This window comes from Lemur catta, chromosome 11 (assembly GCF_020740605.2).
Source record: "Lemur catta isolate mLemCat1 chromosome 11, mLemCat1.pri, whole genome shotgun sequence".
In the NCBI taxonomy this organism is placed as follows: Eukaryota; Metazoa; Chordata; class Mammalia; order Primates; family Lemuridae; genus Lemur; species Lemur catta.
In genome coordinates this window covers 55248013-55320101 of record NC_059138.1, presented here as the reverse complement: position 1 = coordinate 55320101, position 72089 = coordinate 55248013, and the positions used below count along the sequence as shown (strand labels likewise).

Sequence of the window (72089 nt, the reverse complement as noted above, 5' to 3'; positions counted from 1 at the left end):
TATGCTTTGTTTTGAGACAGGGCTCTGTCATCCAGGCTGGAGTGTAATGGTGTCATCATAGCTGTATCTAGTAGGTTTAATTACATGTATTAACTACAATGTTAACTCTTAGTAACTCTAGTTTTAGTGAAAAACCTAGGAAATAAGTAATTTGACCTTAAAATATGAAGCAGAGATTCCTGACCAACAGGTTCATGGGAAAATGTCTAAATTACATTTTTGGAGATATTTTTATTTAACTTTATGAATGATTTTAAAATTATCTTTATTCATTAAAAATTACTAAAGTCACGTGAACTTCAAAAGCCTTAGGCTAGTTTTTTTCATTTATAAGCACTCGCTTATACATTAATTTGGTACCACAGACAATGGACAAATACACATGTACATGTAAAGATACAAATAAACATAAATGAAGATTCTATAGTTATGATTTCAAAACTCTAGCCATGAGACTAGCAAAACTCACCAATCCAAAAGGATAGATGGATTTAAACCATGTGTTTGAAAACAAAATGAGTTAGAATTTATTTATTTTACATATGGCCCAAGCCCTTACTGGGCTTCAGAGAAAACTGGGTGGCAGTCTATGTTTCAAAGCATAGAGAGAGAAAAAAATTCAAGCTCTTTTAAGAAGGAGTTTGGGTGTGTTACGAGGAAGACCAAAATGGATGTTAAGGCAACATGAAATCACAGGGATTTATTATAGGATAAATATAAGGAGACCAACTTCATTTAGGTAGGTAACATTGAATTTCCGGTCCCCAAAGAGAGACAGATCGTGGGACCGCCATGGGACTGGCAGCACAACGCCTCTATAGTGTACTCTGTCTCAAAGATATTTCTCTAATATTTTTTTTCTTTCTGACTACACATAACTCAGAAATATTTCTTACGTGTTTAAACAGCATTCCTATCCAGATGCCGGTAGAAAACAAGCAGTCCTCTGTAGTAACAACTATCCACCTTAAATAACCATTGTCAATTACCTCTAAAGCTGTGCAGCCTTATCGGCGACAGTCATCTCCAGCTCTCCCAGTGGACCAGACTTGAGTATAAGAAATGTTCCCAAAATTTCCCTGGAGCAGCTACAATGCCACTCGAAAGGGCCAGCAGACAAGTCTTTTTGGAGTTTAATCATTCATGGTAGCTCCTTTCAACATTCCTGGAGCACCCACAAAAGAAGCAGATGCACTTGACTCCCGTGGGCTAAGGAGCTGGTTGGCTTCAGGGGGTTCTAGAGGCCCGTCCAAAGCTGCGGAAACTGTGGCGCCAGCATGTGGGCAGCCTCTTCCCCCAGCCATCCAGCCCAGTGGTCAGCCCATCCCGCAACCTGGCAAGGGGTTTCTGTGGCCCAGTTGGGGCCATGTTGCCTGACCAAAGCACCAACAGTTTTACGTAATCCCAGATGATAGAGATCCAGGCTTGTAGGTGGTAATTAGGTTAGACTGGCTGGCACAGTTGGTTTAATCAAGGATTGGGAAAGTTCTTTGTGAGAGCCAGAAACTCATATTTTCCCCCAGGTAACAAACTCTGACCTTGTAGCACTGAATCTACAAAAGGGAACAGAGTGCTATACCTGAGAGGAATCTGTTTATGACTTTTAGACTCCATAAGGAAAACAGAAGACCCCCCAAAGCGGTGAACAGTGCCTTTTTTCTGAGTTCCTTGAGGGGTCCAAGTCTTTAGGTATTTCCTCTAGGTTTTTTTTTTTTTTCATGTGGTACCAAAGACCAAAAAAATGAAAGAGTAGGGGGAAGTAATTGGAGCAGACTTAGGGCAACAAACAGCTGATATTTTTGGCTTTTGAACATTTTAACCAAAGGTACCCTTTTTAGAAAAACTAATAAGCCTTAACTAAGGTTATTGCTTAACCAAGGATGCACATAGTATCAGTTTTTACAAGATCTAGAAATGCGCCCCCCCCACACACAAAAAAAACTTGCTCAAAGAAAGGAAAGTCTCATCAGCTATAAACCAGGTGTAACTCACATTTTTGTCTGGTCATATTCTCTAGGGTTTCTGCTTCTTAGTGGGCCATTTTCATACAAAAGCCCAAAAGCCACATGTGCCTCTTATAGGCAGAAGAAAACAGGACATTAAATATTGTTTATGGCTTGAAAGCAGAAAAATAGATTTTGGAAGGGAGAGAGAAAGAAACTTGACTAGTTAGCAAAAGATGGTCTTATTATGTAATTGAAGCTCTAGAGAGAATAGATGATAAATGTTTCTTTTCAGATCTTTAAAGGTGTCAGACTCCTAAAAAGTTAATCTTTTTTAAATCAGGAAAGGATAGACCTAGCTGCATTTTCTATAGATGTAGAAACAGATGTCTCAGGTTAGCTTTATTCAGTATTCCAAATATTTACAAGAATCTTTCCATAGTTCTTACACATGGTTAGCCAATGAAGTCTCTGATGATTGTGGATCAGAGACTATATCTTTAGGATAAAGTTTTTTATATCATCCCTTAGTTTTCTACACTATCCCCTTAGAACTAAGGTTTTCCATAACTGTAGTTACCTTGTGAAGGTGTCCCTTCAATACTCTTAACATAAGTGTCCTCACAAAATTTCATGGACAAGCTGAGTCTACCTTGATCCCCTGCAAACCCAGGACCAGCAAAGATATTCCCTCTGGAGTCTGGATGGAGTTAATTGGAACTGGGGAGAAATGAAGGGAATGGGTGGAGAGAAATAAAGACTCTAAGATCTTCATCCTGAAAGTGAGAGAGAGCTCTTAGATCCAGGGGATATTCCCATAATTTCTCCCAGCCAGGTTAGGAAGACGAATGAGCTATCAATGGGCTCCTGAAGACATCGGTGCATTGACTTCCGATCACACTGAGGGAAACTAGGGGTCTCCCTGGGTCCCTTCATGGTCACAAACTTGTTAACTGAAAGACTATAATGAGGTTCATAATTTGGAAAGGGGAGATTTATTTCTCATAAAGGGTTGCAGCCTGTGGGTGGGCATTCTGGCAAGCTGGAAAGCAGGGCCCCAGGCCACAAGCCAGGACATCATGCCTCGAGGCGGGGACAATGGGAATATGGTTTTATACTGAGCAGGGTGGCCAAATATACGTATTTAACAAGCTATAGCAGAAGTCATGAATATTTACGAAAGGAGAAACCTGCACCTGTGCAATGCAGCTTTCTGCGCTTTTATGGGGTCCATGTTCAGAAATGGCCAGGCTCTACGTCAAAAAGATGAAACAAGGACACAAAAACCCTCTCTGTGCATGCTCTGTAGACTGTTTAAAACCACTTCATAGTTGGTTGTGTTTTATCAGGAAAGAATGCTGGTCTGGCCCTTAGGAAAAAGCCTCACGGCCATTAGCAAAGCGTGGTGTAAAATGATGTGTGTCTGACCTCCCATCCCCTCATGGCTAGGAACTCAGTTTTGAGGTTCCCCTGGGCTCCTCTTGGCCGAGAGGAGGTCTGTTCAGTTAGTGGGAGCTGGGAGATGTTAGGATTTTATTTTAGTTCATGCTCACAAAATGGCCTGGCTAGAAGAAAGTCTCCTTTATCCTCCAAGAAGCCCTGAAGTGAAATATCTACAAGGCAAATCTTTCTCTTGCTGATAATAACCATCTTTGATAACATCTGTTCAATGCATTTTTGTGTCAAAAGCTCTGCCCCCTTTTTCAAACAGAGGTAAGAAGGGGAAGGAATAAAAGGGACATGGAGGGCCCAACTCCTGTCACATATTATGTAAAATTATAATAATCATGAGTAACCTATTTCATAAATTACCATGAACATTACACGTGATAATATACTGCAAAGAAACTTTAAAGAGCTAAAAGTACAATCACGAAAGGCAGTGTGCTCCATGGACCATTCCTAGTTTGTGAACTCTTTGTTTCTGGTCCATGGTGACATAAGCATGAAAAATTGAGAGTCAGCATTTAGAAACTGTTATAGAAATTTGACAAAGTAATTTTATGTCTGTTGAACCAAAAAATAAAAGATTTGGGCTTGTATTTTGTAAGTCTGATTTTTTTATTTCATCTTCCCATAATTCATTTTCATTGTGTTTTACAAAGGCAAAGAAAAACCTGTCCTTCATTGCTCATAGTTGGCAAAGCCTTAATAAAAAGGTTTTATTATTTCTGAAGTTTTGTTAAGGAACTACTAAATGTCTAATTATAAACTAGTCACAAATCATTAAGAAACACTATTTCGTATGTATAAGGAGTTGCCAGCATACAAGCAAGTTCCAGAACAAGTTTGTTTTGTATTGAGTAACTCGCTTATTTGGTTGGTAGCCAGAAACCACTTTTCCCATGAAACAACATAAACCGGGATGTTACATTCTTGGTATAGCTTATAAATCTTAGATATCTCAAAAGATAGCTAAACTATACTATAAAATGTAATAACCAGTGTGATAGTCTTACAATGGAAAACATAGGTTTCTGACTTTCAAATCAGAAAATATCTCTCATCCTCATCCCCACCTAGCATGGTGCTGGGGATGGGGTAACAACGGGGCTACTTCTGCAGAAGTTGCTTCAACAACAACATTCAGAGGAAGAGAAAGAGTATTGGGGGTATAGTGTTCTTCACAGAGAGTAGCGCGGGAACTCACTGGTGGTGTTCATAAAATTAAAATAAGGTTTCTGTTTGTCTAAGACTCTCTGAGAGTGCACTTGGAAGGTTTTGTTGGACGTGAAAGCCCTGGTTCTTTACAGCAAATGCTTCCAGGCTAAGCCCCAGAAATTTGTTTCCCTTGACCACTGGGCATCAGGATGACAAGTGGGCTTCATCCTGGACTGAAATCTGTCCATGGCTGGTGCTAGGATTCTTATTTTCCTTTTGTTGTTATTGTTGTTTGAAAAGATTGCAAGGACAAGTCTGGGCTTGGTGACAAACATTGCCAAAATCAATTAATGACATCTGCCATGGGCAAGGGAAGAAAGGTAAGTCAGCACAAGAGCTATTTTTTTTTTTTTCTATCCTGAGTCCAGCCTAAAAGATGCAGACCTTCAACCCTTTAATTTCAGCTGAGACCAGGCTGAATTATTTATAGCATGACTTTTTTTTTTTAAAGCTTAGGAATAGCAAAAGTGAAACAGACGTAGAGAATGGCACTCAGCTAGGAAATCTTACTTGCCATCTGTGTTTTCCTCATGTTTTTGACACCTGTGGCAAAGCACTGTAGCCCGACTCCTGACCAAGAGTCCATGAGTCATAGTTTTATGGATTTCTCACCACCCAGGAATCCTTGGAACAAGACTCGGACCTAAGAGAGAAGCCCAGGCAATAGTTTCACACTCTCTCTTTCAGGTCTTGCTTCTAAATTCTGATTTTATATGTGAGGCTCTTCTCTTCTGCCATGATTGACACAAAGAACGTCCCTAAGAGAGGCTATCCCACCCTCATCTACATGGTCATAGCCTCACTCTATGTTGGCAGGTTCTTAACCCAAGTGGTCCATTGATAACTCAAGGTGATTAACGATCTTGGATGATAAAAATAAATGTTGATTTCAAATAGAATTTAGCATTTTCTTCAATTACAAAAGTAGGAAACAAACCTCAGACGTATTCATGGTACTTGAGACTTTGTTATTAATGGAAGTAACAGTTATTTTTATTTCTTCATTACAGTTGTTGGAGGTATCTTGAAATAACATTTACATTAGTCATTATTTGAAAGAATGTTGCTAGGTCTTGATATTCAATGTGTTAAATAATGTTGCACATATTACATTACTAGGTTACTATAGCATGAACATTTTAATGTATTTTTGTAATTGCATTTCAATGTTATTGGTTTCCTTTGCATTCTTATGCATTTGATTGTACCCACTTATAAACATTCTGAGAAGGTATTTATAGAGTCACCACTGCCAGATCAGGACACAAAAAAGGCAAAGCCTCCTGCCCTTTCATAGGACAAGTATTTGGGTCTCTGCCTACCATCCAATATCCCTTGGTACTGAAACAGAGATACAGACAGACACAGAGGGGTCTCTCCCAGCCTTTTTGGTGGGTGGGGGTGGGGGGAGGGTTGAAAAATTGGTATCTGCTTTTATTTACTGGTTGTTTATAAAACTGATGTTTGTTGAAAACTGGCAATTGTAACCATTTCTGCCTACATATTGTAGGGTGGCAGTTAAACACTGAAAACCATTAGAAGGTCATTTCAGATGTACTCATTTATTGCAGCAGTCCCAATTTTAATGGGTGAATTTCTCTCTTATACTTTTTTTTATTTCTTCATGTTATAGTTTTTTTTTGGGTGGGGGGGAGGAAATGTACTCTTATTCCCATAAATTGAGGAGCTTGGATCAAAGAGAAGTGTCTATGTCCTCAGGTCTCTATTCTGGATGAAGTATTACTAGAAACAGGATATTTCATTTCTCCTCTTATAAAAAGTAGTGATTCCAACGTGAAAAGTTTACAAGACACATCCCAGTACCTTTACCCCCAATAAAAAAGAATCTGTAACACTTCCCTCTAGAAGATTCTCACTGGGTTGGCGAATAGGAACGTCTGCGAAGACTAGTGAAACGAGAAAGGTACGCAAGTTGCTCGAGGGTTTTGTGGGGGTTGTTCTGGCAAGGAGGCGAAGGCATGCACAGTTTCGCGCCCTTAGTCTACACTGGGCCGTGGGAGGACGGGCGCCGGCCCCACGAAGGCCACTCGGAAGGTAGGACCGTGGGGACGAAGGTCGGGCCCGGGCCCAGGGCGGAGCCTCGGCGCCCGGCGCGGCGGCCCTGCCCAGGCAGGACGGGGCGGGGCGCGGCCCGCAGAGCCGGGAAGCCGGCACCGCCCGCGGCGCAGCCGGCCAGGCCCGAGCGAGGCGGCGCGCCCGGCTCCCGCGCCATGGGGCGGCTGGCGGGCCTGAGCGTGCTGGGCATAGCGCTGGCGCTGCTGGGCGAGAGGTTCCTGGCGCTCAGGTAGGTGGGGCTCCCGCCGCCCTCCTCGCCTGTCCGCGCGCGGGCGGTGGGCGCGGGCCGGCGGAGGGCTTCCCGGGGGCCCGGGCACTTTCGATCGATCGCTCTCTGTTCCCGGCTACTTGAACCCCCATCACCTCCGCCCTCAGCTTCTGCTAAAAACCAGCAACGTTTGCAGCGAATCGCGACGCTTTCTTGAAAGTTTGTAAGCAGCGAAAGCTGATAAAGAGAACTTTGCTGCTCACAAAATTCTCTTCTGCCTAGGCTGACAAGCAAGTGGGCGAGCGCGTGCTTTGCAGTTAATTACTCAAGGGGCCAACCCAACGCTTTAACTCGAAAATGAAAACGAGGCTATTACTCATGCATCAGAACTTTAATTATAAAGATTTATTTCAGGTCACTGGTGCTGCTTCTCTTTGTTGGCCAAACCAGCTCTTCGCCCCGCCCTCCCTTTTAATAAAGTTCTTTCCTTCCTTCCCATCCTTCCTGCATAGTTAGAAAAACAGCTTTCTAATCTTGGCGCTGTAGATCAAAGACAATTCAGCTTCTGGGCTTACATCACGTCCTTATTTATTTGTTCACCAGGGAACCCTGAAGCCAGAATACCAAACAGCACAGCGGTACTCCATCTCATATTTTAGTTACAATGAAAAATCGCTGGTGGGTAGACATCGGAGTTTCTAAATTACCAACTCCAATTTTATAAGCCTCATGCAAAAGAGTTCAGAAATAATTGAGCACCTACTATGTATGATGTGCTCTCTTAGGCTTTTGTAGTAGAGTAAGACCCTCATGGAGTTTACCCTATTATAGGGGAGGAGAGAAGTAAAATAACAGTATATGTATGAATTAGGGTGTTCTAAGGACAGGTACAAAGGAACCCCTATAGGCTTCAAGAGGAAAGATTACATCCCCGAAGGTGAAGTTCCAGAGGGGGCACAAGACGTTTGACATTGGCCTGGAAGCCGGGGGGTGCAGCATGTGGAGACGAAGGAGCTATCCCAGGTAGAGCATGAGTAGCGTCAGCAAAGGGGCCAAGGTGGGGCAGTTTGGAGACTGACAAATGGACCAATTTGCGGGAAACATAAAGTCAAGGGATGAGAATAGTAGGGTTGGAGGAAGGATAGGTTTTGAGACTGTTAAATATACATTGAAAAATTGAACCCTACTTTCATAGGCCTAATACTTCCCCAAAGCAACGTATTGCTGTTTTTTTGTTTTGTTTTTTTCCACAAGAACCTGATATAACTGGTTCTGCTTTACAGAGATGAACCTGGAAGAGTGAACTGAAGTAGAGTAATGGTTCTCTGTACATTAGGATATCCTGAAGGGCCAACGTCTGGTGGCACCCCCAGCAATCCTGATTCAGTTAGTCTGGGTGGCCGCAGGCATTGGCATTTTTTATTTTTAAAACTTTACCTGATAATTCTAATGTGCAATCAGGGTTGAGAACTATTAGAATAGAGAGTAGATGCGGGGAAACTAGTTAAGGTAATCCAGTAGTTTGGAGAGGGTAACAGGGACCCAAACTTTGGAACTCCAGGGAAGAGAGGGAAGTTAAAGGTGATACCAGAGTTTGCGTGGCAGCTCCCCTGTCCCATACCTGTAGCTTCATCTGCCCATAAAGCAGTGCAAGGAGGAACAGTGTGGTGATGGTGTAAGGATAGAATTGAGGAAAGAACACTTAGGGGTAGGAAGTGGACATTGACTTAATCTTCATGTTATGTAAATGCCCATCCTGCTGTGTAGAACATTCATGAGTTGGATGATTTTGTATGATCTATCCAGCTCTCAGTTTCAAAGGCAAGACCACCAAAATTCACAAATTCATTAAGTTGTCACTAATGTTTACACCACCAATGTTTCCACAAGTTGCAGTTTTCTCAATTAACAACCGATTTTTTTCCTCTTCTTACTAATCATAAGGTTTTATATTTAAGTCCCTTTGAATGGTAAAGGTTTTAGATGCAAACCTAAGAAAAAATAAATGAGACTTAATGACATAGAATGCAACCAATAGTTAACTTACAGTTAGGTGCAACTTTTCTTTACAAAGACTTGACTGTGATAAACTCCGTTGGGCAGTGACTTTATAGGGTAGTACTTTATTGGATAATTGAAGCCCCCAATGGGTTGATGTGAGAATGTTGGGGTAGGTGGTGGGTGGCTAGACTTAGCAAATAAAAATACAGGCTGCCCAGTTAAGTTTGAATATCAGATAGACAATGAGTCATTTTTTCATATAAGCATGGAATAGTTACACTATACTTTTGGTGTAAGTATGGAAGGTGAAAAATAATTATACTAAAATATCATTCATTGTTTATCTGAAATTAAAATTTAACTGGGCACCCTGTATTTTATCTGGTGATCATATGAGTGAAGAATACGAGTGCCTTCCATTTACAGAGTTTGTAGAGTACTCAAATGTATAACTTTTCTTTCAGACCCTTAGAGTCTATTTCAAAAGCAGTATGTTCCCGCCTTTTCAGAGGAAGGTGAAGGGACACAGGCTTTATGTTAGATTTCTGCTTTAATTTGATGCCTGCTATCTAATTATTCATTTTTTAGAGATGGTACTTTGGCAATCAAGTTATTTCTCTCCCCCAAGATGCCCACTTAAATTTCAACTTCATTTTCAGGTAAACAATGGATAATTTTTAGTGTAAGTATATCCCAGATGGATAAATGAACGGTGCCTGGCTAAGGTTCCCAGAGGAGGATGGCATTCCACAGCCACCTTTTCCACCCCTCCCTAGTTGAGCAATGAAAGAGAAAATAGAAATACACAAACATTCCCACGCCATTTGTTCCCTGTTGCAAGGAACACAGCCTTGGATGAACCGTGAGACTCAAGTGCATCAGAGACCTAAGAGCAGGATCCCCCAAAGCTTCTTCATGTTCTGCTTGATGCTAACACCTGTTATAACAGCTCCAACAAGTAGCTGTACAGTCTGTCTTGGAACACTGCTGGAGGTGCAGTCTTTTTTTTTTATTTTTTTTACCACCATCTTCCTTACCAGGTATTGTGTGACTACTGCATGCTGATCACTGTGTCAAAAGTGTGAAAAGTTCTTTATATTAAACCAAAATGCACATTTACTGACATTTGGAAAGAAAGCCCTTTTACTTTGATGCCTTCATTCAGTCTTCATATATATCTTCCTTTCTGTATTATACATGTAAATACTGAGGTTTGAGAGGTTAACTAATTAGGTCAGCAGGTAATTAATTAGTGCTGAGCCTGCACTGTCAGCCAGGTCTTCTGATTCCAAATACCCTTGCTTCTCTGCAGGTGGAGCAAATTTTCCCTAGGTTTACATGCCTAAGCACAAATTCTTAGTTACTGAGTGCAAGCATTGCAGGAGCCTAAGGGGTGAATTCCAAAGGGCTTTTACATTTCTGTACGTAAAAGATAAAGCCCCTATTTGTGTGTAAGTCTGAACATAGACGATAAAGCCCTATCAGTTGTTCACAAACTCAAAGGCAGTGAGATATGGCACAAAGTAACTCCTGATAGTAACACTGTTCCACCTTTGCTCGGGACATGTTGGCACCATAGCATGGCGCACCGTTACGGCTACTCACCACGAGGCAAGATAGTAGCTAACAGCCCTCTGCCTCACTCCACTCTGGATGGGTACTGCTGTTTCCTGAATGAAGGAAATTGAGATTGACTTCATGCTAATGATTGTTGGTTAAAAGTTCATGTTTTGTGGCCCGAATTCACAAATAGCTCCACTATTTACCTGAGACCTTGTACTAGTGATTTTGCTTTTTCTGTGCCTCAGTGTCCTAATCTGTAGGATGGGCACTGCCTGCTTCATAGTGGGACTATGAGAAATAAATGAGTTCATGCATGTAAATAAGCAGTCCCCACCCTTTTGGGTACCAGGGACCGCTTTCACGGAAGACAGTTTTTTTCATGGATGGGGTCTTGGGACGGGGGAGGGCAGAACTCAGGCAGTGATGCGAGCAAGGGGGAGCAGTGAAGCTTCGCTCGCTCTGCCTGCTGCTCACCTCTTGCTCTGTGCGCCCCTGCCCCTTCCTAAGTTTCGTGGAAGACAGTTTTTCACAGATGGGGTGGGGTGGGGCTGGCAGAGCTTTCCAAACCAGCCTGGGGGTTGCGGACCACAGGAAGTGCTAGAACAATGCCAGACACATAGTTAGCTCAGTAAAAGTTATTGATAGTAACAGTGATGCTCCAACAAGTTCTCTCAGGCTTTTGTGCCGTAAATCCCCTGGCAGTTTGGTAAAACTTTGATTGCTTCTCACCATTATGTTTTTATTATTTGTTGTTAAATATTTTTAGTTATGATGAGTACATAATAGTTGTATATCTTTATAGGGTAGCTGTGATGTTCTGATGCAGGCATACAGTGCGAATTAATCAAATCAGGGTAATTGGGATATCCGTAACCTCAAGGATTTAACATTTATGTTAGGAATGTTCTAGTTCTGCTCTTTTAGTTGTTTTTAAAGTATACATTAACTTATTGCTGACTGTAGTCACTTAGTTGTCCTATCAAATATTGTTCATTCTAACTATAGACTGTAGCAAAAGTAAAATGATTTTCCTCCTTTCATATTGTAACTTATTTGCATTTATACCATTTATATTATGCTTTTTTTGCATGAATACTTTTAGGCTAATTGATCTGCTAATCCAAAAAGGTTAGTGTAGCTTTCTCTTGTAAATTTCTCAAAGTTTTAGAATCTGTTATCAGTTAGGAATGCTTTCAGCTGCAAGTAACATGTCAAATTAATGGTAGTTTATTTAAATAGGGATTTATATTTCTCAGATGACGAAAACTCTATAGGTGAGCCAGTCAAGAACTTGTTCATTGAATCAGCGATCTTATCAAGGAACTGGATTCTTCCTATATTTTCATTCTTTGATCCTTCACTATTGATTTTATAGTCTCATTCTTATCAAGGATGCAGAATGGCTGCTGCAGTTTCATGTACTGTATGCGTTCAAATCGTGAAGAGGCGAGAATCAGTGACACCAGCTAGCTCTCTTCTTGTGTCTGCCCTTTCTATCAGGAACAAAAATATCTTTCCCCAAAACCTGGGTCATGTGATTACACCTCAATGCAAAGGAGGCTGGGAAAGCAAATATTTGCCTTGCCCCCACCTCTGCAATGGGAGGAGCAAGGGAGAAAGGGGTGAGAATGCCTTCTGCTGCCTGGAACATAGGAGTCCACTAATGAACAGTGAACTGATAGTTCTGCCAGGGAAGAAGTCTAGTAGTTTTCCACTGAGGGAATTTGGAAGTCTTGATGGGCCACAAAGGATTGAAGCAAAATTCCTCTTTTTCTTTTATCCTGAAGGAAAGCCAAGAAAAAATTATTTGAATAAGTAGAAGTCATGCACAGCCCTTATGTAACTCTTCAGTTTTAATAGCAGGTAGTCTGCATATCTAAAAGGTGATACTGTTCATCTAAACTAGTTAATGAAAATTGCCCTATTTAGCAAAATGTAATCATTAATCATTTTTGCAAACCCACGTTGACTCTGAAACAAATACCCCATATTAAACTTTTCAAACACATTGAATGTGTTACTTTGAACAGATTCTATTTAATCTATGTGATTTATCTTTGAATAAGAGAGATGGTGATTATCATCATCCCTATTTTTGTATAGTCAAATAGGCATAACAGTAGATTGTATAAAATCAACACTCAAACCAATGTATGACACAGCAACTTGCTGTAGAAACTGCAGCTGTGACCTAGTGCTTTGTATTGGGAACTAAAATAAAATTTTAAGGCTCACCCCCCTACTGGTTGACTAAATGGACCCCCTCATGGCCAAAAGGAATATCCTAAAACTAAATTGCCTGCCAGAAGGAAGGAGGTCAGACATATCATGCCCCCTCTCTTCTTGGGGACATCCTTTGTAACCCATTAACAGGCCTAAGGGTATGCAAGACAAACCTGCAGGCCCTCAATTTACACAACAAATATATGTCCAAAGATGAATCTCTGATAAACAGCAACTATGTTAAACCATTCGAAGCCTTTAGACAAAGCTTCATGTCTTTAGCCAATTACAAGCCAAAAAATCTTTAAACCCACCTATAACCTGTAAGCCCCCCGATTCCAGATGGCCCACCTCTTTGGGCCAAACCAATATATGCCTCCCACGTATTGATTTATGACTTTGCCTATAACCCCTGTCTCCCTGAAATGTATAAAACCAAACTGTAACCCAGCTACAGCAAGTCCACTTGCTCAAGGCCTCTTGGGCATGACCCCGGGTCATGATCCTCAAATTTGGCTCAAAATAAATGTCTTTAAATTATTTTACAGAGTTTGACTTTTTTTCTGTTGACAGTATCTGTATCTGTTTCTGGAGTCATATAACATTGGTAGAATCTTGGAGGTCTACTAGGTTCATCTTTATTTTATCCATAAAGAAGACTGAGGCCTATAGAGATTAACCGACCTGCCAAGGGTAGTGGCAGTCTTAATGGTAAGACAAGAACACAACTCTCTTCACTCCTTTCTGAGAGGAGTACAGTGAATGAGAGCAAACCTCTGGGGAGTACCTAGTTCCAGCACTTGGTTGCTAAGTTGAACCTTGGGAAAATCACTTTGTCTTTGTCTCTCCAAATCAGTTTCCTCATCTTTAAAATAGGGATAATGGTACCTTATTCATAGGATTTTTTAAAAAAGAATTAAATGAATTCATTGAGCTAAATTAGAAGAGTGGTTTAATTATTTATTTCCTTTGACCACCTATTATTATCATCAGCATCATCCTCTTCATCTTTATTACTGCTCCTATATTAAGCCATATAAATTTTTTTCCCCTTTTAAGTCACTCCTGGGAAATGTAGGAGTGAGATTTATTGTATTTTTTATTGCTTTATTTTTATAATTTATTATTTTATATATTCAATGCACCTTATTTTTTTTTCATTAAAAAACTTTTTTTACGACTTTTTTTTTTTTTTGAGACAGGGTCTAATTCTGTTCCCCAGGATACAGTACAGTGGCATGATCATAGCTCACAGCAACCTCAATCCCCTGGGCTCAAGCAATCCTCCTGCCTCAGCCTCCTGAGTAGCTGGGAGTACAGGTGTGTGCCACCATGCCCAGCTAATTTTTCTATTTTATTTTATTTTATTTTTTGCAGAGACAGGGTCTTGCTATGTTGCTCAGGCTAGTTTTATTACATTTATATATATATATTTATTATTGATTTATTTACAGTTTTTGCTTTACTGCTATATTTTTCCAAGAAATTTGATACTATTTGAGTTATGTGATTTCACATACATACTGATTAACACTTTAATCAGAAACTTTACACGAATTGCCAAAATATACAGTTGGCACAACCTATCAGGAGTTCTGGGTTATCTAGGCATAGGTTTTCTTCCATTTTGCTGAGAAATCAGTAGCCTTCCCCATATTCTAGAAGCCTTCCTCAGTGTCTGGAAGCCAGAAGCTGTTAGGTTTAGAAATAGGAGAGGGACACGAGGCAAATTGCTATTTTGTCTCTTAAATGTGTGGCACGTAGGAACCACTTTGAAAAATGTAAAAGTTCTCTGCAAGCACTGTTGTTATTATTTATGGCTCTAGAGAACAGATAAGGTGAGAAAATGGAAGAGGAGAGGAAAAGCCAATAGTATGTGGCCTTCAAAACTGTAGATCCCATATGTATTGGCCCAAACTGCTGTATGGCCCTCTAGGGTGGAAAGGCAGCAGGAACATACCCTATGAGAGTTCAAATTCTCTCATTATTTCTTCTTTTTAGTTTTCTTGAAACAACAATAGCAAGTATTATAGTTTTGCTAAAGTAGTTGCAAAAGAAGTTGGGTCCTCTCCAACTTTCCCACTCCAGTAAATATTGTCATGGGGATGGGGTCTTCTCTTCTCATTTCTTAGTAACTATTTGTGTGTGGTGTTCTGAGTGCCAGGCACTGAAGAGTGCCATCTTCTCTGAGCCCCCTTTCAGTGACTGAGGCTTACGGTCACTTTTTTTATTATTTGGCTCTTCAGAAGGAAGACAGAGTTTTGGGTTGTGCATCTGGAACTTTCTTCCCACAACAACAGAGCTGTGAGAAATGTAATCTGGTGCTGTGTTTATATTTGCATAGGAACTTGCATTACAGGTTATATTTGTTGAGTTATTAGCTTCTCTTACAACCCACATTACTATATAGAACTTTCTGATACGCATTTTTGTTTTAACTTCATTTCGAGTGCTGTTTTATGTTCCTACCCTTGTTTTTCTATCTTCTCTTTCGTTTGCTTTAGATTTACGCTGGGTTTTATGTATTGCTATAAGCCTCTTTAAACCTTTTCTGAAACAAAGCAGGGACTACATAAACAAATAGGTTTTGTTTTGTTTTAATAGAAATCGACTTAAAGCCTCCAGAGAAGTAGAATTCACAGATGTCCCAAACTGCCACCTGATTAAAGGAATTGGTATGTATGTGAAAATGTTTGTTGAACACATTACATTGTTTGACCACCAACTGTTGTTGAATTATCCATGAACAATAAAAATACTGGCTTTTCTTAGAGATGGTTCATGGTATCATTAGAAACAAAAAGAGTTAGAAGTCAAAACACCTAGTTTCTAGTTCTGATTCTGCCACAGACTTGCAATGTGACCCTAGGCAAAGTTGGCCTTTGTAGTTTTCACTTGTAAGGATGAGTTTATAATTAGACGGAAGGTTTTTATACTTTAAAAAATCTTGGACCATTTGTTTACAATCTTACTCGAGAGCCACAGTTTGGAAGTAACTAGATTATCACTGTGTCTCTTCTAGTCCTTTGTAGCAACATTATTTTCTAGAGGTGGGAAAGACAATTTAATGTTTTATTTTGTCTTTAAGAAATTAAAATCCAGGTTTTATGGAAGTGTCCTACTCCTCTCCTAGTAAGCAACATTATTAAACAAATTTAGAGTGTCCTTTCATACTTTGTCTGTCTACTTATAAATAGCCTCACATATATAATTTTTAAAAACATAAGTGGGGTAAAATTATACGTAATATTTCAGAACCAGCTTTTTGCATTTAATACTATGTTGTGGAAACTTATGTTAGTCCACAGAGATCCTTTTTTAACAACTGCACAGTATTTTTCTGTGCAAAGTATACACAGTATATTTCGAACAATATAGAAAGATATAAAATAGAAAATAAAAATCTCTCAGCAAACTCTCCAACCCTCCACAGAAATAATGCCAGAGATAAAGTTTCTTTTTTGTCCTTGGTGATCACTTCAGTGCATATGCAAACAAATATATGCATATACATACATGCCGTTTTTTCCCCATAAATGGCATCTTAGTACAAATATTCCACAACCCACTTCATTCCACATCAGCACATGTAGATTTACCTCACTTTTTTTTTTTTTAATATTTTCCCTTTCCATGATTTATTTAACCAGTCCCCTTTTAATGCACATTTGGGTTGTTGCAGTTCTTTGCAACTACAAACAAATCAGTGAACATCATTGCTCTTGCATTTGTATATCTGTAGAATACATCTTTAACACTGAGATTGTTATTGAGTTAGGGTACATGTTTAAAATTTTGATAGTCATTGCTACATTGCCCTCGAGTTGGCATATGTACTCAGCACTTCATAGTTGTAGCCACATTCACTCTAGACAGGATTCACAGCACTCTTTTAGCAGCAAGAAACCATCAGTCAGCAGAGCAACCTTTTCTGCTTTCAAAGTTTTTGTACAAATCTGTTGCTTGCCTTTCATTCGTGAGAGCTCTGGTACCTATGTGTTCTTTTTCTTTTTCTCCTTGTTACTTTTGTATTTTCCCAGTCCTAGCTCCCCTTGCCTGGAACAGTTAACTCTCCTGGGGTTTCTCCTCTGTCTTTTAGTTCCCAAACAATCAGCAGGAGAATGTAAACTCAGTGTCAAGTAGCAGATTGACTAGATCTGTGCTGGATCATACAGATGGTTCTAGAACTAAAGTTCTTCTGGAGTCCCGAGTAACTCAGCAACTTCATCCCGCCTTCTGGCTGCAATAGAGAAGAGCCCCCTGAGAACCGGTCACTGAGCACACACCAGATGGCATCTGTAAGGGATGTTGGACAAGGTTGGGAGGTGGGGTCAGTGATCTCTTAGGTTACTTTTGCTGCTGAGTTAATAATCGTCACATTATTAAACAGCCCTTCGCCCTGCGAAGCCCACCTTCTGTGAATTCAAGTCTCAGAGTAGGCAACAGGGCACAGCCTGACACATTACAGGACAAACAGCCAAGTGTATCCCTGTTACGACTCACCGGGATGGAGCGCTCCTCAGAGAAAAACAAGCCCAGCAACATTTGTATTCTGAACAGGCATCTGTCTGTGTTTGTGACCTTTATGTTGTGATGTGTGTGAGCTGCTGTCTGGAATTGGAAAGAATGAGGAAATATGTCACCTATGGCCTCTCTTGTGAAGTGTTTAATGCCTCTGAGGCACTTCAAAAGGCAGCAGAGCAGAGAGGATGAGTGATTAGAAGCACATTTGGGATACATTTTTAGATCTAATTAGAACTGTGCTTTTTTTTTTTTTTTACCTTTCTTTTTTGCTTTTGCCCCATGGTTAGCCCACACCATATGAACATTTGTTGAATGCTATGTTAGTGATGCACAATGGTTAATAATAACTTGTGGTTCTATATTTCTAACAGCAGTTGCTTATTCAATGGTCTTTGATTATAAGGAATAACAGTGTGCTGGACATACAGTCCCATATAGGCAAAAGCAACTTCTTGTTGTAGGCAGCAATGGTAGAGAGGATCATTTTTTATTTTCTGTTTTGAAAACAGTCATAGCCATGCACTTGAGGCCAGCTAATCCATCCAAGAGGTGAGACCCCTTCCCCTTTTCCCTCTATCCCCACCAACACTTGTATACACACACACACACACACACACACACACACACACACACACACACACACACGCTTACACGTACGTGCTGCAATGCTACATTCATCATCAATGGAAATGAACTATTTGCAACTCTTAGGTGCTTTATACATATGATATCACATCATACCTTTCTGTTTTAATAAATCATAGTTATTGACTACATATCATATAGGATGTATGCCTTCTGTGGGGCACACAGAATAGTGAATAGTGAAAGTAAGTACAGTATTTATTCCATTTTTTTATTCCTTCCCAGTCTATTTTACAGACAGAAACTAAGCTTTTACATACCCAAGATTTGGCATAATATCAACACATACATAATAAAAATTATAATGACAAGAGCTAGCTATGGGCACAAAGAGATGTAAAGGACATTGGAAACCAAGAAAGGGGGAAGGTATGAGGAGGGTGAGGGATAAGAACTTACCTATTGAGTATGATGAACACTGTTCTGGTGACAGGCACACACTAAAAGCTCTGTCTTAAGCATTATACGAGGTATCTGTGTAAACAAAAGCATTTATACACTCTTAATATTTTGAAATTTAAAAAAAAGGTAGTTAACTTTATGTGAGGCTTAAATGTAAAAAAAAAAATCATATTTTCAAAATGTCTGGCCTTCTGAGTCTGGACAAAAAACAAAATTTTGAATGGACTGTCTCTCTTGAGTTAACTAACAGTTTTATGCATTTGGCAGCTAAGACCTTTACAATATTACTGCTGCTTGGGAGATTGAAAGAAAAAAGCATTAAAATCTGTAGCCCTTGTTATCAAGTACTTTATAGTCTAACTATGGGGGGAAAAAGGAAAACAAAACAAAACCAAAAAAACCAATGTAAGATATAAATACAGTTTTTTCTTTTTATAAGAGATAAGGGCCTGAGGCTCAGAGAGGTAAAGTAACTTTTGCAAATTCTCTTCCCAGTATAGTATCTTTTGGCGGGGTGATTAATGAACCTGACTAGTGAACCAAAAAAGTGGAAAATAATATGCTGCATTACATATTGGTACTCTGTTGGGTATGGTAAAAGCTGATGTGCTGTTATAAAGTTATAGTAGCTTAGAGAAGAGAGAAGTTTATTTTTATTTTTCTCTCATATATCGGTCCTAATGTAAGCTAGTGGCCTAGGGTGATTAGATGGCTGTGCTGTGTGTCGTCATTCAGGGTGAAGGCTAGTGAAGCAACACAACAATCTTCAACCTATTGCTTCAGTCTTTGTCCAACACTAGAACTCCGGTTGTTACCATTTCCCAGCAGGAAGGTGTGGAAAGAAAATTTACATGGATATTATTTGTATTTTATTTTACCCAGTAGTTGCATACATCTTGTATTCTCACATTTTATTTGCCCAGACTTAGATGCATGGCCACATCTATCAGCAAGAAAGGGTGGAAAATGTTGTCTGTAGCTATGTTGCCATGTGCCTATTGGTAAAAGGGAAGGAGAATAGGGATACTAGTGAACACCTGGCCATCTCTGACACAGGTAACAAAGTAATAAGAAGGGATCAAAATTAGATGTACTAAGCTAGAAGATTTTCTAAAGAAAGGGTCTTGAAAAAGGTTTTACAGAATAATGCAGGATATGGATTGGTAAAGATCTTGGTGAGAAGCATGGAAGCAAAACTTTTAGGGGAAAAGCCAACATAGGGAATTGAATTTACAAAGTGAAATGTCTTTAGAGAGAGGAACCAGGGGATGGTTCTGACAGAGGAAATTCATTAAATGCTAGCTTGAATATCTTCTATGTGCTTTCAAGTTAGAACAAAGGATTTGAGTCCCAGCTTCCCAATTTGTGACCTCGAGCACTTTGCTTAACCTTTCAAAGACTCTATATTCTCAACTCTAAAATAAGGGTTAATAGTATTGCCTCTCAGTATTATGAAATTATATGAGATATTCTATACAAGGTATTTACAAAAAGCCTGGAATAGTACTTGGTAAACAATTAATGTATGTTAGTAGCAATTATTATTGTTATTATTGAATTAGAGTAGAAAAAATTTCTCCAGCATTGACTGATCTTGCAATAATCACACCAAAGAGGTGATGTGAGATGTAAAAGCCTATTGCGGCAGTGGCTGTAGAAATGGAGATTGGAGAATAGTTCTAGAAAATATTCCAAAGAAGGTCAGAAATAAGACTCATTTTTTTCCATTGGAATTAGGCAATGGAATTAAACAGAAAGAAGTTACAATGGAGTTGAAATAAAAGTATCTTTTTAAAAGATTGTTCTTTTCCTGATTATTAATACAATACTATTATTTATAGAAAATTTTAAACAAAGTATAAAGAAAATAAAAATCACTTATAATCCTACCACTCCAAGAATCATTATTAATTTTTTTCTCTATATCCTTTTTTTTCTGGGTGTGTAAGCATGTATACATTATAATTAAATTTTCTTAAATAATTTTTCAGGAAAAATGACTCTTAATTCATTGAACTTCTACTAACTGGGTCCAAAAAGCAAAACTTGGACTAGAATTCTGTGTGTGTGTGTGTGTGTGTGTGTGTGTGTGTGTGTGTGTGCATGTGAGCACATGCATGTTTGTGTGTGTGCATGTATATGTAGTGTAGAGTTCCCCTGATTTCTGCTCATTCCCAGTGGAGAACCACTGTGGGACTAAAGTCTAGTGGTTCTTAACCTTTTTGGGGAGAATTGTATATCCTTTTTTGAATCTGCTGAAAGTCAAGGACCCTTTTCACAGAAAAGTTCTCATCTGCACATACATGAGACATTGTACACTGCATAGAATTTCAGAAGGTTCACATATTCTTTGAAGCCCATTTGTGGCCCTTTGGGATCCACAGAGTCCAGGCTGAGACCCCCTGCACTCTACCATGCTTAAGCTTATTTAGATATATCTTCTTCCTGAGGAACAGGCAGACGGGTCATCTTTAAAAAGTGAAGTTCTTGGCATTTTTATTTGGTTTTGCTTTTCTCACTATGATAGAGCAAGCAAAACTGGGGGCAACTGGCTAAATGTAAACTCATAAACCAAAACCAAAATGGTTGGATAGATAGACGGTGTTTGGTTTTGACAATCTAGAAATAATCTTAGAGAAATCCTTTGGAGAGGTCTAAAAGGGGAAGATTGGATTTTGTGGACTCAAAGAATGTGTCATGATTTGGCTTAATCTAAGCCATTTTTATTCCTCTTTTCTTGTGTTTGGGTCTATTATCTGTCTGCGGAATTTATACAGTGAGACCACTGGGAAGGTCTTATATCTAATTTGCTGCGCTGTGTGGAGTGTACCGCATTCAATCAATAAACAATCAATAGTAATTGTAGCTTGCCTCACAGATGGGAGTTAGAAGCTTCAACTTGGCTTAGGTGCGTGGTATTTTTCATTAATTTTCCTTTTGCTAGTTTTTTCTGTAATTTAAAGCCTAAATGTAAAGATTAAATGGAAAACTTTCATTGCTTATGAGAACAAGTAGGCACTGTTTTTTAAAGAGGGAATACGTAACCCCAGGTGTTTTATCCCCGTTAATGAGAGAAATGTCTGTTTGCTTCAGACTGAATAAGCAGAGAAGAGGACAAGGATATTTGCATGGTTAAATGACTATGAGCCCTTCCTGCTGAAAGTATATTCCCCTGATGTCAATTACTTTTATACAGACATCTGGATGTTTATCATAAGAGTATACAGATGTCAACTTTTTCTGTATTGTAGCTGGAGATGTAGTGATAACTTGACTTTGATTTGAGTAAAGATAAAATAGCTAACATTTAAAGTCAGAAGTTCACTTCAGGAAGGGGTTTAAACTGACGTTTATTAAAAAGAATGGTTCCTTGGAAAAAAAATTGGAACCATCCCTAAAGATACAGACACTCTGATAAAGTAAACAAAGTCCCAGTTATGCTCTATCTAACAAATAACAGAATTTGAACATGACATTTATCTATTCCTTGAACTTACAGAAGCTGGCGCTGGAGATATTGACATACTTCCCAATGGTCTGGCTTTCTTTAGTGTGGTGAGTGTCTCCTTCCTTCCCCAAATTCAGTAGAGGAGATATAAGGGCATACGGTTAGGCCTGTGGAACGGTAACTTGCCTTTAACATTCCTCATTTTCCAAAATATGTTCTGAAAAAAACATAGGTCATAGAGGATCTTGGAAAACTTCTTCTCAAGCCTTTCTCAATGTAGAGATGAAGGCTCTTTGCCAATTGATATGTTGCTGTTTATTTCTCTACTGCACTGCCATAAAATATTCCATTTCAATCTGTGTTTTAAAAGTATGTTATTAAAAAGGATATTTGAGGTATTATTATGGATATTCGATACTACCATTATACTATTTTAAATACAGCATCTACCCTTCTTTCCAATACATACTCAATTTTAAGCAAATATTCTTGCCATTATTATTTATTTTCAAACAATATACCCCCTTTGCCAAACCAAGGCTGATGCTTTTTCTTTTTCTCTTTTGCCCCCTGAAGAGCCTGTCATAAGTGGAAAGTCATTAACTGAGTTTATTTATACCCTTCACTTTACCTTAATTCTTACTGTAGAAAAAGTAATATCCTTTCTGGGCATACAATAGAAATACTTTAAAATTGATCTGCTTGTGTGATGCTGGCTTGCTACAATATCCATTCTGACTGGACATCCAGATGAGGGGGCAGATGAGGAGGTTCTGACCACCTGCCTCTCTGGCGTGGGCAGAGGTAAGAAGAGTCCTTGGCTCCTCATGGGTCCAGTTGTTCTGGAGGAACAAGTATCCAACTCTAACCTCTGCCTGTAATTATTCTGTTCCATTTCAACATCCATTATTTTTCAAGCCCTGAGACTCAGGAGGGATGCAAAAAACTTGGAGAAACTTTAGAAGAGAGTCACCACACTAATAAAATAGTTGTCAGACTTATGAGAAAGGTGAGAGAACTCAGCTTGGAAGAGAATGAAGTCAGAACACTCATCAGGTTCCTGATGGTTTTTATGCAAAGAACTGTGAGCAGTAGGTTATTACCATTGAGGGAAAAAAGAAATACTATGGGCTTTAAGCAGAAACACCAATACTTATATTTAATGTTAAAACATAAGGTTTTAAGAGAAAAAGTTTCATGTAATTGCCTACACAGAATGAATAAAGTGCTATTTATAGCAGGAATCTGGGTTTGTTTAGAAGCAAATGCTTCTATAGGCTTAGGAAAAAACACTAGAACTACTGGTCGAATTCATTCATTTATAGAGATGCAAAAATTCTGAATAAAGTAGAAAGCAGTTGCAAACAAATCTTTTGTTTGTTTTTTGCAAGGATGTGTTCTTGGAGATTTGTGTGACCTAGAATTCATCTATAATCAAGATTTCCTCACAACCCCCCCAGAAATGAATCTGAGTCGGAGGGATGAGGTCTCTAAGCACATAAATCTACATCATTTTAACTTAGGGGTATATTACAGTTGCAAAGATCTACCATGTCAATAGCATTTTTTCTGCTTTTTCCTGTTATCCTTCCTTGGTTATTTGACCTTTTTTTTTTTTTTTTTCTTTTGCAAATTAAGAAACATTCCCACTTTACTGCTGTTTTTCACTTTTCACTTACTCGGCCTTGTCTCTAACATTTCCCAGAGCACAGAGGCCAGTACATCATAGGGTTGTTTGTTCTTCCTAGCATTTCGGCTCATCTAACTCATTCTATTCCACAGTCATGGGTTTGAGGGTAACCTCAAAACTAACATCACACTTGATGAGGGATTGGATGACATAGAATAAAATATTAAAAACTTTAAACAACAGTGTGAACTTAACACTATTGAACTGTTCACTTAAAAATGGTGGAGATGGTGAATTTTATGTTATGTATATTTTACTACAATTAAAAATAAATTTTTAAAAAAAGAAAACAAAAAGATTACACAATAGGGAGTGTTAAAATAACCATAAATAGTGATCACCATTTGATAGAGCTTCCTGTGCATATAAACCATGCTATTGTTTTAGGACACTGATTAAAAATGGGGATTATTAACAACTGAAATAGCAGTGCCATGTAGCAAGACCATAATTCCATTTTGTTCTACTTACTGGGCTTGCCAGCCATGAAATTGTGTAATTGTAGATAGATATTTTTAAATTGGAAGATTTCCTATTATGTCCAATTTTGTGCATAAGACTTTATTTTTTTATTGTGTCCTTAAATTTGCATAAGGTATGACTGCATTGTATTAGTAAACTGAATAAAGTAGTGCAAGTAAAATTTATTTTCACCAAGAAGAATTTTAAGAATGTAAGGATGAATCAGCATTTTATAGATAGATAAATAATTTATTACTTAACTGATTTAAAAGAGAAAAGACTAAGATCATCTCAGTGAATGCTGAAAAAGCACTTAGCAAAATTCAATACTCATTCCTGATTAAAAGCTCCAAGCAAATTAGAAAGAGAAGGAAAATTCCCAGAAACCTACAGCCGACATCATTCTTAATGGTGAAACATTAATGAATTCCCATTTGATGTTTAGATTAGGAAGAAAATGCCCAACACCACGACTGTCAATAATCTACTAGAGTTCTTAATAAACCAAGAAAACACAAAAAAGAAATGTAAGATAGGAAAAAAAGGACAAAGCTGCCATTGTTTTTAGATAATGTGATTACCTGTTTTTCAAACAAGCCAAGAGATTCAACTATTAGAGAACTAAGAGGAGAGTTCGGTGAAATGTTTGGATTCAAAATGAACATATAAAATGACTTCCACCTGAAATCCCAGCACTCTGGGAGGCCGAGGCGATTGCTCGAGGTCAGTAGTTCGAGACCAGCCTGAGCAAGAGTGAGACCCCGTCTCTACTAAAAAATAGAAAGAAATTAACCAGGCAACTAATAATATATAGAAAAAGTTAGCCAGGCATGGTGGCACATGCCTGTAGTCCCAGATACTTGCGAGGCTGAGGCAGGAGGATTGCTTGAGCCCAGGAGTTTGAGGTTGCTGTGAGCTAGGCTGATGCCACAGCACTCTAGCCCAGGCAACAGAGTGAGACTCTGTCTCAAAAAAAAAAAAAAAAAATGACTTCCTCATGTACTAGAAAAAAAAAATGTAATAATAATATTGTTCCATTCAGAACAACAATTTAATCTCCCATATATATATCATATATATCTATATCTATATCTTACATATAAAGCTGTAATAATTTAAAAAGTGGTATACTGGAACAGAAATAAGCATGGGGGATCAGAAGAACAAAACCGAGAGTCCCCAAATAGACCAATGTGTAAATGGGGATCAAGTACATGACAAAGGTGACATTTGAAGTCAGTGGGGAAAGGATGGATATATGCCAGGCACTGTCCCAGGAACTGGGATCTAGCAGTGAACAAACAAAACAGAGTCCCAGCCTGTGTTTTAATGGAGCTTGTGAATATGTGTCAGATGGTAACAGTGCTTTGACAAAACATAAAGTAAGGTGGGGCAGTGGAGCGTGCCATAATGCTGTGGTGAGGATGGCATCATGCTGCCATTTTAGCGTGGGTGGGTGCAGATGAGGTCTCTCTGATAAGTGACATTTACCCAGAGATTAGATGGAAGGGGAGGCATGAATCTTACAGATGTGGGGGCAAGAGCCTCGCAGGCAGAAAGAAGAGCAGCACAAAGGCCTGGGGAGGAGCTGCACAGCTGTGTGCCAGGAACAACAGTGATCTCCTCATTAGCCTTTCTGTTTCTGCCCTTCGCTCCCTAAATACCCGGTATTTATGTAAGCATGAATATGTATGTATGTCAAATGGCAATAAAAGCAAAGGAGAAAAGTAAACCAGGGTAAGGAGAATAGGATGTGCCAGGGCAAGGGGATATTTTGGACAGGGATGGCCTCATTAAGAAGGTGACATTTGGCCCAGATATGAAGAAATGAGGAAAGGAGCCCTAGATGTCTGGGGGGAAGGCATTCCCAGGCAGAGTGAACAGTGTATAAAAGCCCTGAGGCAAAAATGTGCTTGGTTTGTTGAAGACCGTCAGGGAGGAAGAGCATCCTAGGAGATGAAGGCAGAGAGATAGGGGTCTTGGGTGGGATGGAGGAGAAGGGCTGATCACACAAAGCCTTTAGGCCACTAGAAGAATTTTTGCTTTTAATTGGGAGGGTGATGGGAAGCTGTGATCAGAGGTGTGACATGGTCTGATGTCATCTGGATGCTGAGGTGCGAGTGGACAGTAGGGAGTTCAGGACAGAGGCAGAAGGCCAGTTAGGAGGCAATTGCCATCGTCATGGTAGGGCTTTGGACCAGGGCAGCCAACAGTGGCGAGACTGTTGACATCCTCATGAAAGGAAATATTTTCAAGGTGAAGTACAGGATTTGCTGATGGATTGGAGATGAGGTGTGAGGCCAGGAGGGGAGTCCTGACTGTGGCTGCTGACCAACACTTCTGGCATTGTGGAAGCAGCGTGCGGGCTCAGGACTTGAGTTACACAGTCAGGCTGTAAATGTTAACTTGTCTTTGTCCTCAACTCTGCCTGGAATTTCCTGGCCCATCAACCTTCTGGTTACCCTCTGAAGAGAATAAAGCCTGATCTGCTGTCTCAACTCAACAAAATCAGCTATTATTCAGCTTTCAGCTTTCCAGCTCCTGATTAATATTTTTTCTATTATCTCCTCTCTGTTTTGTGTGCGTGTGTGTTTGTGTGCGCTTGTGGCTTTATGCCACCACCTTTAACCACAGTCTCTATTTATCATTCATGTATAGTTCCCACTTTAGTACATAAAAATACGTAAGCCTTTTTATCTAACTTTTTTCACTGTTTTGGAAAGGGTCTAAAATTTCCAGGACTCCACAGCTTTGCACCAGATAAGCCTGGGGGAATACTAATGATGGATCTGAAAGAAGAAAAACCGAGGGCATTGGAATTAAGAATCAGCCGTGGCTTTAATTTGGCTTCATTTAATCCACATGGCATCAGCATTTTCATAGACAATGGTAAGCGCCAACGAGCTACCAATGTTTAGAAACGTACAATGGTTCAGAAATGACTGTAGAAGATAGATTTGGATCATATTTATAGGAAGAGAACAATTAGCCCATGAATTATTTCTGTACTCTTCATACAAACAAGTTGTTCATTTGCTTCTTCAGCTAGCAATAAGCTATGCTACATTTTGAAATGTCTAACAGTTAACACCTGAAAGAATGTTTAGATTTCATAACCTTTTCACATACCTATGATCATTGTATTTAAAAGAGCTGTATTTCTGAATTAAACTATAAACAGATTATGTATGAATTCTGTATATGGTGCAGGAAACACTTTCTTAAAGGTCAGGGGACCAATGATCAGAAATAACACCAGACAGTGATGGGAAAGACGGGGAAGAAGAATGATCGGTTAGGTCTTCTACCAGCTTATACATTCAACCTTTCCTTGCCTGTGGTATTTAAATGTCAGTTTCTGCCCAGAGGTCCTGTGGTTATGTCTTGTAAATTAACTCTGTTCTTTCAATTCTTTAGATGACACAGTTTATCTCTTTGTTGTAAACCACCTGGAATTCAAGAATACAGTGGAAATTTTTAAATTTCAAGAAGAAGAAAATTCTCTGTTGCATCTGAAAACTATCAAACATGAGCTTCTTCCAAGGTACTTTTTCATTTTATTCATTCTCTAATTTATCTCTAGCATTTTCAAATATTCCCCACGTGGTGGGTGGTCCTCTCACTTTTTATGAGAGCTAATATATATGTATATATATGTGTGTATATATATGTAAGCTAATATATGTATAAATATATAAGCTAATATATGTATATATGTATAAATATATATAAGCTAATATATGTAAATATATATAAGCTAATATATGTGTATATAAATATAAGCTAATATATGTATAATACACACATTAATAAAAATATGTGTATTATTTAATACACATAATAATTTAATACACATAATAAAAATAATACACATATATTAACTCTTATAAAAAAGTGAGAGAACTACCCACCATGGGTAATATAAAAATATATATATGTTAATATATATACTATGTAATATTTTTTATATATGTATAAAATTTCCCTTGTAAATCAGGGAGCATATAGCATATGAAAGTTGATGTCACTCATTATAATAATCAGTGCTATATGAGGACTCCCTTGAGAAATGATGAAATGCCCAACTATAGGGTGATACTCTCCAGGCCCATCTTGAGAGTAGAGGACAAACCCTACCTATCATTTTTCCCTGCTGTCACCCTTTATCTTATATGACTCATTACCCAAATAATAATAATACCTGTCATTCTAAGGAAGAGTAGCCTGCTTTATATGTGGTTTGTGTGCTTTGTATAGGACTTTATACAAAATGCTTTCACAGGGTTATCAGTGGCTGGGGGCCAGTGGCCCCACAGAATTGGAGGCATTCAAGTTGGAAGTGGGTCACTACTACTTCAAGAACATAATAATTGATAATGTGGCCAAAAGAGAATCATGTGTACCCTCCTAGCCCAGCTTACATTAGCCTACTGCTTCTTTTAGTTTAAACTTGATGAATATTTTTAATTTCTGCTTCCCTATTCCAGGATATAAGCATGTAACTTCCAATCATTCCTTCCAAATGCATTTCATAAAAAATAGGAGCATAAATATCATTCAGGCAGCCTCTGCATTATGGAGATCTTTCAGAAAAAGGAGACCCACCTTCCCTGTAGCTCTCTATTTTTCATTTAACAAAGAATAAAGCAGCTCTTTCAGAAATTTTTGCATAGGATAATTGGAATTTAAATTTAATAACACCCTTGCCTAACTGGTTTTAAAAATGTAATTGTTTTTAGCATATAAATCTCTCACCTGAAGCATTGTACTATGGCAATTTCATCATCCATCTCTCTACAAGTGTTTATTGAGTGCCTGTTCATTCTCGGCATGTCGGCTTTGTGAGGCAGGTAGAAATTGAACAGTCAACCTTAGTTTGACTAATAACTAAGCAAGGGAACTCAGGGAGATCCAGCAACTGAGTAAATGGAAGCTAGGTAAATGTTATTGATGGCCTGAGCATCTCTCCAGCCAATCAGCCTCTCTCCAGTTCCATACTGTGGACATCTCTGTCCTTACAAATAATTGTTAAACCCTACATTTCTTGCTGTAAAAAAAAAAAAAAATGCCTTGATGGCACCAACTTCTCTCTTCTTTCATAATCGTCAGCCTTAATTGCTAAATGACCTGTCTTCAAATTACCTGTTACCATACAAGATTGTTCTCTGTCAAATGATATTACAGTATATTATTGCTTGTAACTATAGTCGTGTGATTTCAACTCCTCTCTTCCAGGAAAACCTCTTACCAAAGATTTAAAGCACATGTTGTGTAAACCTTATGGATACTTAATCTTTAATATGGAGACTAACAAGCCTTTTTATTTGCTCTCACCTGTTCTTTTTCTCTTTCAGCATGAATGATATCACGGCTGTTGGACCTGCACATTTCTATGCCACCAATGACCACTACTTCTCTGATCCTTTCTTAAAGTATTTGGAAACATACTTGAACTTACACTGGTCAAATGTTGTTTACTACAGTCCAAATGAAGTTAAAGTGGTAGCAGAGGGATTTGATTCAGCAAATGGGATCCATATTTCACCTGATAATAAGTACGACCCCTTAGGGAACATCATATAATCTTTCCTCGGTCATAGTGCTGGCCAAATTCTTTACTTTGCTTTTTTTTTTCTTTTCAATGTGAAAATAGCTTTCTTGAAATTTTCTGTATATTATATTTTTTATATATACACTATAAGGATATATATTTTGAAGATGTATTTGTATGCTATATATCTACTATATTTACAAATAATATATAACTTTTGGTATATTATTATCAAATTTAATTTTATAAATGTAAATTTTAAAGTATGATCATATTTATGCATACATATTAAAGCATCAGGTAGGTGTTTCCTTTTAAATAAATATATCATTGTTTTTATTGGCTACATATTATTCCATTACAAGGAATAATTCCTGAACTAATTTAACCAATCCTCTATTGACGGTTATATTTTTTTCTGTGTAAAAGCCATTTTAGGAACACACCTTTGTTTTACACCAAAGACTTCTTTCCCCTGCCTCTGCCAAAAAAAAAAATTATACTTCTCATTTACCACTGAAACTTATCCAAGTAGTTTTTAAAGAAAAACTCCCTAAGAAAGCATCACAGCATAATAGTTAAACTTGCAGATTTTGGACTCACGTGGCCCTGGGTTCAAATCCCAGCTAGGGCACTGGCTAGATGGTATTATGAGCCCCTCTGCACATCTATACAAGTATTTCTGTAGAACAAACCCTTAGAATTAGAACTGCTTGCTCAGTGTGAATCCTTTACCTGTTAACTTCAATAGGTATTGGCAAATTGTCCTCCAAAATTATCTCACTGTTTTTATATGCACAACCACAACCTCTAAGAAAGGATATTAAATTCTTTATTAGCTTTCTCTTCTACTGCCTTACCACACTGAACAATTTAAACTACTACAAATATAACGTAAATTTGGCATCCCTTGACTACTCACTGTTATTTTCGTGATGCAGTCTCTCCCCCTTTCTTGTTGATTACAGAAAATGAATGTAGAATCATTTAATTTAAACCGTCTCTGACTGACCTGATCCAACCTCTCCAGTCAAATCTGTTTTTCTCCTCAACTTTCATATTTCCATTATGAGAGTTAAAAAAATAATAATGATGATGAAAAGAGGGATTCAGCTTTAACTCGTTCTCTTTCACCATTCCCATCCAACCTGGGAGCAAGACACGTTGGTACTGCCTGCGCCTCCTTTCCCCACGGAGACCGGACTGGCTTAGGTTCTCATCCTCTCTGGCTAGAGTAGGAGACTTTCTTCCAGTTCGTTTTCTATCAATTTCCATTTTTTACACTCTTGCCAACTTTGTCTTTCTGTATTCCATTAGCCATTAAGGACTCCGCAGCAGGGAGCTATCTTCCTCCTCTTTGACTTCTTGGGCTAAGAACGGGTCAGACACAAAGCAAATGCTCAGTCATTGTTGAACAGAACTGACCATTTGTTAGTGTGCCACTTTGTTATTCTAAAAACTCAGTGGAATCCGATTGCTTGTCAAATCAAGTCAGGCTCTAAGGGGTTGGGCTTTATTTGATAAACCAGTTCCAACTTCCCTTTTTCTACTGTTTCCATACTTTCTACACTTTAGACAAAGAACTCCTGATTTTGCAAACATTCCGCCCTCATTCTTGCTCCTGTGCCTTGCTTGAGTGTTTTCTTCTGCCCTGAAAGGTGCTCCATCCTCACATCCTTGAATCTAATCTCTATTTCCATAGCCCCTGAAGATGCTGCCTCCGTGGTGAGCCTTTCTGTGTACCCAGAAGTTAGATATTTCTCCAGTCTCCAGACCTCAACTGTTTCTCATGGTACCAATCATGCTGTATTAGGTATTGAATGTGTATATAAGCCAGTCTGATCTTCCCAACACATTATAAACTTTTGAGGAGAGAAGCTGTGTCTTCTTCATGTTTATATCTGCCCAACCCTGAGTTCATGGCTTTTTACACATGATAATTGCTCAATGGAACAGTCAATTCAATGAGTAAAATTGCCTTAAAGTAGTCCATTAATCCACCCTCCTTAGACATAGATTATTCTGAATAGATACTTATTTCTTACTCTTAAAATTTTCCATGTATGCATAAATATTTTGTTTAATAAGTATTAGTAAATATTTTAATAAAATGTGTTCTATACCACATGCTTCTATAGGTAAACGAAACTTAGAAATATGAAATTACATTGTGCAATGTAAAAGCTTTTCTTATGTAGCTGCCAAACATTTGTTTTATTGTCATTTCAGTGGCAAATATCATGGACCTTATATTCAAAATGATGTCCTATATTACTTTTTTGCTACAAGCCTTTTGAAAATAATTTAATAATTCCATGATTGTTGTAACACCACTGAATTGATTTTGAAAGCTTACTTTTTAAATAAAAATTGACCTTTATCAAGCATTCCTCGAGGGCCTGTCTTTGATTAACTTCTTGGCAGGTTATTAAGACTTATTCTTTCATACTGTATTAATGAAGCTTTGTATTGGCATGGAGCTCTAACCAGTGTGTCCTTTCTGCAAAGGTATATCTATGTTGCTGACACATTGGCTCATGAAATTCATGTTTTGGAAAAACACCCCAATATGAATTTAACTCAATTGAAGGTAAAATATTTCTTTTTAAATATATGTGGACATTAATCTTTTATACTTTGCAATTACATAGTTACACTGTATCATAACCATACCACACTGAGAACAATATAGATTCTAGTATAGTTATTCTGGGTTTTTAAATATTACCTCTCTACAACTGGAGAAAGCTCCTGTTCCCAGTGATCACAAGGACCCCCTGTGATTACATGCTGCAGCAGGTTGAGAGTGATATTTGCGTCAGATTTAGGGCCCATTCCATGAAGTATTGATAGCAACCAGTGAATTCCAATAAGAATTTCCACAATTGAAAAGACTAATAGACGAATTCTCAAATGAAGATTTATGCACGTTGTCAGTTCTTTCAATAATAAATGAAGGTAGAAATTGGGTTCCACACCATTATTATTTTCTTCCTGCTCGACAACACATATTTTAGGTTGATTAAGAATTTCCTATCTTGCTTTGATTGAGTTCCTTGAGCTAACTGATCCTTGTGCATCTTTTAAGAGAGAAGGAGTTCATTTTTTAGAGAGATTGATTATTACCCTAACTTTCTTAATATCAGTGAAGATGAAAAGTGGCTCCAAACCAGTTTATTAAATTTATTTTAAGCAATATTAGTGTTAGAGGGTGGAAGCAGGGAGGTGTGTATAATTTTCCCACATGCATAGCGGCAGGAAAGGTTAGCTCTAAATTATTTAATCAAGCTTCTCGTGTCATTTAGATATTGACATTTTCTCATTTGGAAGGTGCTCAAGTTGGATACACTGGTGGATAATTTATCTATTGATCCTTCCTCGGGGGACATCTGGGTAGGCTGTCATCCCAACGGTCAGAAGCTCTTCGTGTATGACCCGAACAATCCTCCCTTTTCAGAGGTTTTTATATTTTCAGTTTTCAACCTTAATTATTCAAGTCCTTTTAAACTAATAATACAATAAACTGTCACAGGGATGATTTGTTTAGTTCTTTTAAACCGATAATACAATAAACTTATGTAGTGGTTTTGTAATTGCTTTAAGCCAGTAATTGGCAGAATGTTACATTGTTCAAATACTTTAGGAAAGGTAATCTTTTGATGTGTTCAATTATGGTGGAAACTAGTTAAAAAGCGTTTTTTATAAAGACGTGCCCTTCTTGGGTGGTATGCTGGCAATTTTTAAATATCTGGTTTATTGTCAGCTCACCACATGACGTGATTTTTGTTCATGTTGAAGTAGTGGGAAAGTGGGCACATTAATGTAAAAGTATTTCTATTAATGCAGAATTGCTATAATAACACTAAATCCTGTGTTGGCATGAAGTAACTAGATGGTTTCAGAAAATACTTTCTTTGAAGGTTTGAGAAAGTACTTTAATTTAGACATTAAAAAGATTAGTAACTGCGGTTTTCAACAGCATGTCCTCCTAATCAGCATGTCATTGTGGAAGACAGGGCTTACTGGTGACTGAGTGACAGGAGTGCATGGTGGTTTTATATTAATACTTTGTATCTTCTGAATAGGTTCTTCGCATCCAGAACATTCTATCTGAGAAGCCTACGGTGACTACAGTTTATGCCAACAACGGATCTGTTCTCCAAGGAAGTTCTGTGGCCTCAGTATATGACGGGAAGCTGCTTATAGGCACTTTATTCCACAGAGCCTTGTACTGTGAACTCTAAATTGTATTGTGCATCTGAGAGTGTGATAACTTCCTTAATTAATTTTCTATGAATTGCTAATTCTGAGAGAATTTAACCAGCAACGTTGACCCAGAAATGTGTGGCATGTATAGTTAATTTTATTTCAGTTAAGAAAGGCCCCTTCAGTTCTCATAGCACTTTTAGCATAAAAGGAAAATGAACAGTTTTTTAAAATGCCAAGCAAGGGAGAGAGAAGATAGCTACTTTGCAGTAAAGTGAATACACTTTGCACAAAATAAGGCTCAGCTTTGGCTTTCAACTGCTGGAACATAGATTCCACTGAAACAGGGTGAATTATATTTCTTTAAAATATGAGTGACCTCAGTTCCAACCTTGTGACAATATGACCGTTAAGAACTACTGACAGATAACATGCTTTGATGTTTCGTACTTACATCTTTGTTTACTATTAAAAAGTTCAAATTATATTAAAGACTAACCAAAACCCAAGTTTTGTCTGTGTTTAATTCTCAAGCCACGTCCTTAGGGGGAATGAGAAGACAGCTGCTTCCTTGTGGGGTTTCTTTGGGATAGACAGGCAAAGCCATGTTAATTTTTCTCACTGAAACCTGAATGTGAATGGTCTCTTTATTCGAAAAAATTAAAATTAAAAAAATCAACAAAAAACTGCAACTCAAATTTTCTAGGGAGTGTTCCATCAGCTCTCTTCCTTAATGGGAGCCCACCTTGGACACAAGAGGAGATAAAAGGTCGGAGCTGGAAGCTCATGCCACCTCCTCAGCGAACAGAACTGTGAATTGAAGTCAGGAGAGATGAAGTCAGTCGTTCAAGACCACATGGTTAAACAGCAGCAATGCGAGGATCAGCGCCAAGGGTGCCTAACTCACAGAGGGAGAATTTTTTCTGCTCACGGTATCTCCTATAAAATCATCTTAAGCCCCAGAAAGAGACTTTCATGTGTTTTCCCCCACCGTGATAACTTATCAAAACACTTTACTTCTTATGCTGTTTTCCCATCTTCATCACCATCATCAAAATATCTGTCAGTTAATTATAATGTGCCCAACACTGCAATAAAAATGTTACATTCATTATTGCATTTAATCTTAATTGCAGCCTTGAGGGAGTAGTTATTGACATTAAATCACTGTTAACATTTCAGTTATTCAAGGTGATACACCAAGTAAGGGCTGGATGTCAATCTATTTTTGATGCCAGTGCCTGTATCCTTAACCACTACATGATGCTTCTGCCATAGAACAAATGAGTATTTTGTTACTCACTCTTTTTCCTAATGTACATAGTTTCTTCTGATTTTTTAATTTTTTTTAATTTCAGCATATTATGGGGGTACAAAAGTTTAGGTTACATATATTGCCCTTGCCCCCTCTCCCCCCTGAATCAGAGCTTCAAGTGTGTCCATCCCCTAGACGGTGCTCATCACACTCATTATGTATGTGTACACCCATCCCCTCCCCCCCAACATCTGCCCAACACCCGATTAATGTTATTCCTAAATGTGCTCTTAGGTGATGATCAGTGAAACCAATTTGATGGTGAGTACATGTGGTACTTATTTTTCCATTCTTGGGATACTTCACTTAGTAGAATGGGTTCCAACTCTATCCAGGAAACTACAAGAGGTGCTATATCACCATTGTTTCTTATACCTGAGTAGTACCCCATGGTATACATATACCACATTTTATTAATCCACTCATGTATTGATGGGCACTTGGGTTGTTTCCACATCTTTGCAATTGTGAATTGTGCTGCTCTGGTTTTTTTAAGATATCAATTTGAGTTCTGCTTTCAGATTAATCATTTAATGGCCTTTTTTTTTTTTTTTTTTGAGACAGCGTCTCACTCTGTCACTCTGGCTAGAGAGCAGTGGCATCATCATAGTTCACTGCAACCTTAAACTCCTCGGCTCAAGCAGCCCTCCTGCCTGAGCCTCACGAGTGCTCCTGAGTGGCTAGGACTAAAGGTGCATGCCATCATGCCTGGCTAATTTTTCTATTTTTGGTAGAGACTCAGACTGGTCCCCAACTCCTGACTTCAAGCGGTCCTCCAGCCTCAGCCTCCCAGAGTGCTAGAATTATAGGCCTGAGCCACCATGCCCGGCTCATTTAATGGCTTTTAAGTATAAATTGCAGAAGTATTCTTAAACTTGGCATCTGTCCATTTGGCCTGTGTTTATATTTACATTTTTAAATAGCCTGTTAATAATATATTAGATATATTTCATGCTAAAATGATTACTTGTTTTTGCTGTTTACATTATGCATGGGAAAAATATTAAGTCACAAGGTGGATAAAGCAAGATTAAATATTGTTCACCTAGGCATCCAAAACCAGGAAGTGGATGTTTTAGATTTTAGATTATAACAATGACTATCTAAAAAGTTACATTTACAGAAACTTTTCAAAACAAGACAGACTAATGGCCCAAAAAAATATATTAAAAATGTTTAACATCTCTAATCATCCAGGAAATGCAAATCAAAACCACAATGAGATATCACTTATCTCCACTGAGAATGGCTTTTATCAAAATGTCCCAAAACAATAAATGTTGGCGTGGTTGTGGAGAGATAGGAACACTCATACACTGATGCTGGGACTGCAAACTAGTGCAACCTCTGTGGAAAAAATATGGAGATACCTCAAAGAGCTACAAGTAGAACTATCATTTGATCCAGCAATCCCATTACTGGGCATCTATCCAAAGGAAAAAAAGACATTCTATAAAGAAGACATTGGCACTAGGATGTTTATGGCAGCACAATTCACAATTGCAAAGATATGGAAACAACCCAAGTGTCCATCAATACATGAATGGATTAATAAAATGTGGTATATGTACACTATGGAGTTGTACTCAGCCACAAAAAACAATGGTGATCTAGTACCTCTTGTATTATCCTGGATAGAACTAGAGCCCATTCTATTAAGTGAAGTATCACGAGAATGGAAAAACAAGAACCACATATACCCACCATCAAACTGGTATTAACTGATCAACACATATGTGCACATACGGAAGTAACATTCATCGGGTGTCAGGCAGGTGGGAGGGGGGAGGAGGGGATGAGTAAATTCAACCTAACGGATGCAGTGTGCACCATCTTGGGAATGGACACACTTCAAGCTCTGATTCAGGTGGGGCAAGGGCAATATATGTAACCTAAACACTTGTACCCCCATAATATGCTGAAATAAAAAAATCAATAAATAAAAATAAAGTGTTAATACAAATAAATAAATAAATAAGAAGCACCAGAATACAGTGGGCATAAAAACAGACTTGTTTTCTATTATATTTGTTAAAAATTTTATTTGGACAAAAATAGATATAAATTAATAAGTACATGTATTATTTGTCTTAGAAATAGAAAAGAAATTTACATAACTCTACTTTTTGGCCCTTCCAGGTATGAGAGAGATTCTATTGTATTGAACCATAAATATATTGTGCATTTATTTATGGTGATCTTTCTGTGATCACATACTGAGATTAACAATTTGGTCATTAAGAGGTCGTCATTCAAAACAACTGAAACAACAATTGGGCCAGATGCCGTGGCTCACGTCTGTAATCCTAACACTCTGGGAGGCCGAGGCAGGTGGATCATTTGAGCTCAAGAGTTCAAGATCAGCCTGAGCAAGAGCAAGACCTCATCTCTACTAAAAATAGAAAGAAATTAGCTGGACAACTAAAAATATATATAGAAAAAATTAGCCGGGCATGGTGGCACATGCCTGTAGTTCCAGCTACTCCGAAGGCTGAGGCAGGAGAATTGCTTGAGCCCAGGAGTTTGAGGTTGCTGTGAGCTAGGCTGACGCCACGGCACTCTAGCCTGGGCAACAGAGCGAGACTCTGTCTCAAACACAAACAAACAAAAAGAAGCAGCAGTTTGGTTGTGCCACTATGAGTTGGATATAGGTCTTACAGGTGTGTGGGTGCACGCATGTGTGTTTTAATTCTTTGTAATCCAAAATTCTGTTCAATGACAATAAATATCCTTTTGGTTTTTTATAAAACCTCAGTTCTTTTATAACAGTTAAATGTGAACATGAATACTTAATACAGAGAGCAGGAAGAATGTAAGGATATAATACACTATTTTTTTCACTTTGTCTATGGATTAAGGACAATTAATCTAAGGCTGATTCTTTCTCTAGACTTTGATTTGCTCAAGCTGACTCTTATCTTGGAGTCATAGCCTACGTAGGCTGGTGAACGTCTACTCAACAAAGCAATGAAGAATGAACAGCACTCACCTCTACACAACCCTCTTCTACCTTTATCTGGCGACTTGCAGTTTTCACGACTCACATGGCTTTCCATGGAAGGACTTCCAGGTGTGAAAGAAGGAGGGCAATTCCAGTTGCTCTCTCTTAGCTTTCTGCTCCTGCTTTTCAAAATTTTTCTTCCAGTGTGTATAATTTTCATTCTTATTATAAGTGATTTTAAACACACTTTCAGATATTTAGGAAATTTGAATTTATTTTTCTGTGAACTTTGTCTTTTTTGCCCCCTTTGAGGATATTGGTCTTTTTCTTAAAAATGTCTAGGAGTTTTTCATGTGTAAAGAATGGAATTGTTTTTCTAGCTCATCACCGTAAGTCATCAGTTCTGCAATTCTTGATAGGGCTTGAAAGCACAAGGAAATGGTGTTTCTCATTAGAGCAGAAAGCAGTGCAGAAGGCTTCAAACCTGCAGTGTCATGGAATCCAGCTGTCCTGTCACTTGCAGTATCGAGTGCAGGAGATACTACTCAGAATTTTTTAAAGAAAGAACTAATGTGACAAGAAATAAATGTATTGCATAAACTTTATTCAGAGCCTGAAAGTGATGATCATAATAAACATAACTTTTGTCACTCCTCCTTGAAGAAAACTTAAAATTTCTCCTATGATATCAATAGAAATCACAGATTTAAATGGATTCCATTTTTCTATCCATATTGCTTCCTCTCTCTGGTCCCCATATCCATAAACACAGCAGATTCTCCAAGCCTAGACACCTTGCTTCATTTCTCTCTCTTCCTCAACACCCCTTTGCCCACATCCAACCATTGCCAGTATTGGCAGACTTCCCACCTAAATATTTCTCAAATCCATACGATTCTAAGGACACTGGGAAACAATCCCCACAGCTTCTCCAATCACCATCATGCATCTTACCCAGATTACTATAAGGTCTCCAACTCTCTCCCACTCACAATAGGCAAACCGTCCACCCACTCCTTAATCTGCTCTCGCCATTGCCAAGTGATGCTTCTAAAACATCTACTGGGTGATATCACTTCCAGTGGTTTCCCAATGCCCCTTAAGATAAAATTTAAGTTTCTTAACTTGGCTTACAAGGCCGCCCTGCCTACCTCTCTAGATTCAATTCTCACCATCTTCCTCCCAGTCCTTTATGCTCAGTGGTTCTCAAAGTGTGGTCCCTGGACCAGCAGCATCTGCATCACCTGCCAACTAGTTAGAGATGCAGATTCTTAGGCCCCATCCACAATCTAACAAATCAGAACCTTTGGGTGTAGGAACAGCAATCTGTGGCTTAAAAAGCCCTCCAGGTGATTTTTATGCCTGCTGAAGTTTGAGAACCACTGCTATATCCATGCTGGACTGACTTCATTTCTGTTCCAATTCCCCTGCCCTCTTTCTGTGAGCCCTTTCTTCTGCCTAACTCCCACTTTTCCTGATCATACAGCATGATAAGTTCATACTGAATCAAATAATGCATAACGTCGGATCCACCCTTGAGGTGTGATCCAAACTGGAGTCACTGAAGGGCTATAAAATATTGATGAAGGATCCTCCAAAGAGAGTTAAAGTGGAAGATAAATCTGGAAAGGCCCTCTCTGGCGAAGTGTGAACTGACCCCTTGAGACACCCTCCATTCACTTGGTACTTACATAGTGAAACATAAGCCTGGTGGGGCCCTGGTATTTCCCGCTGCTAAATGCTCTCAGCACAGGTGACTCCCAGCACAGCACAGGCTGCCCTTGAAGTCCTGAGTGGGGGCAGACCTTCCCCATGGTGGTTGCAGGAAGTAACTGAATGATGTATCAGACTTTTACCATGAGGCTTCATTATTAGGTGTATCCTCAGAGTGAAATTGAGAATTTTACTTAAATTCAAGTATACCTAAAATTCTTAAAAATATATAAATTTAAAATAATAACTTTTCTAAATAATGTAAATCATTTCCTAGAATAATACAGGTCTGTGGTTCTCTGACTTTGTTTCTTTCCCAAGCAGCACAAAACACATATCAATGACTTGCAGTTGTTTCTACCCAGGTTTCAAACATTGGTCTCTATGGCTTAGGACAATGTTTCCTAATATTCCAAAATCCATATTCTTTTCTTTAAAAACATCTTTATTTGGTGATATAATCCTGTTCTCTTTTGATTTGTTGCTCTTTCCTTCTATCACAACCTCTTTTTCTGGGCAAGATTCTCTGCTACAAATGATCTTTTTAAATTAAAAATGTAATGATTATAAACATGATCAAGACACATGGTTTAAAAATTTCAAACATCACAGAACATCATACAATGAAAGCAAAGCCTCTTTTCATGGTCACCAACATCCCCACTCTCTGGGACCCCAATCTTCTGCTCTTGAAGTAACTACTCTTCAGTTTGTGTCTAGACTGTTTTTATGTACATACATACATGCATGTAATAGATAATCCCCCTATTTTTTATATAATAGAATTATACCATATGTACATTCTGCAGCCCCTTGAATGGCATTTTGATTATCAATGGCGTTGGACTCACTAGATGTACATACGGTATTGCACTATGTATTGTTTAGACATAAACTATTTCATTTGGTCCGTATTAGCCCTTTGAAAAGCCCCACTGTACATGTAAGAAAGATCCAGAGGTGATAGGTGATTTCTAAAGATTAAAGGGCCGTTGCAAGTGGGACTGGAACTTGAATTTAGGACTTTTGAGTTTACTTGACTTGCTCTTTCAATAACAATCCCCTTTTAAGATACTGGTGTAGTCTGTGGCCTCTTGACCAAGCCAATTTGGCCTATTGCCAGGGTGTTTTTGCTGCCTGACAATTGGTAGTCTTCAAAGATTAGATATGGATGAAGCTATAGGTCCCCTTCCCATAATCTCACTGCCAGGTAGTGTGGTCCAATTAACACAGGGCTCAAACCCAAATCTGTTGCATGTGAATGTCTATTAACAAGCAGGCATGAAAACCATTCTGTGACCTGTTATTCTGCAAACTCTATGGAGTCCCATCTCTGGTATTTCAACAAGCCCCTAACAAAAATGTTCAGCCTGAGACAATTTCTAAAAAGAGGATTCAACTCACCTCAGATCAGAAAGTAGAATCGTGTGGACACTGCACTCAGCAGTGTTCTAGAGCCCAGACCCTATTCCAGAGGTATGAATATGCTGGCCTCTTGGTTTTTGTTCTTACTCTGTGCAGAGCTAGAGCTGCGTGTACAATATTTCTCACTAATCCACATATTTTGAACAAAATTGGCTCTACCATGAGTAATTATTTCTATTATCTCTTGTGCTAATGAGTAAAAACTCTCCATGTGCAGATTTAAATGGTGGTATTTGATGTGGTGGCCTCCAAAATTAGGAATTAATGCTAATTTACCATACTGGGGATTTGCATTACTGATTATAGTATGCAAATAAAAACTAACCACTTCTAAAGTTTAAAGTTAATGTATACATACTCTGGTTTCTCTTCAGATCGTATAAACCTTTTGCCTTTTAAAGTTAATGTATACACACACAGAGAGACATATATCCCTGCCTAAAGTGGAGAATTTTTAAACAAATTTTAGATAGCTCAGCACCCTTAATCAATTGCCCAAGAATATGCTTCTTTCCCTACCCCCCTTTTCATGCTATGCTGCAAGGCAGCAAACGCAGTGATAAGGAACATGAACGCTAGCGTCACTTGACCTGAGTCCAAACGGAGGCTTTGACATTTTAGTTATGTAACCTGAAGTGAGTTATTACTTAACCTCTCTAAGCTTCACTTTCCTTCTTTGCAAAGTGAGGCTAATAAGAAGTAATGTGATAGGGCATGCAAATGTTTAGCCCATATCATAGTATGATTATTACTATTTCATCATCTACTCCATTTATTTTTATTCTTCTAATTTTTCTTTCTCCCAAGTCCATATTTTGCATCCATGCATCTAATTGTATTGATTGAGCCACTATTAATTACACAGTTCTATGGAGGCACTGGAAGATACAATGATCAATGGGATGAGGTCTCTCCCCACAAGTGGCCTACAATCTCAAGTGGAGTTTCAGGCTTAATGAGTGATTAAGCTTCACTGACTTTCTAAAATGTACCAAGCGCAGTGCAGAGCACTTCTCACTCATTATCACATTTAATTTTAAGCTATCTATTAGGTGGCTGCTCTTTTACAGAGTAGAAATCTGTAGCTTAAGAAAGATGAGCACTTTATCCAAGCTGGATCCAAATCCAGGCAGCCTGATGCCCAAACCCAGTATACATGCCTGCACACACCTGGCCCCTCAGCTCAGTGAGCCCTCCTCCTCCTCCTCCCGAGTCCTCATGGAAACAGCATTCAATTCCTCCTCTGCTTGAACTCTTTTAAAATTAATCATCTTGATGAGGTGGGAAGATTGCTTGAGGCCAGGAGTTTGATACCAGCCTGGGCAACATAGCAAGACCCACATGTCTACAAAAAATTTAAAATTTAGCTGGAGCATGGTGGTATGCACCTGTAGTCTCAGGTCCTTGGGAGGCTAAGACAGCAGGATTGCTTCAACCCAGGAGTTGGAGGCTGCAGTGAGCTATGATGATGCCACTGCACTCCAGCCTGGGTGACAGAGCAAGACCCCGTCTCTAAAAAAATAAATTAAATAAGTCATCTTAAATAGAACTGTCTTATCTATATAACTCTAGACGTTACAGTGTTCTTTTAGTACAATCCTTTGTCCATAGCTTTTATAGAGGCAGCATGGTAAAGGCAGCACAGTTAAGGGCAAAGACTTTGGAGCCAGACTGTCTGACTGCTGCTTACTGTCTGACTGTCTGACTGCAGCTGTGTGACCTAGGGCAAGTCACACAACCACTCTGTGCCTCAGATTTTTTACCTATAAAATTGGGGTAATGTTACCTACCGTGCAGGTTGTTTTGAGATTAAAAGAATTAAAGAGTTAAAAGAGAATTAAGTTAACATAGGTAAAGTTCTAACCACAGGCAAAGCACATAGTGCTGCTTAAGTGGTGGGCTTCATTATTCATCCCATAATTATGTATTCATACTATAATTATGTATCCTCTAGGTCAGGGACTACCTTTGCTTTTCTTAATATTTTTAGGTCTGCAAAATGTTGATCTCTCAACAGATAGTTAGTTGAAATCAATAGGACTACTATTTCTATTGGTAAATAAAAATAGGTCATGCTTGAACATGCTACTTTGCCCAAACTCCTCAAGTCTTTCCTCATCCTCCGCTCCTTCCCTCGGTGAACCTGGTCTTCACGGTGAGAGGGGAAAGCGCATTTCTCCCTGGCAGGAACTGAAGACTCAGAAGAAAGAAGGACCAATCCTTTGAAAGTCTAACCTCCCAAGGAAACCACTTTTCTCTTTCCCTGCTCTACTAATCTTCCCTTTTCCTCTTTCTTTTCCTTCTGTTCTCTGGTTTTCCTTTATCCCATCCACTATAGGAGAAGACACTGATAGTCACTAATCCGTCTAGTCAACAAATTGAACTGGACACGCACCGCGTCCAGCGGCCTGTAGGTCGGGAGACCAGGGCCTGCGCGCCAGATCCTGGAGAAGGGCAAGTTAAAGCTCTCTGCTGCGATTACCTTCTCCCTTCCAGCGTCTCAGGAACAAGTCTCTGTTTCATCTCAGGTCTTGTCTTCCAAAACCGAAGTTTCAGGCTCTGAACTCCAGCTTTTCCCGCTCTCTCCAACCCAAAGTTTCCCCCTCACTCCATTTGAGGAGCTGAGGTAGAATTCCGCAGCTTTTAGGAGCAAACTCCCTCCACCGGGCCACCAACCGGGGTGCTCTTGCCAAAGCCGCCAAGTCAAGAGAACGACAGACCTTTGGCAGCGGTCCCCGACTTCCACTCGGTAAGAAGAGCCTTGGGGACAAAAGGAATTTTGTGCACAAAAATTTCCTAAGACTTCGCACTCCAAGTTGGACTTAGATCTCGCGCGTGAAGGTTTCCTTGAACCCTGGCGCGTAATGACGACCTTGAACCCGGAGGGCTGGGCGGGAGCGGGACCGCGCGGCTCGCAGCGCACCTGCCGGGGCGGGGCCGGGGGCGGGGCCGGAGCCTGCCGGGGCTCCCGGAGCGCTGGGCGCAGCTCGCTGTCACCGCGCACCCAGAGAGCATGGGGAAGCTAGTGGCGCTGACCCTGCTGGGGGCCAGCCTGGCCTTAATCGGGGAGAGGTTACTGGAGTTTAGGTGAGTGGCATCTTGATGGGGTCGTCCTCGCTTCTTTTTCTCTCCTCCTCCAAGTTAGTCAACTGGCTGCCTGGTACTACTGCCTCTCTAATGGGTAGGAATGAGCAGCTTTGGAACCTCATTCTTCAATCCCATCCAGTAAACCATCCCGTGACAATCACTTCTGTCCAGAGTGAGCTGACTGCTCGCCTTTCCTAAAACAGTCGGGTGGGAATGCTCTCATTTATTTTCTGGCCCCTTTGCCAGGTCCTCCTACACATTCTGCTTACGAAAAGACAAAGTCCATTGGAAGTACTGGACTTAGGGGAGAGAGGATCAGGCTACCAGCTGTGCAAGGCTGACTGAGACATTGCCCCAGCCCGGCTAAACACTGAGAAGCACTGGCATCCATCCTAGATGCAAAGAGCTAGCCAGACAGCAGGACAATGAGCTGAAACCTGCAGGTGGTAACTGGCATTTTGTAGGCACTTGATCTTTTGGAGTGGAAGATCGAGTGGTGATAGCCATTCTAGAAATGTCTCAGGAAAAGTCAATCCTGGGCTAGAAAGAAGAACCGTTAAGTGGTATACATTCCTGAGTGGATCTAAAGCCTCTGCTTGCCTTCAGTTATCTTCGGGTTGCTTTTATTTATTTCTGTAGGTAGAAGCTGATCTCACAGGTTCATGTCTAGAATCTGTTCTGGTGCCTTGTGACTTTTGGTAATACTTTATAGTTCAGCTTGAGAGTTTTATTGTTACATTTTTTCCCCAGTGCAACAAATGAGAAAACCATAAAAAAAATAATAAAGTTGATCTAAGGGATATTTTTTTATAAGTGACTGTAAGGCAAGTCTGAGTATAGAGTCTTCCTGAATATAGCTTAATAAAAATTTACAATTCTCCCTGATAGTTAAAAGAATTTTTCACTGTAGAAACAAGAACACTACATTGAAAAATAATTTGGCCAATTGTTTAAATTGTGGTCAGTTTAATGAATTTACATATTTGCAAAGTAAGTCAGCATAAAATTTAAAACACAAAATTAAAGCAAAAATTACAGGGTTTACCTATTAGGAGATTGTTAAACTTTGGGAAAGCAGTTTCGAAGAAGGGTTGAAAGGATAAGACTAGACAGGATGAAGGGGAGAAAGTGTAGGTTTATAATAGACAATACTTTAGAAAATTGAATAATGCTATTTGGTATATTTAAATTAATAATATTGTCCAATTACTCATACTATTAAATAGCCTTTTATTTGGGCAGCAAAGTGTTTACTACATATGATTGCATTTTAGTCTTTCAGCAATAACTGGGTGAGGTTAGCTGAGGTATATTACCCACATAATGTTTACATTATATAAAGAAACATGAATGAAAGGAAGTGCCCACTTACTTGTTATGTCATTCATAAATTATGATAAAGGGAATTAACCAATGTGAAGGTGATTACAGGCCACATTTAAACATAGATTTTGAAGGCTATGCCTTGACCTTTAGGGTTGTTTTGTCTCTTCTTCAGAGAAAGAATGAATGCTTCTCGAGAAGTGGAGTCAGTAGAACCCCAGAACTGCCACCTTATTGAGGGACTTGGTAGGTATATTACGGTAATATCATGGTATCAAGAGGGGCCAGCACAATTCCTTGGTTGCTGTCCTCCTCACTGAGCCCTGCCCACTCACTCAGTTACCTGTTACTCCTTAGGCACTCCCAGTAGGGTTTCTGACCCATCTACTCTATCCAACCTGCCCCATCCAAGGTCTCCAGGGGTCTCCTACATGCCCAAATTGGTGGCTTTTCTCAGTCCATTTCCTTACTGACATCTCTCCGTCATTTAAAGAATGTCATTGACTACACCTTGGCCTTTCCCTTGCTGAATTCTTCTCTTTTCCCTTCTGTGATATTTCCCTCTCCTCCCTGTCTTCTATTACCTGCCTTTCTTTCTTTCTTTTTTTTTTTTTTTTTTTGTTGCCCAGGATAGAATGCTGTGGCATCAGCCTAGCTCACAGCAACCTCAAACTCTTGGGCTCAAGTGATCCTCCTGCCTCAGCCTCCCAAGTAGCTAGGACTACAAGCATGCACCACCATGCCTGGCTAATTTTTCTATATATATTTTTAGCTGTCCATATAATTTCTTTCTATTTTTAGTAGAGACAGGGTCTCGCTCTTGCTCAGGCTGGTCTTGAACTCCTGAGCTCAAACGATCCTCCCGCCTTGGCCTCCCAGAGTGCTAGGATTACAGGTGTGAGCCACCGCGCCCAGCCCTGCCTTTCTTATTTTTTTCTTTCTTCTTCCTTTCTTCTCTCCCTTTCCTTGGAGGCATTCCAAGCTTCAAGGGTTATTTCCTTCAAAATTTATCTGCAAGTACCAAGAGTAATATGAGTTAGCCCCTACCTTCAAGAACTGCATAGCCTACCAAGATATCTTTTAAAAAATTCATATGAATTCCACAGCCTGATCCCTAACCTCTCAAACTGCAGGCTTTCTTTTTTAGTCACTTAAAGGTTAGGTGCACCTCAAACGAAAGCTACTTTCATTTCTGCCATTCCCCCTCATTCTCCTGCTCACAACCAGCTCTTCTTCTAGACTTCTGCTGTGTATGATATCCCCATTCTCAAGAGACTCGGTTTAGAATCCAGGAACCATTTGTTTCCCCCTCATCCCTCCTGCTTCCACCTGACACCTGTTGGCATTGGTCCCCTCTGTGCCCCAACACAGGGCTGATCTCACTGTCTAGTTTCTGCCATGACTTCTTATTTGGGCTCCAAGCCTCCAGTTCTTCCTGACACTGCTGCTAGGGAAAAAAAAAAAAAATCAGGCTAGATTTTGTTCCCTGTTTTGGGAAAGTGTTCTTTCACTTTCTCACCTTTGTTTATGAAATTCTCTCCAATGATCCTTCCATCTCTGCTTACTGAAATCAGCTGCAAATTCGTCTCCTTCCTCCCAATTCTCACAGCTCTCAAAGTCTGATTCACTTATGACACCTACCACATGTCTTATTTTATAGCTAGCAGTGTTCTCTCTCTCACTATCAGATTGTAAACTCCCTAGGGGCAAGGACTGTGACTTAGTTATTAGAATGTGACAGGATGGTTTATTTTGTGATAGGAATTTGTTTTTTATTTCTCTTGCTATATTAAAAAAAAGAAAAGAAACAGAAAAAGAGTCCTTTTGATTTGGCTTTTCTGCCTTTTTTTCCCCTTCTCAATTTCTAAAAAAAAGTAACCTAGTCTTAGAGATGGCTTGTGCTGGCAGCTGGAAAGCAGAAGGAACCTAACTTTTGTTTTTAAAACGTGAGCTCCTGCAAGGCATTCCGATGGAGAAGGGATAAGAATATGTGGGTTTCTTTGACTAAAGGGGCCCTGACAGCATTCTGAGGAGGAGCAAAACCTCAGAATTCTTCTGGAAGGCTGGACCCTGTGTCCCAGCCTAAGCAAAGACCTTGTGTCCATGCACGACAGGCAGAACTGTCTACATTAAAGGGATCATATAGCCTTTTCACTAATTCAATGATGAATAAAGCCAGATGGCCTTGCCAAAACAATCTGCCCAGTTTTAAACCCACCACCTAGAATCATTGCAAAGCCCTAACAGAGAGACCCACTAATGGCTCAAATTAAATTTCCCATCAGGGAAATGATCAGGGTCAGATTTAGTTTGATTTGAAAAACAAGAAAATGTGACATTCACTCATTTGTCCACTGTTTTATGGAGCAATATTCATACTTACTACACATATATCTCTCAAAAGATAAGAGCCTGCCAAGTAGTTTAGAGGGACAATTAGACTAGATGATGGCTAAGGGCACGTCCGACTCTTGAATTGTATCATGCAACTAGATTTGAGAAGCTAAAACTAGAGTTAATATTGTAAGTCATAGTTCAATATTCTGATTATGCAAATATTTTGAAGAGAATGACTTAAATAGTAGCTGGCTGGGAGCAGAAGGAAAAAAAATGCCACGTCTATTGGCATGTGGGCATTTTATGTTTGGAGAACTTAACAAGTTAGAATAATCACGGGTCATTTGTTAGTAGGACGATACTGAATCATATCTTTACAAAAAGCTGCCTTATTAAAGGCCTGGTGTCTGTGAGCACACCGTTGAGTCCGTTGTTAACAGCAATATCATCCTCATAACTGTAAAGGGGCTGCTGCTATTTGTGCTTTGCAGATTCGGTAATTGACACATGGAAAAATTAAGTTACTTGCCCTTTGGTCCAGAACTAGAGGGTGATGGGCTTAGATTATGAACCAGAGTGGTTTTCTTCTAGGCCTTTGTACTCTCTGTTGCATAACACTACCTTTCTTATCTACTGACAACACAGTTTATTGTGAAAGTGCCAGGAAGGAATTATGGCAGCAGAAAACAGAAAATATGAGATGCAAACAGGCAAAATATTGCTAAATACAGGCTAACCAAAACAAAGCAGGATAGATATTTACATAAAGATAACTACTAAGATAATACTCCTAAGACCCAACTAGTCAATGAGTAGGCAGCTTTATGAAGACATGGAAAGCCACTGATGATTTTTAGGCTGTAACAGAGCTAGAAAAAAGTTCTCATTTGTGTTTTTTTCAAAACCCAGACTTTTGAGGTTAATTTTATGGGTGGAAGAAACTCTTTGTTTTGTTTGTTTTGCTTCCCAAGTATTTTTTCTGAGAAAAAAAACATTGAAATATGAAATATGTCTCCCTCTAGAAATTGTATCTCATAGATCTGTTTATATTAAGTAATATTTTTTCCAAGGCTTTGAGGGTCAAGGATTGTTTTAACTAGGAAGTTATCTGGCTGTCCTTGGAATTTAATCAAAACTGCACTTGAAATATGAATAGCTTTATCGGGACTTTCACTGGGCAGGATTATCAAGCAGGCAGCCTGTGTTTCTGGTCCCTTCCCAGCTTCCCTTCTCTCCCTTCTCCCGTCTGTAGTCTCTCATGGCACCACGATTTGCTTCTGCTTCATAGTAGTTTCCATTTGTTTTCTTAACTAGTTGTCAGGAACTTCTCTCCAAGATGTGAAATGATAATGATAAAATTAACTGATATAGTAAAGTTTGGCGTGTCCCTTTCTCAGAGTGCCTGTAGGGGATGATTGAAGAAATGAAGAAAGGATTGAAGAAATGAAGTCATGCCAAGTAGTAACAGGGTTGACAGCTACAAAGCAGTGGGCACCAATTGATAAGACTGTTTTTAGCCTTAGCAGCAGGTTTTTAATGATAGTTGTGCTCAGGCTAATGAGTGTCTTGGAAAGACTCAGAGGAGGGTGTCCCAGGGCTCTTGCTCCCACAAGTGCCATTGTTGCTGAGATGCTGTAGGCCCATCATAGCAGGTGCCGCGTAGGCAAGGGTAAAGCGGGGTGGAAATATTGTGCAGTCGTGCGTGGTAATTCTTTTCCACTTCTGAGTGCAAAGCACCAGCTTTCCCAAGCTCTGGGTAGAGCCAGTTAATAAAGACAGGCACAGCATCTCTGCAAAATGCCCACTCTGTTGCAGGTGAGTTATTGAGGTAGTTTATGCTGTCATAGGAGACATATAAAATGCTCTTTGGAAGAGAAAAGGAGCCAAACCAGAGAGCACACAACTCAGGATATCTTGGACTCAGAAGTTAACACTCACTTGTCAATAGTTTAACCTCAAAATAAGACAAAGTTCAAAGAACTAGAAGTGTTTATTTATTGATGCCACCAACTTTTATTAAGAGCTTCTACATAGAAAAGGGAAGTATTATGTTGGGATAACCCAGTCCTTGTTCCCAGGAAGCTTCTTGTCTAGTAGGAAATGAACACAAGTGAGCAGAAGGGTACAGCCCAGTGTGAAAAATCTCCTGGTGGAGGTATTCACAGGTGACCATATTAGTACATAAAATGGGTGAGTTTGGGTAGGGTGAGGAGGTGGCCCCCAAGCTCACTCCAAGAGCTGTGACATTGGCCAAGTGGAGGTGAGAGTGGGTGGGAAAAGTCTGAGTGTGCCAAGAAAGGGAAAACAACATGTGCACAGGCATGCAGGTAAATGAGTCTGGCACAATTCACAGACTACTAACAGCACAGTAGTAAGTGCCACAGCCCAGCTGCCATGTAGAGTGGAGAGTGGGAGCCGCAAGAACTGAGACTGGGGCCAACGCTTGGAAGATTCTGGATCTAGAGCAAAGAGCCTAGGATTTATACTGCCAGCCCTAGTGGGCCTCTGAAAGGTGTTAAGCAGAGGGGAGACAAGGTCAGCTTTACCATCAAAAAAAAAAGGACTGTCAGCAGTGCAGAGAATGGTTGTAGAATAGTAAAGCTGACTTATTGGGAAGCTATTGTAGAAACCCGGGAGGAAGTTCTAAAGCTTGAATGATTGACTGGTGATCAACTGGATTTAGAAATTAAGGAAAAAGGGAGGCATCAAAGATAACTCCAAGGTTTCTGCTTTGGATACTTGGGGAATAGAAGCACCATCCATAGAAGCAGAAATATAGAAAATGGAGTGGATTCAAGGGAGAAATGTCTAGGTCCATTTTGGACCTGTTGAATATGAGAAATGAAAAAGCCAGGTCGAATGCCCAATGTACAGGTGAATAGAGAGATCTGGAACTGGGGAGAAATATTTGGGCTTGATTTAGAGCTTGGAGAGTCAAGAGCATGTGGGTGAAAGATGACGCCACCTGCCATGATCCACTGGAGTGGACTGCGCAGGTGAGATGGATGCTGTGCCCTGAGAAAGAGCCAAGGATGGATGGATCCCAGACAATATCCACACTTAGAGGTGGGGAGGAGATTAAGGTAAAACAAAACCAAGAAAGGGTGTGCAGAGCGGCAGGAAAAACAGCAGAATGTCACCAATCTGTATTCAATGTGCTTTTTTAAGTTGTTTAATTCAATCTGCTGGATTCTCCCAATGTCTATGTCACTCAGGTAGAAAGAGCCATCAAGGTACCATACATAGGTAAATCTTGATTAACTGGAAAGCTTAGGAAACGGGAAGTTCTGGTTACTAGAATTTTTCCATGACTAGTTGAGGATTACTTTCAACCTTCAGTATAGTGAACAGAATGAAAGCTTTCTCTGTTCTCTAGTTTTCAATGCCTATTGCTCATCATACTATTTTTTCAAATTTGTACTTTCTTTGGCTTTGTTCCACTTTTCTTTTTCATATTCTACCCTGTCCTCCCCCAATCGCCTTTTGACACCCTCGTAACCCACCACTCCAGGTAACCATTTCCCCACATGTTCCAATTAGTATGACTGTGTAACAAACCACCCCAAAATTTGGTGACTTAAAACAATAATTATTTTGCTCATAATTTGCAATTTTGGCATGGCGCGGTGGAGACAATTCACCTGTTCCATTGCGTTAGTGAGGGCCACTCAAAGGCTGGGATCTGGAGTCATCTGCGGCTGCTCTGCCATCTCTCTCCACCTTGTGTGGTCTCTCTGTAGTCTCTTCTCTGTAGCTTTACAGTCACCAGACTTCTTACATTTTGGTTCAGGGCTTCCAAGGTGCATGCCTTGACAGAGACAGAGATAGTGAGAGAAAGAGAGAGAAAGTGGGGAGAGAGCGCGAAAGCAAGCATATGCCAGTGACAGCTATGGCTATGACTTAGTCTTGGCTGTCATGTGTCATTACATTCATCTCATTCCATGGTCAAGACAGTGACAAAATTCCACCCAGGTTCCAGAGGAGAGAATATAGACCTTACCTCTTTTTTTTTTTTTTTTTTGAGACAGTCTTGCTCTGTCATCCTGGGTAGATGCAGTGGTGTCAAGGTAGTTCACTGCAACCTCAAACTCCTGGGCTCAAGAGATCCTCTTGCTTCAGCCTCCCGAGTAGCTGGGACTACAGACACGTGCCATCAAGCCCAGCTAATTTTTCGATTTTTAGTAGATGGGGTCTCTCTCTTGCTCAGCCTGGTCTCAAACTCCTGAGCTCAAGGGATCTTCCCACCTCAGCCTCCCAGAGTGCTAGGATTACAGGTGTGAGCCACACCACGCCTGGCTAAGACCATTCCTTTTGATGGGAGAGTGTGAACATCATATTTTAAGAGCACATTATTCTCTCTCATATGTGGCTCTGTCTTGCTACTAGAAGCCATGATAATCCCTTTTTAATCCTGTTTTCAGTCAAAACTTACATATTATATGTCTCTTTTCATAGAAAAATGCTCAAAACCAGCTCTCAATGAGAAAAAGATCTAATTAAACTCACATTCATTTAACCTCAATAGTTCATCCTAAGACCTAATGTTTTTATAAAAGAGAACAACTACTCAGTAACTTTCCAATAAGATTGTATAATGATAGATTTTTTTAGGCCTCAAAAACAAATTGGAAGAGAAAGAATGCTTGGCAGAGAGGCCTATAAGAGACGTTCACAATGAGGACTTTCCAAATGTTATCCAAATGTTGAGCAGCATTCTATGGGGAATCAAGCTGAATCTCTCAGGACATGCCCTGGAAATTGTTACTTAAAGAATAAATCTAGGATATGAGTTTATTTCCTAGTTATTTGCCTTTTTCTCTTGAAAATGAAGTTCTAAAAAAAGAATTTAGTATTTGAGGAGTCTGACTCAGGTTTTATTGTAGAGTAGCATGCCTGTGGGATTCCTGAAAGTTAATATAGTTTCCCAAGTTAATGATTGAAAAACTCAATGTGGTTTCCAAAAGAAGTTCAAGGTTTGGACTGTGAGATTTACTTTTTGAAGCCTTCATACATGCGTTTTTCTGATTCTACACTTCTTTTGCAGAAAATGGCTCTGAAGATATTGATATACTTCCTAGTGGGCTGGCTTTTATCTCCAGTGTGAGTATTTTCCATGCTGCTCTGATGCTCACGTCAATAGCTGTATAGACAGTGCATCAATGTTGTTGGCTAGAGCTGCCAGATGCATCCCCACCCTTTCATTCCGCTTCTGGGTAAACCAGTTAATGAACAAAGCCAAAACAGGATTCGGAAGGGCTAATTAGAACACCACAGGAATGCCCAGCTTTGATTGCACCCTGGTGGGCAGCTCCCTCTGGGCAGTTGCACACTCAGTAGGGTTTAAATAAATGTGTATTGATTTTCATTCGATTCCTAGGCTAGTCTCCAGATCCGTCCTGTTGCTGTCCATCCCCATCATTGCTCTATTTGACTGGGCCTCAGCTTCTGGTAGTCATCTTCTCACTAACTTTCATTCCTCTCACCATGCCTTCCTGTGTTTGGAACTCCATAAATGTTTGTGGATCGAATGTGAAGCCGTATTACTTGATTCAGAACCCTGGACATTTTCCGTCTTAGTTCCCTGTCATTCCTTCCAGGTCTTTCAAAGAGAAGTAGAGAAAAGCCTGCATTTTATTCCCAACACCACCTTCACAGGTTTGGAATAATCAGGAAGCTATGCCAGAGATAAAATTTCAATAAACAAAAAATGCATATTTACAGGAAGTTGAAAATTGTCATGTATTTGTTAAATTGGTGCACTTTGAAACAGGGATTAAGATTTTGAAAAAGTAGATTTACCACATTTCCTATGTGAATTCTGATTGCTGGAATTGCATGTCTAATTTTCCACTTTTGCCAATAAAATGCCACCTAAGGACATGAATTTTGAATCTAAATATTTTTGGCCAAAAAAAAGCTGCATATATAATAATCATAGCCTGAGTTTCTAAATTCTTAAGTATGCACAGTAGAGTACAGTGAGGCTGTCATTTGGAGTTTAAACTGCTACTGGTGCTGGTGGAGTACTGGTCTGTATGGGAGTTTTATTTTTTATGTTTCCTCCAAAATCAAGTATAAAGCAAAATGGTCTAGAAAAGCTTTTTCTTTGTTGACTTACATTTTCTGTTGTCAATTTAGATTCTCAGTGTTATGCCAAATAGACCACTAAACATGATTATTCTATAACTAGAAGATCTCTTTGCTGTTATCAAACAATATTTGTCCTTCCTACAATAGTATGCTTTTTAAAAATTTTCCCTGGAACTAAAAGTTCTGAATCATCGCTATACAGAAAGTAGATATTTTTTATTACGAATAATTTTATGAGAAAATGTTAACATGAAGTTCTAAATTATAGACCTCTTTGTAAATGAACAAACAACTCATAGGTTAAGGATTTTCTTCTTTGCTTATTTCTAATCTTTCTGCACTGTAATAAATTCAAGACCTTGTTCGCCTTGGTTTCTCCTATCACCCTCACTTGCTATCCTAGAAGATGTTTGGAAGCTGATGATTTAGAGAGTAATTCAGTGCAATAGATATTTCTAGTCTATTTAAAGGTGCAAATCAGTGTGTTTTCGTCCTTGCTTTGGAACTTGGTATATGCTTCTCTTTGCCTCAAAGATTACCCTGTTCTTCACTCTTTGCCAGCTAACTCCTATTTCTCTGTGCAACCTCATTATGGTGATACTTTATTTCCTCAGGAGCATCTTCCCTAGCTATGTCTTGTGGGGTGAGGTGCCTCTTCAGTGGTCCCCAACATCCCCTGGGCTTAGGCTATTATAGACCATACCGTACTGATGTGCTTGCTTGTTGTATTATCACTGAGCTTCAAGATCCTTGAAGCCTGGACTTCGGAGTGTGCATTGCCATGCTCAGCTCCTAACATACTACCTATGCAGGTGCTTGAGTATTTACTGAATGCATGTGCTGGTGGACGAGGGCAGTGGAAGAATTCAATGACTGTCATATATACCTGTAGCCTGTTGGAAAAAATAAGATGCCTCCAGGTGGTTTTCACCATTTTCACTGGGGAACAGTATCAAAAGAATTGCTTGCAATTCACTAGCACACAATAGATTTGCTGCCACAAATTCCTACCTGACTGCCTTGAACAGAAAACTAGGTGAATGTGAGGCCATTTATCAGAAATGTTTCATCCTTTATCACACTACATCTAGGTCGAGTTTGTTTGCAGTGCCCCATCCTTACCTCTCTATCAGATTATTTCCATTTCTAGGCCAGCCAGTCTTTCCACTCACTAACATGCCTCCACGTGCCCCCACGCTACCAAGGTACTTGCCATAGTGTTCTGCATCGAGCTGCCTTCCTGAGCAGGAATATTCTTTGCTTTCAGCCCTTTCGTTATGATGTGGCAGAAAGAGGCTGAACAATTAATGATCTGGATGATTTCAACAAATCACTTCTTTAGGCCTCATTTCCCTCATGTGAAAGGGAAGGTGTGGGATTAGATGCTGCTGATATATATAATTTTTCCAGTGCCATTATTCTCTGAGCCACTGAGCTTGGTAACAAATTGGCTACGGAGAAAATGGTGGACTTGAAGACTGAATTTCATGGTCTGAAGTTGGGGAGGATACTGATGCCCTTAACTGAGAAAAATATAGAAATGAGAAGAAGGATTTGACGGGAGAATGTTGATTTTTATTTTGACTAGTTAATTTTGAGCTGCCTTTTAGGAAGAAGTTGGGAATGCAAGCTAGAACTCCAAGGAAATGTTAATGATAAATGTGCACATTTGAAAGCCTTTGGTATAGAGGAAATACCAGAAACCTTATGAATAAGATCTGCAAGGAAAGAGTATAGGGCGAGAAGAGAGGAGGGACGGAGGAGGACAGAAGGGGGAAGAAATACAAGGGGCAGGAAGAGAAGCAGGGCTTCCAGCTGGAAACTCTACTTCTGACTTTTTGACAAGAAAGAAGGAGGTATAGTGTCAAATGCCACAGAGAAGCAGGTAAGGAAAGTAGAAAGTTATCAAAATAAAGTTATTTGGAAACCAACAATATTACCTTTACGGGAGTGTTAACTATAGACACATAGGAATAGAATACTGGTTTCAGGGAATTGAGAATTAGAGCAATTAGAATCAGGCAACAAAATTAGGTGATGTTTCTAAGAATTTTTTTTTTTTATTTTTAGGAAATTTGATAGTAAGGAGAAGAGAGCTAAATGCAAATATATATAGGGGCAATAAAATTAGAAGATTTGTTTGAAGGAAAGAGAAACTTGAGCAATTTTTGAGGCCAAAGAAGGGACTGTTGGTGAAAAATGAGTGGAAAGCAAGAGAAAAAAGGGTGTAATTTCTAAAGACAGGCCCTAGGGAACAGGGAACCAAGAAAGCAGGTGAGGGAGTTAACCTAAGAACAGAAGAGGGATCCTCCTTCCTTGAGGAAAGAGGGAGAAAGGAAGAGAATAAATAAAACAGAATAAGAATTACTGAGGCAGAAAGGAGAGAATCAGGGAAATTCATGTTAAATGACATGGTCTTTTCAGAGAAGTAGGAGATAAAGTCACCCATCCAGACTAAAGAGAAAGAAGATATGGGCTCTGGAAGATAATGAAATAAATTTAGAACAGATACTTGGAGAAATCCAATAGATTGCCTGTTAGAATGAACAAAATAATCAGTAAACAGTACTGAATATCTATCTGGCTGAAGTTGGAATGATGACTTTGTAGTGGAATTTTTCAACTTGAATTTAGACTCGCCTTATATGACAGCAGACCAGGGTAGAGAATTTGATGAGGAAGCAAGGGGTGTGGCTTCCTTAAAAGAGGGTCTGTTGATGAGGATAGAATGGAGGTCTGGAAGCAGAAGTTTGTGGCTAGGGGCATGCCAACAACCCCTCCTGCAGGTGTGCTGACTTAAGGAGAATGGAAGAGGGAACAGCGCCTCCTCTGATGGGCTTCAGTAGTGCCAGTTGACTGGGGGAAATCTAATTTTCTCCCAGTGTTGTTTAGTTTTCCCCCAGTAAGTACTGGTGCATTAGATTTGGGCACTGAAGTACTGTTCTAGGAAAAGCTTGAAGGTGTAGGTAGGGTTGTTCAGAAAAGGTTGACTACCCCAAGGAGGAGGGATTGGAAGGACCAAGAATAGTATTATAAGTGCATACATGTGTGTGCACATGTATGTGTAAGAAAGGGCAGGGAGAAGGAGAGAGACAGAAAGAGAAGGTGAACTAGGAAGGAGAAAATTTAAATCGGCTATAAATGGAAATAAAGGTACAGGAGAAGATCTAAAGCTGTTGACATTGACATATATCAGAGTGATAGGGGACGGACATGGGAAGGAAGTGGACTGTTTTGTGATTGGTAAACCAATCCCAAGGTTTGACACAGTGAACTTGGATGCAGCAAAAGCTCAATGCATTCAGTGTGCCTATTGTTGGTTGATAAATATCTGGTCCTGCTAGTAGAAAGGGACACTGTTCAAGTTACTGAAATAAACTTTTTGCAATATTTAGAGGAAAGCATTCATGTCAGACTATTCACACACGCCTATAGAAATGAAATAGGTCAAAAGTAATCAACTTTATGACTGGCACTCCATGTTAACTCTTAGCTGAGTCTACAATTTGTCACTGCATAATAATCAATGTAGGGATGGGAGCAATAAAATTAAACTATACACCCATTCTATCTGCTTTCAGGAAAATTAGTTACAGAATATCAGGACTGGAAAGAATCTTACAATCAGACATTTTAACTTCCTTACTTTATAAATGAGAAATGTGAGCCTCAGGCAGGCCAGGGAATTCACACACAGTAACACAGCCTAGTCTCTTCCATTATATTTTTTGGCTTAACTCCTCCTCTCTAAATTAAAAGTTCTTCCTTATCTTTAATAGGTTTCTTCCCATATTCATGGCCAATGCCTTACACAGCATCGGTAACCTCACAGATCAGATAATGGCAACAGCTGACAGAATGATAAATCCCAGAAATCGAAAGGAGATTTAGAACTTTGAACGTTTCTGTTTAGCTTTGAGATTTTAGCTTATGTATGAAAATGTTGTTGTGATATGTATACATGTGCATAATTATTCTCTATTTTTTAAGGGATTAAAATATCCAGGCATACCAAACTTTGCACCAGATGAGCCAGGAAAAATCTTCTTGATGGATCTGAATGAGCAAAACCCAAGGGCACAAGCACTAAAAATCAGTGATGGATTTGACAAAGAATTATTTAATCCACATGGGATCAGTATTTTCATCGACAAAGGTAAAGCCTGAATGCTTAAGAATAAGGGGGAAATGAGGGAAATAGAAACCATTCATCCCCAACTACTCAATATTTATGTTAAAGGAAGAGGGAAGATGCTATTTCATCATAAAAATGTATATTTGGGACATGCTAAATGTGTATAAAAACATTTTAAATGTTGCATCAAAGAAAGAAGACTAGTAATTTCGGCTCTATGTGGTCTCCTTCTATCCACTTTTCTTCTTATTTGACTGTCACAACCTGTTTGAATACTGTTCTCAGAAATCTGAGGTATAAACTAAGGGTCCTTTGAAAACAACTGTGTGACATTAAAAAACACAACATAGAAAATAGATAAATTAGACTCATCAAAAAAAAAAGTTTTATGCTTCAAAAGACGCCATCAAGAAAGTGAAAAGCAACCAAAAAAATGAGAGATAATATTCTCAAATAATATATTTGATAAAAGGTTTATATCCAGAATATATAAGGAATTCTTACCACTCAACAACAAAAAGACAAATAACTCAATTAAAAAATGGTCAAAAAATCTGAGTAGACATTTCTCCTAAGAAGGTGTACAAATGGCCAATAAACACATGAAAAAATGTTCAACATCCTTAGTCATTAGAAAAATGCAAATCAAGACCAGAATGAGATACCACTTCATACCCACTAGGATGGCAAAAATTTAAAACATAAATAAATAACAGGCAGTAAGGAGGTGGAGAAATTGGAATGCTCATACTTTGTTGGTGGGATTGTGAAATGACATAGCCACTTTGGAGGGCATTTGGCGGTTCCTCAAAATGTTAAACACAGAGTTACCATATGATCCAACAACTCTACATGTATATTCAAGAGAATTGAAAACATACCCACACAAAACCTTGTAACAAATGTTTATAGCAGCATTATTCCTAATACCCAAATGGTGGCAATAATCCAAATACCATCAACTGATAAATACATAAACAAAATGTGATGTATTTATACAGTGGAATATTATTTGGCAAGAAAATGGAATGAAATACTGGTGTATGCTACAACATGGATGAGCTTTGCATGTGTTATATTAGGTGAAAGAATTCAGTCACTAAAGGCCACGTATTATATTCCATTTATAGGAAGTGTCCAGAATAGATAAATTTATAGACAGAAAGTAGATTAATGGTTGGCAGGGGTCAGGGGGCATAGGAAATGGAGAATGACAGCTAATAGGTAGGTAATTTCTTTTTGGGTGATGAAAATGTTCTGGAACTAGATAGTGATTATGGTTGCATAACTCTGTGAATATACTAAAACCCACTGAATTGTACATTTTAAAACTTTGAACTAATGGTGTGTGAATTATATCTCAAAAAAAGATATTATAAAATATAGTATTTATTAATACATTGTGTATGCTTTAAAAACAATTATCTCCAATGTTATTTTTTGTTTGTTTTTTATTGGAACTATTTTGGCTTTATTTAGTTGTCTTTTAAAGAAATTAACAATTTAAAAAGTATTTATATTTAATCATATATTTACTATTATTAGCAGTTCTTCATTCCCTTGTGTAGGTCCAAATTTGTGTCTGGTATCATATTACCTCTATCTGAAGAACTTCCTTTAACATTTATTATAGTATAGGTTTGCTGGCAATGAATTTTCCCATTATTTGTTTGTACGAAAAAGACTTTCATCAATGTTATTTTAGACTTGTCTATAGTTCATAATTTCAAACAAATTTGATTTTTTTTTTTTTTTATGACAGAGTTTCTCTCTGTTGCCTGGGCTAGAGTGCCGTGGCGTCAGCCTAGCTCACAGCAACCTCAAACTCCTGGGTTCAAGCAATCCTTCTGCCTCAGCCTCCCGAGTAGCTGGGACTATAGACATGTGCCACCATGCCTGGCTAATTTTTTTTCCATGTATATTTTTAGCTGTCCAGATCATTTCTTTCTATTTTTAGTAGAGATGGGGTCTCGCTCTTGCTCAGGCTGGTCTCGAACTCCTGACCTCAAGTGATCCTCCTGACTTGGCCTCCCAGAGTGCTAGGATTACAGGCGTTAGCCACCGCGCCAGGCCAACAAATTTGATTTTTAAATGTTGTGGGTCTCTACAGCACTAAGAAAAATAAGAACAGTGGAACCCCACTAATAGTAATTATATGAAAGGAAGGTCAAATTGAAGTGTTGAAATTCATAATTTTTAAAGAAATGTTGTTTTAATTTTTCCAGATACAGACTAGCATTACAATATATTGTTAAGTCTAAATTTGCTAAGAATGGTTTTAATGAATAAAAAAGATTGATTAATAATTATTTCTATGCACTTAACTAGCAGGTCTTTGTTCCATTCCTTTTGGTCTATACCAACACAGATTTGTTCATTTTTAAATAAATGAGTATCTTTTAAAATGCTTGAATACTCTTCTATTAAGTCGGTTAAATATTCCCCTGAAATCTTACATATGCTTTTTATTTGCTTAGCAAGCTCTGCTTTAACAGATAATTGTAACTAACAATTTTTCATTGGTTTACAGTTTACAAAGCATTTTCATGTATAATAGTGTCTTTATTTCTCAGAATAAAAACCTGGGCACTTCTCCTCTCCCTGACCCAATTGGTTAATTCATTATAATGTTTTGCTCAATTTATCTCTCATATATCTCTCCTATCTCAAATATCCTGGGATAGCGAGCTCCTTTTCATCTTCAGAGCCGAGCTTAACTGTCACTCTTCACTCCATGAAGAAGGTGTCTCCCCACTTGAATATTTTTTTGGTTTTAGGTTATTTACTAATTTTTCCCCCTTGTTTTCCTCCCTAGAATATAATCACCATAAAAGCATATGTGACTTGTTCATTGCTGGATTCCCAAAGCCTAGAATGGTGATGCATACTATGTACTCTATGAACATGTGTTAAATGAATAAATGAATGAACCCTCTATGACGGTCAGAGTGGATAGTAATATTCAATTTTACAGGTGGATGCAATGAAGTTTAGAGAAATGCAGTGAAGTGTGACTTCATTTTTGTCATTAGTAAATGGCTGAGACAGAACTGGAACCCAGGTGGTTTCACTTCTAATCCTGTGTCTTTACTAGGGCATGACTAGGGCTCTAGGTACTATTTAAATAACTCAAAAGCTACTATGTTTTTGCCTGACACTGTACCAGACATAAGATGCTTCATTGGAAAAGGTACAAGTGATCAGATTTACGTGGAGCTATTTTGTTACATGGGATACTATTACAGGTGGGAGTGGAGGTGGGTTTAGGTTTTAGCTTTTTCTTTGTTTGTTTATTTGAGATGGGACCAGTTTATAGATTAACCCTCAGTCATATAATCAGGCTTCCAGAAGTTGAGTCTATTATGATTAACAGCTTATCTTATTTATTAGTCATCTCTTTTCTTTATATATGTAGTTCCTAAGGCCAAAATATTACATACAGAAATAGAGATGGAATGAGGAGATAGAGAACAAAAGCATTCTCACTAAGCACATCTTATATGGAAGGAGAGGTTTAGGAGAGGCCGTAGACGAGGTAAAAGCAGGACAGCACATATGCTTGTGTCCCGCAAAAGAGTGTCTGGCTAAAGGTCCATGTTGGAGCTGAAATCCAACCCATGTTCTGTTTGCCAACCCCTGGGCCGTGGAACAGAATGGAGTCAGACTAGAAGAAAGATTCATTTGTGAGGAAGTACCTTCCCTTAATTTTCATAAAAGTGCCCAATGTGTTTCAGAGGCCCTGGATATAAACTTTACATCTCAGAGGTTGGGCTTGTTCAATAACACACTTGGAAACTACATCCAGGAAAGAAGTAGGGAAGATGAATACGGAATAAGTCACTCATACAGTGGGAAGATGGGGCCAGACCCTTTAAGGCTCTGAGAGGTCAGGTTACTACCCTCAGTCCTGCTCACAGCAGTTCACTTTCCAATATGAAATGGGTAGGTGAACATTCGTGAGGTTGGTAATACCTTGAATTAGCTAGTTTGTTTTCTCTAGCATTTCTATTTACTTTCCTATCCATTGAATTCACTAAATGTTGTTACTGCCACCTTAGGTGGTTGACTTGTATCAGAAATTCATTGTTTGGCTGAGAAAGGTTGCTTAGTTTAAGGTATTTACACTGCCCTGACATTTCTTGAGCTCATGTTGAATGTCATGAGACCATTATCACACACACACAAAAATTCTCAGCAAAGTTTTGTTTGTTTGCACCCACTCCTCTTGTTGAAAAACCTTCTGGGGAAACTGCATGCATGTTTAATCACCATTATATCCCATAGCTTCCTGTTGGAGGGGGCATACAGATGAGGCTGAACAGAACATTGCGAAACATCTGTGCTTGGCTCTGCTGCTTGGTGATGGTGAGATCGCCGGTGAATGATTCACCTTCTGTGCTGCAATTTCTTCAATAAAGGGAGTCAGGCATTTGACTCACCTATCAGGTGGACTATGGGGGTCAAATGCAAGATACATGAAAAGAAAACCCTCGACAGTGACCAAGTTTTAAAACAAGTCTAGTGTCGGTTTGTTGCAATAGAAGTAAACTTCTTGAAAATTGTGCCTTTTTTCCATTTAGACCATACTGTGTATCTTTATGTTGTGAATCATCCCCACATGAAGTCCACTGTGGAGATATTTAAATTTGAGGAACAAGAACGTTCTCTCGTATACCTGAAAACTATAGAACACGAACTTCTCACAAGGTATGGAATTAAAGTATGATGTACTTCTATTTATTTTGCACCCTTGCTGTGTGCTTTGTTTTCTTTGGTTCAGCAGGCACTTTAAACTTTTGTTTTGCAGCAATTTTTCTAAAGCTTTCTAAAGATTCCCATGGTGACACTGCCCAGCACCTCACTAGAAATTGCTGTATTCAGTGTTGAATATCTTTGTGTTTTTCAACTCGTTGAAAGCATTTTAATCCTATAAAGGTGCTCAATTAGATTGTCAGCTCTAATTCCATCCTCTTTACCACAGCAACTCAATGCCTACTATTGGGTTCTCTTTAAACACCTACACACACCCTTTTCTAGTTGTCCCGGTAGGTTATGTTCTGTGAGCCTCACCCACTGTGTGTTATAACCAACCTCCAGAAGGGCCATTTGTTTGTTCAATCAGAGCTTTAAAGTGGAATTTTTTAAAAGCCCTTGAGTGCTTACAAAAATTACATTTCTTAAGCATTGACTATGTACCAGGCACTATGCCAAAATACTTAATTTAACTTAATTCTCACAACAGCCTTTGGAAATAAGCATGAGTAAACTGAGTCTTAAGAAATTTTTGGTTAGGTAACTTGCCCAAGTCATGCAATTCATAAGTTGGAGAACCAGACTGTAAACCTAGGTCCATCTGAATTCAAAGCTGCGCTCTCAGTTGCAGTGAAGAAAATCTTTCTTACTGAGATTGGAAAAATAATAAGTTTTTCAGTGGGTAGGCTGGCTGTTTAAAGGCTGTGGCAAACAGTGAAGAATTTGTCTTTTATAAAATGGGCTCCACACTAAAACACTGGTTCTAAAACAATAGACTGTTCTGTGGGAGAGAAAAATGGGAAAAGAAAGGAAAGTTCATCTCTTCTCCTTTGCTCTCTTTCTTAACATCATGTATGATTTCTCCTCATAGAATTTGGGGGCACCAAATGCAGAGGGCTGAAGAAGTAAGAGAAGCAGACGTTGTCAGACTCCTCCCATAACACATCGTGTGGGGTTCTGAGTCTGTAGTGGAGAACAGGACTTCCATGGGGTTGCTGGGAAGCTGTGGATAAGTCACTTAATCTGTGCCTCAATTTCCTCAGCAAAATGGGAATTCTCTCTTTGGCCTGACTTACTTAACTGGTGGATTGTGCGTATCAAATCCATTAGCATATGACCTCATAGGAGGAGTTTCCCAGAAAGCACAGCCCAAGGGAAAACCCAGTATGTGACCACTTTATTAGGGAGTATAGTCCCAGGAAAGCAGAAGTGGGAGACCAGCCTGAGGTGAGGAAGGGTGAATGTTATGGGTTGAATTGTGTCCCCTCAGAAAGATATGCTGAAATCCCAACCCCTAATTCCTCAGAACATGAGATTACTTGGAAATAGGATCATTGCAGATGTCACTAGTTAAGATGAAGTCATACTGGAATAAGATGCCCCCGTAATCCCATATGACTGATGTCATGATAAGAAGACAGATAACACAGTGAGAATGCCATGTGAAGATGGATACTGACATTAGAGTGACATGTCTACAAGCCAAGGAAGGCCTGGAGCTACCAGAAGCTGGAAGAGCCAAGGAAAGATCCATAGAATCTTCAGAGGGAGTGTGGCCCTGCCAACAACTTGATTTTAGACTCCTAGCCTCCAGAACTAGGAGGCAATAAATTTCCATTGTTTTAAAGCACCCAGTTTGTGGTATTTTGTGACGGCAGCCTAGGAAACTCACAAAGGGGAAAAAGCCATAGCAAATACCTTATTAAACCAGCCATTGCTAAGTGCAACTGATTGCTCGAAATCATAAGATTATCTTCCAGTAAGCAACATAAGCCTCATTTCAGGACAATCTGGCCAAGATAAGAAAGGGAGAAGAGTTTATCTGCTAGCCCCATCTCCTGTCAGTCAAAGGTTTGCCTCAAGAGGTCTTAACTCCCCCACATTCTTGGTTGTACATGTGCAAGTCAAGTCTGGTGGTGTTTTGTGCCTTCACATCAACATGGAAGTCTGGAAGTGGGAGGCAAGAGTCCCACAGCAGGCATGGGGTAAGGCCCTGCTGGGATGCACCTGTGGAAAGTATGTCAGACCCCAGCTGAACTGGCTGAAGTAGTGGGAACTAGAACAAGGTAGGTGTGACTGTAAGAATCTAAGAGGAGCTCAAGAGATGCCCTGATACATGCATTGAGTAAGTGCTTACAAGGGGCATAATGGAGTGCTAAGGAAGAAAAATTACGAGTGAATTTAACTTAATGTATGGTGTCAGGCAATATTTTTTGGAAGAAGAAACTCTTAAACAGATGAGTAGCCCAGATGTATAATGACCTTGGGAAAAATCATTATATGTCAAAACCTCACAGTATTTCCTGATTCATCCAAATTTTCCTTTCCTGAATTTTAATCTAAAAATGTTTAATCCTTTTTTTTTTTTTTACATTTTTTCTAGTCCTTTTTTTATTTTTTCATTTCAAAAATAGAAAAGCCTTTATTTTCTTACTGGTAGTAAGAGTAAGACTTGCTCTCTCCATTTAAAAATTATAGTAGTTTTGAGGAACATAAGAAAGAATATCACCCAAAATCCCATCTACTCAGAGAAAGTATAAAGATCAAGATAGACCAGGTAATGCTACAATAACAGAAAAGAAAACCCCTATCATCTTACTGGTTCAAAACCACAAAGTTTCATTTCGGTTTAGTTTGGTTTTCTCACTCAAGCTGTGTATTTATTGTAGGTGATTCAGAGACTCAGTTTCATATTACCCTCATTTAGGGCCCTAGAAGGACCACAGGGTCTATTATCAGAAAAGTTGCTTGTTACTATGGAAATGTGAGGGAGCCATGGTTGAGCAAGCATGGTCTCTTAAAGTCTTCAGAAGCCACACACTTTACTTCATGTCATTGGTCAAAGCAAGTCACATGGCTGTGCTTAACTTCAAGAGGATGGGGAAGTCTGATTTCTGAAGAAGGAAAATCGTAGCCATCAATGAACAGCACGTAACTGCCAAAGATGGCCATTATCAACATTTACAAGTCAACAGACTTTGGAGTTTGAGGTTTCTTTGTGTATTTACTTCCTTTTACTGACTTCTGTGGAAGGGAAAGTAAGAAAATAGCAAATGGCTAAAGAAAACCCATCAAGGCAATGCAAAATGACAACTTTTTGTGGAATTTTTTAATCCACACTAGTACATGTATACTTTATCAAATTGATGCACTCACTTGTCTATGTAGAGATTAGTGATTTTGGCAACAATCAGGATATTTAAATACCTTGTGGGTCTCTCTCTCTCTTTTTCGCATCAGTGTGAATGACATTGTGGTTCTCGGACCAGAACAGTTCTATGCCACCAGAGATCACTATTTTACCAACTTCTTCTTGATACTTTTTGAGATGATTTTGGACCTTCGCTGGAGTTCCATTCTCTTCCACAGCCCAATAGGGGTCAAAGTGGTGGCCAAAGGATTTAGTTCTGCCAATGGGATCACAGTATCACCAGACCAGAAGTAAGCTCTTTTATATATTTTTCTATCCTTTGCCCTTGACATTTTGGTGCACTCCTTCTCTTAAGAGGTGTTTACTTCCTTGAACTTAAATAGTCAATGTATGTGTAGAAGTATCAGGTGTGGGCCAGGGTGATCTTAAACCATTTGTCCTCTTGGACTTCAGGTTCCTCCCAGTAAATGGAGAAATCTGGACTCAAGGGTATAAGGTGCTTGTTCCAAATTTTTACAAGACTCTAGAAACACTTTCCTAAAAAACTAAAAAGGAGGATAAAGGTGCAGTACCTCTGCCCTTTATGAGGCTAGAAGGCATTTAACCACTTTTCTAAGTTCAGTTGCTCAAAGACTCCTTCCTATTAGAGAGGGAAGTCTACCTTATATTGGGCACAGTGATTGTGTAAGTTTCAGACTTACTGATTTATGACAGCAGACTATTCAAGGAGAAAACACTATTTTAAGCAGCATGAAATTTTATGAAAAACACTTCATAACAGCTTCATGTTATAAGTGTTTAAAATTTGAAAGTTTTGAAAAAAGAGAAGTACCTTGAATATTAACATATAAATTTGAGATAATGAATAGAGATGATCTCTGTGGAAAACACCTCTAAGTATCCTTCCTCTTTTCAAAAATTATTGTGATTGCACTTTATGGTCATCTGGCACTTCTTTTTAAGCACCAATTTTTAGAAATGTACACTCTTCTGGCCTTATAAGAGGTCCACTTACCTCCATTTAACTTAAGGAAAAAAATCGTGACTCTAAAGTAATAAGACTAAACCTATATGTCATCTAGAAACACCAATTTCATTATAGTCGTACTTCATATTCAAAACCTGTTTAAAGCACTTCAAGGGTATTAAAAACACCACTCAATTATCTTCTTTTACTGTGGTTTAGAAAGGGATTACAGTGGTATTTTGAATGAGTGTGACTTTTTGTACCTCTTCTCCAAAATAAAAGTTAAGTGTTAGCTCTCATTGCCATTTGCTTAAATGCCAATGTTACTTTCTTCAAAGGTACGTCTATGTGGCTGATGTGGCGGCTAAGAGCATTCACATAATGGAAAAACATGATAACTTGGATTTAACTCAGCTGAAGGTACAAGTTCCCTGGCTGGCCCACACGACATGGCCTCTTACGTCGGGGCCCGTGCTTGACCCAGGAATGTGCTCCTTGAAGGAGGGAAATAAGGCTATTTGAGAGCAATGTGGGTGAGATTGTGCTTGTGCTCCCAGTCCCCTAAAGATAACAATTTCTGGTACCACACAGAGCTGGTGGGAGGGGGAGAATGGGAAGAAAGGGAATAATGGTTGAGACAATGTCTTCACTATTCCCTCTTTGTTGCAAGGTAATACCGTTGGGCACCCTTGTGGATAACTTAACTGTCGATCCTGCCACGGGGGATATTTGGGCAGGATGCCATCCTAATGCCATGAAGCTGATCATCTATAATGCTGAGGATCCTCCAGGGTCAGAAGTAAGTTCCTAGACGTCTCTGAGTTCACAGGCAAAGCTACCAGAATGAACAATTTGGTCGGGGTGACTTGGGAGAATCTAAGCGGGTCCTATTTGATGTTGTAGACTAAACAAATTTTACATAAGACAAGAGATTTGGGCAGGTATGGAGATATGGTTCATGAACCCTTTCAGGCCACCAACTGTCAATTTAATATCAATGCCTGGCAATATGTCCTGTCCCTGTAAGGGCTATATTTGCTATCGGGAGTAATGGAGAAACATGAGCTTGATTATTCATATTGACCCAGATAGTGATATATTTCCAGTCAGGAGGTAGACTCTCAGTAGGTCGTGCAGTTAGGCAAAGAGAGTTATGTATGGAACCATCTTCTTTCACATTACCCAACATGAAGCTCAAATAAAAGGGTTTAAATGACTGTCATTTCAAAACAAAATGAGTTTTTCTCTGCAGGTTGTAACATATATGATGGCATTGAAGAATGTCTTACTTTAAAGATGTTGTTTTGTTATTTTAAAAGTATCTCTTCAAAGATAGTAGCATCAGCCATCGAATTTTCTATGGCATTAAGATTAAGCATTAAAAAACTCCAATAAATTTAAATATAGCTATAAGTTCTTGGCACACATACTCAGAGATTTATTAATAACAATTTATTGGCCGGGCGCGGTGGCTCACGCCTGTAATCCTAGCTCTGGGAGGCCGAGGCGGGTGGATCGCTCGAGGTCAGGAGTTCGAGACCAGCCTGAGCAAGAGTGAGACCCCGTCTCTACTAAAAATAGAAAGAAATTATCTGGCCAACTAAAAATATATATACAAAAAAAATTAGCCGGGCATGGTGGCTCATGCCTGTAGTCCCAGCTACTCGGGAGGCTGAGACAGTAGGATCGCTTAAGCCCAGGAGTCTGAGGTTGCTGTGAGCTAGGCTGATGCCACGGCACTCACTCTAGCCGGGGCAACAAAGTGAGACTCTGTCTCAAAAAAAAAAAAAAAAAAAAAAAAAAAAACAATTTATTGAGCACCTATAATGTGCCAGACATTGTTCTAATGCTTGGGATATATCAGAAAACAAAACATGTGAAGATCCCTTCTCTTAAGGAGGGAGAGCAATGAACAATAAGAATAAGAAATAAGCAAATTACGTGGTAAATTTGTAGATGGCAAATTCTATGGCAAGTACATCAGAGAAGAGGGGATCAGGATTTCTGCATGGCAATGGAAAGGTTTTATTATTAAATACAGAGATCAGGGTAGCTTCATCGAGAGTACAGTTTGAAGAAAGATAGAATGTTTGAATCCAGATCTGGGGAGCTGGGAAACTGTGATTCAAATTCTAAGCCAGGCCTGGCATGGTGGTTCATGCCTGTAATCCCAGCACTTTGGGAGGCCAAAGCAGGAGGATTGCTTGAGGCCAGCAGTTCAAGACAAGCCTGGACAATATAGCAAGACTCCACCTCTACAAAAAGTTTTTAAAAATTAGCTGGGCATGGTGGCAGTCCCAGCTACTTAGAAGGCTGAGGCAGGCAGATCCCTTGAGCCCAGGAGGTCGAGATTGCAGTGAGCTATAATTGTGACACTGCACTCCAGCCTTAGCCATAGAGTGACACCCTGTCTCAAAAAAAAAAAAAAAAAGAAAAAAGAAAAAAGAAAAAAAAAAAGTAAAAGAAAAGACAAGAAAAAAGAAAAAAAATTCTAACCAGTAATTGGCCCACTGGGTAAATTAGAAAATGTAAGCTATTTCTACTTCCAATATTGTTATCCTTCAGTTAAAAAATATAAGATATTTCCCTTTTATTAGCATCTTAGTGACAGCTTCTTAAAAAGAACACCAGGAAATATAAAAAGAAACACTAGTACAGCCTGAGCTGAGAACCTGAAGACTTGTTACCCTAAACCAGCAAGCTATCCTTGCCTCAGATACGTGCCTCTAGAAGCCATAGGTATAATGTTCCCACAAAAGCTCAACCACAATGTCTGCTTGAAAGAAACAGAAATATGATCCATAGGATGATTGGAAAATTGTTTAGGATCTTTTTTATATATCTACTTCCAAGTTTAATCATTTGTTTATTTTAGATAAAACTTTTCTTCACAATTACTGATACCTTTTTTTTTCCAGTTCAGTCTCATATTTTCTACATGAGATCCAAGCTTGAGTATTTTTGTGTAACAAACCTGAGATGAAGTTGTAGAATCTCACTTAAGATAAAAAAAAAAAAAAGAACAAACTCTATTCTAATGAGAGATGCCAATATAGACTTGTGAGTTGTGAATTTCTGATTGTTTTGCTTTAATTCTTATCGTAGTCTGTTTGAGTGAACTTCATTCAGGCTATCTGGAAACCTGAGTGCTTAAATATTTACTGATCAGCAAAGTTAAGTGTGTTAATCCTGGGGATCAATAACAGTACCAGATGGAATTCTAAAGTAGCCTGGGTTCTTTACACTTCCGAGACACTCTGCAGAGGTGGCAGGGCTCCAACTGTGACACTCCTGGTCACCACATTGGCTAACCGGGTGTCCCTTCATCATTTTGGCCCATGTTTCTCTCCCCACGCTATAGGCTCAAAGGCAAAACCCTTGCCACTGAGGGAGGACCACTGTCCACATTAAATAAGAGCACCAACTGGGTCTTACCTCTTTCTTTAGGGGATGCCTGCACTATTAACATTGTATAAGCCGTCTATTGAGGAATAACCAGTTCACTCTGGTGCATGTCCTTAGGACATTAGCACTTTCATCAGAAGAAGGACATTTTATTGAAGATATGCAGATTTTTAGCTTACTGGTTTCTGAAAAATAGATTCATCCTGAGATATTTGGGAAGGAAAACATCACTGGACAGCTGTTTGCTCACATAGTATATATACTAATGAGTGGTCTTTTCGTGACAGGTACTCCGCATCCAGAATATTTTCTCTGAGAAGCCCAGAGTGAGCACCGTGTATGCCAACAATGGCTCTGTGCTTCAGGGCACCTCGGTGGCTTCCACGTACCGTGGGAAAATTCTTATAGGCACCGTATTTCACAAAACTCTGTACTGTGAGCTCTAGACTACGGGTGTTCCAAAAAGTCTACATGTTTGGTAGTAAACTAGCAATTGGGGATAAGTGTACCTGTAAGTAAATAATAAACACCAACAAAAGTATGTGTGTCTTGTCTTGTGGATAGAAATAAAGAAGTAGAGAGAGGTTACCCAATATTCACCAAATTGCTGGCACCCCCAGTATTCTTTCTACAATAGCACGTGTGAGCTGTGGCCAGTGAAGTGTCCAGCTCACCGAGAGGCCCTCAGTAACTGTGTAGCCAAGTTACCGTTTTTTGTTTTGAGACAGAGTCTTGTTCTTTTTGCCCTGGCTAGAGTGCCGTGCCATCAGCCTAGCTAACAGCAACCTCAAACCCCTGGGCTCAAGCAATCCTCCTGCCTCAGCCTCCCTAGTAGCTGGGACTACAGGCATGCACCACCACGCCCAGCTAATTTTTTATATATATTTTTAGTTGTCCAGATAATTTCTTTCTAGTTTTTTAGAGATTCGGTCTCGCTTTTGCTCAGGCTGGTCTCAAACTCCTAACCTCGAGCGATCCTCCCACCTCGGCCTCCCAGAGTGCTAGGATTACAGGCGTGAGCCCCCGCGCCCGGCCGCCAAGTTACCTTTTACAACTGTGATGTTCTGGGTCTTCTGCAGTCTAGACCAGGAGAAAAGCTAATGTTCAAATATTTACAATTCCTATGCTCTTCCCTCAGTTGCACTGGGCACAAACTACTAATCAAGAGTCCCATCCCGCAAATAAAAGCAAGAATTGGCATGATGAGACTGTACAATGCCCTCCTTGAACTTGCATTCTCCCACTGGACAGACACACAGGAAAACAGGTTCTGGGAAACCTGACAAAGATGGGCCCCACTGGCTAACTTAGGGCAGGGCAGAGCTTATCTGCTCATCTGTGATAGGTCTTTATTTGTACTGATGCCTGGAGCTAAAGTATAGTCAGCCCTTCGTATCTGTGGGCTCTGCATCTGTGGATTCAACTAACCAAAGATCAAAAATATTAAAAAAAAATGGATGTTTGCATCTGAACTGAACATGTACGGATGTTTTTCTTGTCATTGTTCCCTAAACAATACAGTATAACTGCTATTTACATAGCATTTACATTGTATTACGTATTATAAGTAATCCAGAGATTATTTAAACTATACAAGGGGATTGTGTAGATTATATACAAATATTACACACATTTACGTAAGAGACTTTAGCAGCTGTGGATTTTGGTAGCCACTGGGGGTCCTGGAACCAATTCCCCACAGAGGACAGCTGTCCCTGCCGAGGGACAACTGTATTGATAAACTACTTGGCTCTGAACCGCCTTAGGGCAGTTATCTCTGACTGCTTTCAGCTTGCTCTTCTGGTTAACTCAATAAACACTTAGGAAGCAACCTCCAAGAAACTT

At 39.2% G+C, this 72089-nt stretch overlaps 2 protein-coding genes across 3 annotated transcripts; both read left to right on the top strand.

Annotated features, from left to right (window-relative positions):
• Positions 1–6666: 6666 nt before the first annotated feature.
• On the top strand, positions 6667–34112 carry PON2 (paraoxonase 2). The gene is made up of 9 exons (XM_045565530.1): positions 6667–6909; positions 15280–15350; positions 21746–21801; positions 26570–26735; positions 27264–27390; positions 29201–29401; positions 31906–31987; positions 32728–32856; positions 33483–34112. The coding sequence occupies exons 1-9, from the start codon at positions 6836–6838 to the stop codon at positions 33639–33641; spliced, it is 1065 nt and encodes a 354-aa protein (XP_045421486.1). The 5' UTR covers positions 6667–6835; the 3' UTR covers positions 33642–34112.
• Positions 34113–43963: 9851 nt separating this feature from the next.
• PON3 (paraoxonase 3) lies at positions 43964–71688 on the top strand. Of its 2 annotated transcripts, none has more exons than XM_045564541.1 (9): positions 43964–44084; positions 45583–45653; positions 52789–52844; positions 57825–57990; positions 62550–62676; positions 65962–66162; positions 67178–67259; positions 67510–67638; positions 71383–71688. In XM_045564541.1, the coding sequence occupies exons 1-9, from the start codon at positions 44011–44013 to the stop codon at positions 71470–71472; spliced, it is 996 nt and encodes a 331-aa protein (XP_045420497.1). In that variant the 5' UTR covers positions 43964–44010; the 3' UTR covers positions 71473–71688. The 2 variants fall into 2 exon arrangements, with proteins under 2 accessions (XP_045420497.1, XP_045420496.1); XM_045564540.1 differs by lacking the exon at positions 71383–71688 and adding an exon at positions 70532–70785.
• Positions 71689–72089: the final 401 nt, after the last annotated feature.

Coding starts and splice junctions, on each gene's coding strand:
- PON2 (XM_045565530.1), top strand. CDS start 6,836: ATGGGGCGGCTGGCGGGCCTGAGCGTGCTGGGCATAGCGCTGGCGCTG. Junction 29,402..31,905: donor CATATTTCACCTGATAATAA/GTACGACCCCTT, acceptor CTTTCTGCAAAG/GTATATCTATGTTGCTGACA. Junction 32,857..33,482: donor ACAATCCTCCCTTTTCAGAG/GTTTTTATATTT, acceptor TCTTCTGAATAG/GTTCTTCGCATCCAGAACAT.
- PON3 (XM_045564540.1), top strand. CDS start 44,011: ATGGGGAAGCTAGTGGCGCTGACCCTGCTGGGGGCCAGCCTGGCCTTA. Junction 45,654..52,788: donor CCACCTTATTGAGGGACTTG/GTAGGTATATTA, acceptor CTTCTTTTGCAG/AAAATGGCTCTGAAGATATT. Junction 67,639..70,531: donor AGGATCCTCCAGGGTCAGAA/GTAAGTTCCTAG, acceptor TTTTCGTGACAG/GTACTCCGCATCCAGAATAT.